Below are 60,948 nucleotides of genomic sequence, written 5' to 3'. Positions count from 1 at the left end.
TAGTGGATGTGTTGATTCTGTATATTTTGATCTATTAATAATCCTTATGGCTCTTTTTTGCAATTTAAAAACAGTGTCAGTATTTGTTTTATATGTGTTTCCCCAAATTTCCACACAATAGGTCAAATATGGTAATAATAATGTATTATATAATGTATATAGTGAATTCATGTTCAGGACCTCCTTGGTTTTATAGAGTATCCCTATGATTTTTGACATTTTCCTTTTAACATTTTCTATGTGTGGTTTCCAACATAATTTATCATCAATAACTACTCCAAGGAATTTATTTTCATACACCCTTTCTATTTCAATTAAATTCACCCTAATTTAACTTGATGAGTGATTGGTCTAGTACCGAAAACTATGAACTTGGTTTTATTTAAATTTAATGATAATTTATTCATATCAAACCAATTTTTTATTGTACTTAATTCATACTCCACAGTAGTCAGAAGCTGCTTCAAGTTGTCTCCAGAACAGTAGAAAGTTGTATCATCCGCAAACAAGACACTCTTGAGTATTTTCGAGACACAACAGATATCATTCATATACAATATAAATAATTTAGGGCCCAGCACAGACCCCTGAGGAACTCCATGAGTAATCTTCAATTGTTTTGAATTTGTATTTTTAAACTGCACATACTGATATCTATCATCCAAATAACTTTTTATCCATTTATATGCTAAGCCTCTTATACCATATTTCACTAATTTATTCATTAATATAGAATGGTCTATGGTGTCAAATGCTTTCTTTAGATCCATAAATATCCCAACAGTAAATTTTTTATTGTCTATGTTGGTAGCTATTGCCTCTACAAGTTCCATGACTGCCATTGAGGTGGTCCGTTTTTCTCTAAAACCGTACTGATATTCACTCAAAATCTTATGTTTCTCAATAAAATTATCCAGTCTATATAAAAATAATTTTTCTAGAATTTTTGAGAACTGTGGCAACAATGATATTGGTCTATAATTACTAAATATATGTCTATCACCACTTTTGTAAATAGGAATTACTTTTGCTATTTTCATTTTTGATGGAAATATACCAGTTTGGAAAGACAAATTACAAATATATGTAAAATGTTTTACAACATATTCTATAATACTTTTTACCAGTGTCATATCAATATTAAAATAGTCGGTAGACTTTTTATTTTTTAATGTTTTTACAACATTTAATACTTCAATATCATTAACACCATTTAGAAACATAGTGGATGAATTATTTACAACGTACTTATCTATTTCATGTTTATTTCTTGTCTCTGGAATTTCATTTGCCAAATTTCTACCCACATTAACTAAATATTCATTGAAGTTATTGACTATGTCTGAAATTTTATCAATTACACTGTTTTTATCTTTTATAAAATATTCTGGATAATTTATTTTTTTAGATCTATTTTTAATTACATCATTTAGTATTTTCCATATTTCTTGCATATTGTTTTTATTCTGCTCTAGTAATGCATGGTAATGATCTTTCTTCCTTATACGTATAATATTTAATAATTTATTTTTATAGGTCTTATACTTTGTTTCAGATTCCATAGTTCTTGTTTTAAGAAATCTTTTATATAAAATATTTTTCTTTTTACATGCATTTTCTATCCCCTTTGTCATCCATACCTTATTTGGACCTTTATACTTCCTTTTAATTTGAACTATTGGACAGTGTTTATTGTATAAAAAGTGAATTGTTGACTGGAATTCACTATATGCAGTGTTAGGATCGTTTTTTGAATAGACCTCAGACCAGTTATGCTTTTCTAGGTCCAGCTTAAAGGCAGCCATGGACCTAGGTGTTGTTAATCTTTTTTCAATTGTGTAAGTTGACGGCTTCATAATTTTTTTTTCAAAATAATCATGAAGAACTGCAAAGACCGGAAGATGATCACTTATATCATTAATAAGGAGTCCACTTTCTATTTTAAAATCTATTTTATTTATAAATATATTATCTATTAGTGTAGCTGTATCAATTGTTATTCTACTTGGTTTCGTAATGACAGGGAATAAACTGTTACTATACATCATATTTATAAAGTCGGTTGTTTTCTGGTGTCCATTAGGATTTAACAGGTCAATGTTAAAATCACCACACATTATTCGCGTTTTTTTATCATTTGTATAACTAAGAATTTCTGCTAGTTTATCGTTAAATGTGTCAAGACATGACCCAGGTGTCCTATATATACAACTTATAATTACATTTGGTACATTTTTCATATGTACCTCAATTGTCACACATTCCATTACGTTATCCATGGCAGTTGTCAGATGTTCAACTTTACTACATTTAAAAACCTTATCAACATAAATTGCAACACCTCCTCCTCTTCTGATTTCCCTATTCATGGTAAACAGTTCATATCCTTCCATCTCAATATCATTTGTTATCTCATTTTCAAGCCATGTCTCTGATATGGCTATTACATGGAATTTGTTAATTTTACGCAAGCATTCTTTAATTTCTGCAACATTTTTATGTAGACTTCTACTATTAAAATGTATAATTGAGAGTGCATAACAATCATTATCTATATTTACATTTAGTTGTTCATTTGTATAATACTCACAAACGATATCATAATTGTTGCTACCAAAAAATGTATCTGGGTCAAGGGTATTTTCTAAATCAGATATCTTATATTCCGTATAATCAAATATTTCAAGGTTATTTCCCTTTGTGTACAAATTTGCCATTTTGGCATTTTGTAGATCTTAGTCAAGTATACTATACCCAGCATACTATATATTCTTTCAGTTTATTAGTGAGTTGCGTTGGTCTTGATGTCTTGATGTGCTTGTTCGAGGGTGAATTATACATACATACATACATTTTCCTGACCGCTTATTCCTCACAAGGGTCGCGGGGGGTGCTGGCGCCTATCTCAGCTGGCTCTGGGCAGTAGGCAGGGGACACCCTGGACTGGTTGCCAACCAATCGCAGGGCACACAGAGACGAACAACCATCCACACTCACACGCACAATTAACCTGCCATGCATGTCTTTGGAATGTGGGAGGAGACCGGAGTACCCGGAGAAGACCCACGCGGGCACGGGGAGAACATGCAAACTCCACCCAGGAAGGTCCGAGCCTGGACTCGAACCGGAGACCTCAGAACTGGGAAGCAGACGTGCTAACCACTCGACTACCGTGCCGCCAGGGTGAATTATCAGTTTGTCATATCTTATGTAGGCAATCTCTCCTCTCTCTCGTGCTTCTTTCATTTTTGGTATGAGTTCTTTCCGTTTTTTCCTAACAGTGTCAGTAAAGTCCTCGTTAATGTATATTTTTGTACCCTTGAGATTTTTTGCTTTTTGTAGGATTTTTGTTTTGTCTTTGTGTTTTTCAACTGTAACAGCTATTGAACTGGAAAGGTTCAGAGAGCGCTACATTGGCATTGTTGCAGTTTTCCGTACTCGGCCAGCAGATGGCGCCTAATTGCCCTCAAGGTTTATCACAGCTTGCATCCACTTCCTGCCTTGACAGCTCACTTCAGGAAGAAGAAATAATGGCGACGCTCAAAGGGTCCGAGACCCACTGTACGGGGGCAAAACAAAGAAATTGCAAAAGTAACATCGTGTTCAAGTTAACGGAGAGTAAAATCACAGGACAGACGTTTAGTCGCGGGACGCAGGTAAGCGGCACGATATTGCGTCTGGACAGAAAAGACGTCGGAAAGTTGGTCGCCTCAAACCAGGTATTTGCGTTATGGAGCGCTGCCTGAAAAGCGAGACGCAATCGGGCAGGCAAGATTGGCGACGCACTGCTTTGTTTCGTTTAGCATTTTTGCAATGGGCAGGGACATTTGGTGCATTTCCCGAACATTAAGCAGAACACGCAACTCTCATTCTTGCTGATTAGTGCACAAAATGCTGGCGTGATCTTTTGTTGTTAGCACACATTAGCTTAGCATAAGCAACAGGGAGGGTTCGGGTGACGACTTGGTTTGTGTTGCTGTTGCCGTTGTCTCGCGAATCCTGTTTAGGAGCAATAACATCGCAACAAAGTCGTTGACTGTTTCTGTTTCACTAGGGCTGTAAACGAAAGTCGCCAGCTAGGCAGGCAGGTAGCTAACTAGCTTAGCCAGCTGAACGGCTCAGGCGATTACGTAATGTCCACCCACCACTATAAGAATAGTTTCCATAAAAGGAGACGCTGACAACAGCTGTTTTGACAAATTTAACTTTAACAAGTTCGGTACTATTCATATATTGAACATTCTTTTGTGCTGTTCAGTCAACTGGCAGTTTACAAACACCTGTCATGACATGTCTAACCATGTTAAGCACATAATTATCGAACATTTCATTAGGTACACCTGAACGATTGAAAATATTCGATTTAAGAGTTACATGCAAATGAGTACAAACATGCTCGCAAAACCAGTGATTTGATCATTACTTACATTGATTGACTGCAAGTGTTGTACTCAGGCTTGCTTGTCATTGTGTTATGTAGCTCCCAAGTGGTCTCCTTCAAGAGAGAGACAAACGGGCCAAGTGGCAAGGCATTCCTACTTTGCTCCAGAACCTCTACGAGAGCAGTCATCCCAACAGTGACCTTTCGCATGCCCATGGCCTCATTAAGGTAACCACACTGTAGTAAAGTACTGTATGGAGAGCATGTTAAGTGGTGAATTGATGGGGGACTGGCTGGCCCTTTCAGAATCTAACATGGCATGTAACTGCAATGCAAAGTGATCTTTTAAGGTCTTGAAAAGTTGCTTGCAGTTAATTGTTTTCTTTCCACACTATCAGTAGGAAATTGTGGGACACTGTGACTTACTTAAGAAGAATTAAAACAGAAGAGTAATATTTATATATGTATTTAAACCTAACATGGTACATGTTTCTTAATGTATTTTATTACTGTGATACCACAATATTTTTGCTCTTCTTACCATGCCGTCAGAATCTGTCGGCCCATGCCTACATGATGCATATCTGAATTCTGCCACTTGAGCAAAAATACATAATTGTCTCACATTCTAAGGCTGTATTTCCACAGCCTTAGAATTGTCAAATGTTAATACTCCTGCACAAAAACTGATTTCCCTCAAGGATATGACGGCATATGGTTTTGTGTTTCAAAAGGTGTTGTCGTCCCAGCTGTCCATGGAGGCCATGTCTTTTGTCACAGAGGACAGAAAGACTGCTCAGGAATCCACCTTCCCCAACACACACACCTTTGACCTCTTTGGGGGAGTCCATGTAAGGTTAATCTCATCCTAGTGCATTGTCATGTGTGACAATGACTCTTTGCAGTACAACTTAGAATCACAGCAAAGACTCAGAACACTGACTGTCACTTCCTTCTCCTTGTAGCTGCTTGTAGAACTCTTGATGAGACCCACACTAACTATGCAGAAGAAAAAGCCCAAAAGTAAGAATATACATCATCATAACTTCTGTTGTAGTGTATACACTAGGGTTGAATTACAAGGGGAGGTTGTTTGTAGTATAACTTAAAATTGTTCACTATTCTGTTGCACTAGTGAATGATGATTTGGTGAAAGACTGCCTTAGTGTTCTCTACAATTGTTGCATCTGTGTAAGTATTCCAATTTCCATTTACATGAATTGCTTTCATTATGTGTTCTGCTACAGTGGCAATATTAACACATTTCCAATCTTGACATTTGTTTGTTTTTTTAGACGGATGGGGTGACAAAGAGTCTGGCTGCTCGGGATGATTTTGTTCTATTCCTTTTCACCCTGATGACAAACAAGAAGACCTTTCTACAAACTGCAACTCTAATTGAAGACATACTTGGAGTTAAGAAGGTACATCTTTTTACTGCCTCTGGCAAAAACATGCAAACAATGAAGACTTACCCCGGGTTTACACCGGTTGCGGTTGCGGTGCGTTCTGGCGACGCAAGCAATTAGATTCCATTCATTCGAACGGTGCAGTTTACACCGCTTGCGGGTGCGTTGCGTGTCGACTGCGTCTCAGCTGCGGCGTGCCGCAGCCCTTCCGCAAGGATAGACCTATTTTCTATTTTTGCCGGACGCCGCAGCGGTAGGCCTCCGACAAATGGCAAGCTAGCACAAAACACATCGAGCGGGACAGGAAGACCGACGCAGTTTCAAAATAAATTTCCGGTTACCTTTCAAGATAAAACACTCGCCAGCTCCTATTTCGCAAGCATGCTAGCAAAACGTGATGTGCGTCGACGGGCCTGGAGTTAACGTGCGAGGTGCTCATTCACAGTTTAGACACCAGCGAACATGGACGAGGAGAGGTTATATTGGAGGTGGAAAGCCACAAAATAATAAAAGTCCACCTCTCTTTCTGCTTCTCTGTTGTGCACAGACTTTCTGTGTGTTTGTCGTTGTTTTTAATGCCACATAATCGCGCGCGGTCACGCAAGACACGGCGGGAAGTGGCCGGCGACGGAGCTGCCGGACCGCAGCTGTGCGGAGCCGGTGTGGATTGGCCAAAAAATTGACCCGTCCGGAGCACGCAGTCAAGACGCACCGCAGCCGCACCGCACACGCAACCGGTGTAAACCCGGGGTTATCAAGCCTTATTCATGATCTCAAATATCAGCTATTAAATTGTAGGGGTGTTAAAAAAAAATCGATTCGGCAATATATCGCGATACTACATCGCGCAATTCTCGAATCGATTCAATAGGCGGCTGAATCGATTTTTAAAATTCCATTTTTAATGGAAAAATATTCTACAAAACATCTTACTTTGGGTTAGGGTTCACACCTTAAGCATGGAAGAATGTTTTATGAACGTAACATTAAGCCTTTATATTTAATTTTAATGCTGTTCAAGCATGAAACAGATTACAACCTGTATAAGACTGAAGTTTCAGATAAATAAATAATACATTTTCATACAAATCTTACACTCTACAAGTTTACTGATTAGCATTTTCTAAATTTGAATGAAAAAAATCGCAACAATCGACTTATAAATTCGTATCGGGATTAATCGGTATCGAATTGAATCGTGACCTGTGAATCGTGATACGAATCGAATCGTCAGGTTCTAGGCAATTCACACCCCTATTAAATTGCATGTTTTTGCTAACAGTTTATGTGCTGTTGGTGGTCCGAGTATTTCAAAAGTTCAGTAAAATGTGTCTATGTGAATATGAGAAATGCTGTATGCTAGATTTGTTAGCAGGACGCTTACTCGCTTTGGTTTGCTTTAGTGTGAGCAAATTTGTTGATTTTATAGTAGACTGAGAAAGATTCATCAAATATAATTAATACAAAAATAAAAGTGGGGGGAATGCACAATATGAATTGGTTTGCTGTTCAGCTGCCTTGTGCCATATTTGAACGAGAGCCCGTGTGGCTATTTTGTTGTTTGCTTCAAACCCTTTATTGTTGGGTTAGGATAGTGGAGCTAAGTTATACATGCATTGAGAAACGTATTAAGAGTGCATATTTTGGACATATGTATGTGTTATATTCATATTTCAAATTGCTTTTTTGTCATATATTTGCTTTGGAAGTGCGTGTTCCTATGTGCCCCCCCCAGTCGCACTGATGAAAAATTGTGACCCACTCCAGCATTTAAGTTGCCCATCCATGGCATGTGTGATATTTTGACATGGATTTTTGTTTTGGCAGGAGATGATCCATTTAGAGACCATCCCTAACCTGTCAGGTCTGGTTCAGAGCTTTGACCAGCAACAACTGGCCAACTTCTGCCGCATCCTGTCCGTCACCATCTCAGAACCGGACTTGGGCAACGACGACAAGCACACCCTACTGGCGAAAAATGCCCAGCAGAAACGAAACTCAAGTCCCTCACGTGCAGAGGTCAATCAAGGTAAGTCGTCCGCAGAGAGCAATTTTGTTTTGTCCCGGTGACAAATAACAACACAGTCATCTTTTGCGACAGTCACCTTGCTGAACATCCCGGGATTCATCGAGCGTCTGTGTAAGCTGGCCACTCGGAAGGTGTCGGAGGCCACCGGGGCTAACTTCCTGCAGGAGCTGGAGGAGTGGTACACGTGGCTGGACAACGCCCTGGTGCTGGACGCGCTCATGCAGATGGCGACGGAGGAGGCAGAACAAAGCAGCACAGGCAAGAAAGGCGTTTTCACTTCTTTATGCTGCCATGGGTGCGCGCCTTGGCTCGAACACACCAACAACATTTCTCTTTTGGGTCTTCAGAGTCATCAGATGAAGGCTCCCTGGCTACCAGCCCGCTGAGACATCGTCTGCCCCCATCTATGAAAATTGTCCATGAGATCATGTACAAAGTGGAGGTGCTCTACGTGCTGTGTGTACTTCTCATGGGTCGACAAAGGAACCAGGTGCAGTCTTGTTGTGCAATGCAGCGCCAAGAGGAGTGTCCCGCCAACATTTTTGTCTGTCTCTTTACAGGTCCACAAGATGCTGGCTGAGTTTCGTCTCATCCCAGGTCTCAATAACCTGTTTGACAAGCTCATCTGGAGGAAATACACACTCTCAAACCACGTGGTGCACGGCCAGAATGAGAACTGTGACTGTAGCCCGGTACGGACTTTGGAAACGATGCTCCTTCTTGTTTAAGCAAGACTGTGATAATCTTGTCTCCTCTTCTTCTCCAGGAAATATCTTTCAAAATCCAGTTTTTGCGTCTTCTCCAAAGTTTCAGTGACCACCATGAGTAAGTAATCCTTCAACCCAGATTGGTCTCGTCTTGACATTTCAAATGCTAAGCGCGTCGGCTCTGTCACAGGAACAAGTACCTCCTGTTGAATAGCCAGGAGCTAAACGAACTGAGCAGCATCTCCATGAAGGCCAATATTCCCGAGGTGGAGGCCTTGGTCAACACTGACAGAAGTCTTGTGTGTGATGGCAAAAAGGGCCTCCTCACGCGCCTCCTCACCGTTATGAAGAGGGAGCCTCCGGACTCGTCCTTCAGGTCAGGCAGAGGGTCGACAAGATGCTTATTGTTCTTTTTATGTATTTGAATTGACATATTCGTCTTTTTTGGCTATAGGTTCTGGCAGGCGAGGGCAGTGGAAAGTTTTCTGAGAGGAGCCACTTCGTATGCAGATCAAATGTTTCTCCTGAAGAGAGGACTGTTGGAGGTAATGAAACTTGTCAAGATGACTACAAGCTAAAAATGTTTTTCATACAAATGTTTATTGTCGTGGTGCAACGGATCATGTAGCATGGTTTGGGCCGTACATGGGAGCATTTTGGCAACTGGGATGAAACCGAGTAATTAGGGTACCTCGGATCGAAATCCTCGGGTAACAGTTTACTTGACGTGCGATGGTATGTGCTGTTGTTTTGACGAAGTTGTCAAGGAAGGTGCAAACATACTCATAAAGTAACACACCACCTACACAAAGGCTAACGTCAAAATAAAGCTAACCAATAATACATTGATGCCGATGCAATAGCCTTAGGTGGGTTTTGGGTTGGCCCGCGTAGTAGCGTGACGGCTAGCTCGACTTCTTTTTGACACTTCGGCTTGCCTTACCACAGTTTTTATTGCCATTACATGTCAACATTAATACAACGCCAATCCCAAAATTAAATTTAATCAGACTTCAGTCTGAACAGCTAGCAGCAAGTTACCATTTGGCTGCAAATCCATGATCCAAGCCAAACCCTGAGTTTTTTTTTATTTTTATTTTTTATTTTTTTTATCCATTGCTAGTTTACTCTAATTATGGCTTTACTACATTAATGTCGCCACTTTAGGAATTGAACTCCATCAGACATCCCCCAGCATAAGATTCTGCAGAATTTAAAGAAGCTTTAATCACAAACACTGTAGCACGGTTGTTTGAAATGGAACAAACTGCGTTAGTATCGACATCGCCCATGGCATACATTTTAGGGATGTAACGATAAGGGCAATATTGTGATATCGTGATATTAAAACTGCCACAATATCGACGCCGTCATGTTCACAATATTTAAAAGGAACATGTCTGTTAAAAAAAAAGTCAGGCTGATTTTCATTTGCACAATTCTAGGTACCCTCTAGTGGCTAGTTTATTAGTGCAATTTAATATTCATTAGGGATGTTTTGGCCTTCTATGTTTAAAGTATATGCTAATTGTCAGATGAAGGGGAACCTAATTTGCTTGTGAAGTGATAAATGTGTGCTTGCATTAGCAAATAAGTGCCTCAATATTGTTATTAGAGATTGTAGGTTGTTTATATGCATTGCTGTTATTTACAAAAGCACAATATTGTGGGTTTCCCCCCCCCCGCCCCCCCACAATATCGTGATAATTATCGTATCGTGACCTTCATATCGTGATATCGTATCGTGATGTTTGGATATCGTTACATCCCTAGTACATTTATGAGTTTGACAGCAAAAGAGAAGACAATTGTTTACATGAAAAGCATAAACTGTGTTTGCATATGAAAGTTGCCTTTGAAGATTGTAATTTTCCAATTACTCCAAACTCTTCTTTCATCCTGTGACAGCACATCCTATTCTGCATCATCGACAGCGGCTGCACTTCCAGAGACGTCTTGCAGAGCTACTTCGATCTGCTCGGAGAGCTGATGAAGTTCAACATTGACGCATTTAAAAGGTTCAATAAATACGTCAACACGGCGGAGAAGGTAACATTTGTGTGCCTTGCAGGCTACCTGCCTGAATGTGACTCCATTTTGCATGAACCATATACCTTAGATGTTGATGGGATTGTATTTCTGTATGCAGTTCCAGGCCTTCCTGACACAGATCAACAGTTCTTTGGTGGACTCCAACATGTTGGTGCGCTGCATCGTGCTGTCCTTAGACCGATTTCAGAGCCAAACTGAGGATGTTAAAGGTACATCATAATGGAACAATATATATTTTATTGTTAGAGATTGTCGGATATTTGGCATTTTCAGTGGCATCAGCCAGAGATTAATTCAAAATTTTAGTTTATTATTTCGGGACTGCATCAAGAGGCATAATAATAATAATAATAGTAATAGTAATAGTAATAGTAATAGTAATAATAGTAATAGTAATAATAATAATAATAATAATACAGAGTAAAATTTCGGTTATATTGACATTTTGGAAAACCTCATTAACCCGAGAAAACGTCTGGTAACTATTTAAGTATTCTCCCTGCTTTTTTGTTTGAACTTTAAAACAAAGATGTATTGTCAAAGATAAATAATAATGATAAAATAAATTGAAAATCTGAAATCTGAAAAGCTGCCTCCTTGGCTACCAATAATCTGTATCGGCTTTGGGGAAAAAAAAAATATTGGTCTATTTTTTTTTCCCCCCTTTATATTTACAACAAACTATATCAGACTAAATGTTGTATTTTCATTTCAACTTGTATTTTCATTTATTTTATGTTTATGGACTAATAGGGGTTTTCGTACCAATTACTGTAATTAATATATTAATACAAAAGTCGGGCTACATCATCTACATATGAATGGAAATCAGTTGTAATTTGAGATGTAAGTAAAATGTCTGAATATGTTTTGCTGAATTGGTTGTTTTCCAAACCTTTTTATTTAAGTATTTGAAGAAATGTAGGTAATTTTGTAAAGGTGGAGTAAACTTGTCCTTATTTCATTAAGTAGCCAACAAACAAAAATGTATTGAATTCGTTGATGAATGAACTGATGAATTAATTTAGTCATTAGCATTGACACTTGTAATATTCAAAATTCATCAGTTGCCATGCCCATTACTGTAATTGACCTTAAAGTTAAATTTTTGTTGTCCTGTGAATTTAGTGCATGTTTTGTTGGACTGAAACTGCTTTTCCTAAGTGTGCTTTTCGTTGGTCACTAGTGGTGGAGGTGCTGTCCGAGTGCTGCCTGCTGTCCTACATGGCCAGGATGGAGAACAGACTGGCCTTCCTTTTCCGACTAGTAAACATCATCAACGTGCAGACGCTCACGCAGGTCCGACCATAACTTCATGCGCTGGAGCATGTTTTTTTTTTGGGGGGGGGGGTCAATCTATTCATTGTTTTGAGCCACTGACTCACTTGTTGATGTATGTGGCTTGTGTGCTCAGGAGAATGTTAGCTGTTTGAACACCAGTTTGGTCATCCTAATGTTGGCCCGCAGAAAGGCCAAATTGCCCTTCTACCTTAACGCCTTGCGTGAGAAGGAGTACGCCGAGAAGTACCCCGGCTGCCTGCTCAACAACTTCCGCAACCTATTGCGCTTCTGGCAGTGTCACTACCTCAACAAGGACAAAGACAGCACCTGTCTGGAGAATGTGAGTGTGATGACCTCAACCATCTTTAGACAGGTCTTGACTGTCATAGATCACTATGCTACTAGGGCCCGACCAATTAATCTGCCAGCAATTATAATCTGACGATTATTGGCCTTCAAACATCGGCTAATTGGGCCAAATGGCTGATTATTTTCTCCTTAAAACGTAATCGAAGAAAGAGGAAGTTTCCGACGCTGTGAAAGTACCCTGAATGCAACATTTTGCTTGCATAGCATAATTAGCAACTAGCAGGTGTGTAGCATATGTTATTCTGGTTGTTCTGTTGTCGCGAAACGTCCTTTAGTGTTTAATGACACCACAATTGGAAAACTGTAAAACTAAATACACAACATTAAGAATTATATCCACTGCATATTTAAATACACAACATGCTTCGTTTTTAAAACATCACTAGCCGAGCACTAACAGGAAGTTAGCAAATACTAACGGGAAGTTAGCATTGACTTTGGTAGCGTTTTCTTTCAAATAACGCATACACACACACAAATCTTATGGGAGCACATACCCACAGATGAGATAACTACACAAAGGCACAAATTCTTCCCAATGTGTGAAAAACGAGTTATTTTAATAGAATTCAATCGCAACTTTATTCTGTACTCAATTTAAAGCAGCTATATGGAAGATTTAAAATTTCAAATCGCTACTGCCACCTGTGGCCGAAAACAAACTGCACGCTCGTACACGCTGCGCGCACTCGTACATGCACAACCTCAATACTGAAGACTGGGCTCTTCATATCCAATTGAACTATGTTTTCAGAGGTAAGAAGTTTTATAGTGTTATACAAAGCTGGCCACTTCACGGGATGAGACTCTCGATCCCCACTAAACGATTGATGTCCACGGGACGTGCAGCTCATATTGCTTTAGTCGGTCGAAGTCCAGTCCTGTGCTGTACTCCAAAACGATGTGCAAATTACGTCAATTAATTGGACCTCATTACGATGTTAATATGCAGTTACATATTGTAGTCACCCCGCTCGACGGACGTCAACCTGATTCTAGTCAGTGTATGTCGCCCCCAGGCTAGCGTCATTGTGCATTAGCCGAAAGGTGGGCTGTCATTTATGGAAATTGACGATTGTGAAAAACATATAGACCCATTCACTACTTAGTGTGATACGGCCGTGAATGTTATCGCCATTCAGTAGTACCCTTCACATTCCGTTAGCATAATGTAGCTACAATAGGCTGTTTTCATGGAGGAAAATAAGGCAACATTTAGCCTGATTCTTCATAAAGTCATTCTGTTCTATTACATTCAACTTTGCCGCCCCTTTCACGCTAAATGTTGCTGTCCACCTCACTTTCACCTCAATAGTTACGACCGAGAAGTGATCGATCTTGAGGTTACTGCTATTTGAAAACAACATTTTCTTCTCAATGTCAAGATACTCGCTTCTTACCTTTTGGAGTAGAAAGAAAGCCAGCTGTGAATAACTTTTCTAATCCAAGTCCGATCTCAACGCTCTCCACCGCTGAAATGCCAAACCAATGTTCACTCTCGTTCTCGGCGTCGGTCACTATCAAGTTTAGATTTTTTTTTTTCGTGGCACTTGACATTGTTTTCATTTTTTTTTTTTTTTTTTTAGCAGCCTTCCGCGGAGTAACAGCGGGTGTCTGGGGCAGCGAAAATCTGTACTAGTTCCGTCTTTGCGCGACAGGAAACAACTGACGATGACGTGAATAACGTCACATCCCGCAGACAGAGGGCGGGAAATTCGAAGGATTCGGACCGGACGCTTCCGAAATAATATTGGCCAGAGGCTTGTAGGAGTACCCATTGTGAACAGCTAAGATGTTGATCTACTAATTAGAATATGTTTCAGTCATAAATGGTCAAATAAAAAGGCTATTGTTAAAATATTTTTTGGGGAATTCCTACATAGAGTAGCTTTAAGTGTGTACGCCAATGGTTGCATGGCACCACACTGCCCCCAAGAGGCCAAAACACACCAGAACAGTCAGTATTTGTTATTACTGTTTTTTTCAGTTGCTATTATTTTAGTTTATTCTTATTCCACTTTCCTATTGTTTTTATTTTGTCATTGTCCTTTCAATTTGTATTATAAAGTTGATATTTCAAGGATTCAAATACTTTATTTTGTCAAAATTCAAGGATGCAAACATCTAGTCCTGAGACTTGTGAAAATAACACAAGATAAAAATATATAAAAGAAAAGGTTAACGCTTTACAGCAGTTGTAAACAAGTAAGAATGGTTTTATTATTGACACATAAATCTATACCATATCCCTTACATACTTCGGGCTTTTTTATATATACATACACACACACACACACATATATATATATATGTATATATATATATATATATATGTATATGTATGTATATGTATATATATATGTATATATATATGTATATATATATGTATATATATATATGTATATGTATATATATATATGTATATGTATATATATATGTATATGTATATATATATAAGTATATGTATATATATATATATATATATGTATATATATATATATATGTATATATATATATGTATATATATATATATGTATATATATATATATGTGTATATATATATATATATATATATATATATATGTATGTGTGTGTGTGTGTGTGTGTGTGTGTGTATATATGAACTTGTCATTCAAAGCAGAGAATCTTAATAGCGAAAGTCTGCGCACCCACTGAAAAGTGGCACCCATTGAAAAGGGATTGGGAAAGGGAGTAGTTGTATGCATTATATATGTTTTTAAATAATCAGCAGATTAATCTGTATTTTTTTTCTGCCAATAATCGGTATCGGCCTGAAAAAATGCATATCGGTCGGTCCCTACATGCATAGAGGGCATCAAAGTTTAGAGCAGCTAACAGAGGTGTAAATGTTTGCTTCAGTGAAACAATAAGTCAAACTTCAAATGTGACTGTTATTGAGCTCAGTGACATTTGTGTTTCCAAATGCCCTATAACACTATTTCCACTCTCTTTCTGCTATTGAAGCTGCAGCAGGTTGCTATTTTTTTTTTAAAGCGAGTCCAGCGGTCAGTGCAGAGTCCGAAAGGCAGGCAGTGTCGTTGAGCGGAGCGCAGCATGTCTCGAGCCAGATGTTTGTCGCAGCAGTTAGCGAAGACCAAAGCCGAGCTAAAAGGAGAGTGAATGTTGAACACTGTTGCCAGATGGAACGTAACACCAGTTTGCATGAATGTCGCTGTCAGCTGCTTTGTAGAGGGCCAACTGTTTGCTCACAAGGTGAAGTCAAGGTTGTCTTTTTACTTATGCCGCCGCCTCTTTTCTCCTGCTCAAACATATCATTCTAGCAGGTTTCACAACTTTTTACACAACCCTGAACATAGCATTATAGCTCATAGATGTGTTAAGTTGTTTTTTTTGAGAGAGAGAGTTTGTTGACCCAGTCTAAACAATTTCGGGGATTTCTCTTTTACTCGATATTACATGATATTTACGAGATATCGCTAAAAAGAAATGGAAACAAAAATTAGAGATACACGAATTGAAGCATGGTGTTCTTCTGAAATACAACAAATATCAAATGAGCAACTCCATGTACATCTTCATTAGAAATTGTAAATGGCAACAACCGAAGTCAATTTTTATGCGGGCAGGACCTCATAAAATGTATTGAAATGATGGTCGAGCGTATCGGGCCGATATCAAGCCTTATTTTAATACTTGCAAGCCTCTTGAGTAATGGTTCTCAACCTTTTTTCAGTGATGTAACCCCTGTGAAATATTATTTCAGCTAAGTACCCCCATAACTAGTGAAAAACAGTTTTGGTTGGAAAATTAAAAAGGAAGAAAAAAAAACAGAGTGCAACTGACGTATTAACGCTGGAACTTCATTTGTGCAGTGGTCTCACTTGAACTATTTGGAAATCAAGACTATTTTTTTTTTAAAAGGAAATAATTAACTAAGTTACAAATAAAGATATGTGCACATAAAAAATGTCTTCCTTTGGGATCATCGTAAAGATCTGTTCTCAAAAAGAAATCATTAATTTTAAATCTAATTTTCAAATGATTGACAGTTGATCCTAGATGTCATATGACAGTTTGGGTCGAACCATTCTGGTTTTTCGGGCAATGAAATTGAATACCCTACTGAATATACATTAATATTAACTTAGATTTTCCTGAAATAATTACATCATGTAATAATTAAAGTATTCTGCATGGATGCTGCTTTTTAAATGTATTTTAAAATCATGTGTACCCTCTAGAGTTCCTTCGCATACCCCCATTTGAGAACCACTGGTTTAACGAACAGGAAATTAGAAAAATTGGAACTTGCCATTAATATCATGACATTTTTTATTTTTATTTTTTTTAATCCAAAGCACTAGTGGTATCAGTACTTGGTATCGTAAAGAGTTGAGTGGAACATCCCTACTTTTTTCTGACAAGTATTGCAAAAGGACAACAAGCCTTCAGCAAGATGTATTGAAAAGAACAGAAGAATGTTTATCAATTTTTTTTTTAAAGAAATTCTATTTAATTTGTTTTTGTGTCTTCTTTTGACACTTTTGTGAGGGCCAATTTAGAATTACAGTTGATATTATTGTTTCTTTGGACTTTTTTACTGGCAAGAGTCTGACCATGAAATAGATCATTTCTATTTCCAAAAAAAAAAAAAGTATCAAAGTCTTTATTGTGGAATGTTTTGTTTTGACTTTGGAAGTTTCCCTGTGTTAAAGATGAAGTATTCACTTGTGGCCCATTTATGTTCTAATGGAGTCGCTGCCAAGAAGAAAGAGGATGACTTTTTCCTCCAACGACATTTTGTCTCCTCAGAGCTCGTGTATCCCCTTCAGCTACTGGAAGGAGACGGTGTCGGTGTTGCTGGGCTCGGACCGGACTTCTCTGTGCGCCATAGCCAGCTACATCGACGAGCCCTTTATGGACCTGGACAGAGATCTGCTGGAAGATTGACCCCGAGCGCGTGCGCAGCGCGGTGAGCTCGGGGTCGCGGGTAACGCGGGCGCCTGACATCGCCGCGGACTCGGCTGAGCTGCTCGACGGCTCAGCTGTCTGCTCCGCCCCCAACGTTGAGGCCGAAACCCGGCTGGTCCCTCCAAAGGAAGCAGGCGCCCGCGTTATGGCTGTGTATGGACCTTTGGAAATGACGCCTGCGTTGATTGTTTGCTTTAGCAGGAACAAAATAGAGCCTTTTTATATAATCTTTACAAAATGTAATAATAATTGAAAAAAAGTGTTGCAAGAAAAAGCTGTTTCACCCAAACATGCATCAAATGGCTGCAATCACTCGGTCCACCTCCATGGCCTCATGGGGAAACGGAACGTCTTCTCAGCGGACATCTTCATTTCCTCCTCGCGTCTGTCTCCATTGATAGTTGACAGCTGTTGATTGATTGGTGCTTTCTGGCCTGACCAGCACGTTCACTTTGCCTGGGGCTCTTCATTTAAAATAAAAATAAAAATAATCATCCGCTACACTTCATTTGGGGACTCTTCTTGCTTATTTTGTGTTGTTGGAAACGATCGAGCGTTTAGCTCTGGATGATCTGTAGAAAACATTGCACATATTCACTTGTTTTTATTGTTTATTATAACACCTTTTTGTTGATTAAACAGTTGCTTTTTGTAACAAAGTGTGTACGGTTGGTTGTTGTGAGACGCTTTTTCGAAGAAAATAAACTATGCAGGCACTAGATTTAGATTTTTATTTGAGTTGTTTGTTGCGGCCAACATGGCTCCACCACAATTGTTGTCTTTGGCTTTCGGACTGACCACAAGCTGAAGTGACAAGCTGTCAGTGCGTCGTCTCGTTTGTGTGGCGCCACTTGATTATTTGGAAGTAAGAGACTAGCAATGTGCTGACATGGCGTGTTTGGGCCTCAATCAATTACACTTAAAGTACAAATGAATGAGCTACCTCATTATGTCCTTCTCGAAATAACATTTGTGGACAATTTGCCTCCCAGCATGTCATGAATCATCGTACATAATATTCACGTGAATGTAAAATGTCATTTCGACACGTGTCCCCTCGATGCCTTAGGATGCAAAAACACGTTAAAAAAAATCTGTTTTCTTGTTGCAGAGCATGTCTTCGCATAAAATGTGATGCTTGTGTCACTTAGTTCATCTTCTGTGCTTTGCAATCAGGTATTTTACTTGTTGACCACCACAGGAAGTGGTTTGCTGGGTACTTTTTAAATCATCGATTGTCGCCGATTCTGTTGTTTTCAAAGTCAGCTGCTTCAAAAACACGAGTGTTGGCTGTGGCGTAGTTCAGTTATAAAATTCACCAGTTAGGTTTGACCTCTCGCTAGGATGGTTGAATTTGTTTTGTTCTTGCTCCTGTGTGCTGGATGGTTGTTGTTTGTATGTGTTTGATTCCGTTAATCTGATTGAAAATCTAATAGGGTGGAGGAAGAACTAAAGAATGTCAATGTCGTACCCTTTTGTATTTTACACCTTGGATATGTTTAGATTGATGTAATATCCAGCACAATCATTCAAATCAGTCCTACTTAAGCAGACTTTCTATTACTGAGGTCTCAAAATTGTATCTCCACACCATTTTATTGTCGGAGGCACGCAGATAGTAGTAATAGTAAACAAATCAAGTCTTATCATGTTTGATTTGTGTAATAAAATAAATTCTCTTTCTTTTGACCTCCATTTTCCTTAATATTTCTTCCTCTGAATAAATTATTCTTTATATATATATATATATATATATATATATATATATATATGTATATATATATATATATATGTATATTGGGGCTGGGTATTGCCGCCAACCTCACGATACTACAGGGGTCATGATACGTATCGTGATACATATGTATCCCCATACTTGATGATCAAGGCGATACGTATCCCAATATATGACATTAATTTACTTGCATAACAGTCATTTGTGCATCCAAAGGATATGTTTGTTATGCTGACTGACAAAAATATTTTTGTTAGCAGCTCTTCTGGTTTACCACCTAGCGGCATGCCTGGTCTAAACGTGCACGCACTGCAGAGCAAGGAGAAGGAGCAGCTTTCACAGACACACCGGGAAAATTTATTAATAGGCATAAGCCGATATGAGCAAAAATATCAAAAGTATTAAAATTACAGCTCTAAAATGTGCTTATTTGAAATATTCGAGGAAATAAAAACAAATTTTTTTTCGTGTAACACATTCTATTTCGTTTTTAAACAAAATATATGAAAATTTTTACATTAAGACGCGTGCCATGTTAACTTTAGAAGTAAATAAATGTTGATATTCTTACTCTGTTTTCTTTTTTTTTTTTAAGCAAGACACAGTGTCCAATCATTGGTGAGCTATTTTTGCATTAATTGAAGTCAATTCACTTCAAAGACGTTTTTATTTTTTAGGTACAATGCAAGCTGCAAAGGCAAACGTTAAGTGCCTATTTAAAGATAACGAGCAACATCGGTTCTGACGCCTGCGTATCGATACGTGTATTGTAATGAGGGCCGCAACGATATATTGCCCTATCGATTTTTTGAGCACACCCCTAGTATATACATATGTGTGTATATATATATATATATATATATTCACACTGACACTTTTCGATTTTGTTTTAATCAAGTCTTTATTTGGTTGCTGGTAAACGGCTTATTGGAGCTGTTGCAGCTGCTTGTCCGTGTGACGTCTTCATGCGGCCTCCTCATCACTCAGGAAGCTGAAACAGAAAAGTTGAGACTTGATTGCACACACCACTACTGTAACATCTCATGTAGCTTTGCCTGAGATTACTTCTAGAAATAAGTTGACTGTCTGCGTCACGCTTTGAAGTGATCTACCAACCTTTCCACCTTGATCGCGCGTGCGGACGCGTAGCTTGTTGACTTGTGTTTCGGCTATGTCAGCTCTCTCTTCTGCATCGTCCAGCTCATGCTGCAACTTCCTGTACTTGGACAAGTTGGTGTTGGCCTGCTCCTCCTGAACACAGCAAAAGGATGTTTAGTAACACATCTGGAACATTATTTTGACACCCTAGCTAACAACTGGCTACTATTAACCAGTGAAAACAGACAAGTTTGTCATGTTGACAAGCATGACATCAGTGGCTGGAGAACCACTTTGTTATTATTATTATTATTATTATTATTATTATTATTATTATTATCATTATTATTATTAGGGGTGTGAATTGCCTAGTGCCTGACGATTCGATTCGTATCACGATTCGATTCGATACCGATTAATCCTGATCTGAATTTATACGATTGTTGCAAAAAAAATTGTACTCAAATTTAGAAAATACTAATCAGTAAACTTGTACATGTACACTGTAAGATTTGTATAAAATGTAATATTTATTTTTCTGAAACTTCAGTCTTATAACTGTGAGCCACTGTATTTAATCTGTTTCATGTTTGAACAGCATTGAAATAAAATATTAGGGCTTAATGTTCCATTCATATAACATTCTTCCATGTTTAAGGTGTGAACCCTAACCCTAAGTAAGACGTTTTGTTGAATATTTTTTAAAAATGGATGTTTAAAAATCGATTCGGCCGCCTATTGAATCGATTCGAGAATTGCGTGCTGTAATATCGCGATATATTGCCGAATCAATTTTTTTTAACACCCCTAATTATTATTATTATTATTACTATACAGAACTGCTAGCAGGGTTCTGAGGTTTGCAGACTCAAGCCAATTAGTGGAGCCCAGAGTTCAAAGCAAACATGGTAACGCAGCATTTAGCTGTTCTGCTGCACACAAATCCCGACCAACAGAAGTTACGTCAACCCCAACTAAATGCTTTTAAATACAGATTTTAATTTTTTTTTTACTAATTTTTAAATGTCTGTAACCCCAACTAACTAACTAAATCACACAGTTACATGTGTTACTATAAATAAAGTTGCCTTAGTGAGAGTTAAAAGAGCATGTCATCAACTCACCGCTTCCTCAGCCACTCTCTTGTAACTCTTCACTTTAATCTGCAATTTGTCAATGAGGTCCTGCAGGCGGACGAGGCTCTTCTTGTCCTCCTCAGCCTTCCCAAAGAAAACATTCAAAAGACATTGAATACATGATACTATACTCGGAGTGTAAACATTTCCACCTAACAAATTTGACGTTTACCTGATAACTTAGCTCTTTGACTCTCCTCTCGTATTTGCGCACAGTTTTCTGATGATCTTGGTTCTTCTTTTGTTCCATCTCCAATTCACTTTCAAGTTCTTTCACCTAATAAATAAGGAGTCAGCTGAAATTCCAAAAAGTCACCCGGTTGTTTGGAGTTCAACCAAAATGTTATGTAAACATATGCCTCATAAGTTAAAATCATGAAATGCACTGTGTTCCAACTTTTGGTGTGGCAATTAGCAGCAGAGGTGGGTAATCCAGGTCCAGAAAGTAAAAACCCTGCCACAGTTTGGCTTTAGTCACAGGAGGTTCTACTTGACCGATTGGTAAGTAACTTGTTTACCTGCTGGTTGATTAGATGCACCTGTGGCTAAAGCCAAACTGTGGCAGGGTTTTTACTTTCTGGACCTGGATTACCCACCTCTGATTAGCAGCACATTGGTGCACTCACTCTGGCCTCCAGCTTCTGGACCTGCTTCTTGCCGCCCTTGAGGGCGATCTGCTCAGCCTCGTCCAGACGCATCTGGAGGTCCTTGATAGTCTGATCCATGTTCTTCTTCATCCTCTCCAAATGGGCGCTGGTGTCTTGCTCCTTCTTCAGCTCCTCCGCCATCATGGCTGCCTACAAATACATATACAGCATGATTGTTAAAGGAGCTCGACGTCCAGCTTTTCTATCCATTTGTACGGGGTGCTTGGCTTACATCAGTGATGGCCTTCTTGGCCTTCTCCTCTGCATTGCGACACTCTTGAATGGCATCATCCACCTCACCTGACAACATGGAGAGATCGCTCTCCAGCTTCTTCTTTTGATTGATCAGCCCTGTGTTCTGGAGTAAAAGATGACATCGTTTCACAAAGGAAAAATATATGTAGTGCTTAACCAATTTATTTGACTATCACCACTTGCCCTAAAATTGCAGCATTGGCAATGACCTCAATACTTTATAATGCACCTGTATGCATCGCTATGTACAGTAGAAGCTATTTGACTGAAATATTTTAAATGCTAAGATACAAATTAAAATAAAATAAAATTATAAAAACGGCATTTTAATATTATCACCATTAAATTAATCACTTTTTTTTCTCTAATATTTCTATATTTTAAGTTACTATAGGACATGCCATCCATTCAAGTCAAAAGGGGCTGTGAAATTTGAGCCAAACAGTACATGTGCTGTTACCTGCGAGTGCAGCAGGTTGACTCTCTCACTGGCTTCAAGCAGCTCATTCTCAGCCAGCTTTCGGGCTCGGTCATTCTGCTCCAGAAGAGCCCTGAGCTCCTCCACCTCGGCGGCTAGCAAGTTGTTGCGCCGCTCCGTCATGGCTACCTGCTCCTTCAGCTCCTCGTTCTTGTGAACGGTATCGCCCAGCTCCATTTGGACGTCCTGGCAAAAGTGGGAGTAAGTGACATAGTGCAAGTCATACGTAAGTCTCAAGTCTTAAGCGTCAAGGTTCAAGCAAGTCTCACGACTCAGCGCTAAATTTCAAAGTCAAGCTAAGTCATTACTTGGGTAAAGATGTCGTACTCAAGTATTATAAATTTGCTCAGTCGCAACAGATTTACCACTTTGAGCTCAGTAAGTATTGTGACGCTAATGCTCGCTCCTGATTATTAGCAATATTTGAATCCAAATGTAATCTGCTAATCTTTAATCTCCCTCCATGATACTTGCAGCTAGCATCATAGCGTACTGCCAGGTTGCTAGGTTCGCTAGCACTATTCAAAAAATAACTTTTCTTTCCAAAACAAAACAAATGGCACAATGTCAACTGTAAAAAGACAACGCTCGAGTTGAGTGTTGAATACCAAGACAAAGTTAATTCAAATTTAAGTTTTAGCTAACCAAGTGCCAAATCCTAAAATTGGTGACTTAAGTCTGAATCTAATCCCCACCGCTATCCTGTGTTCACGGCCATTTACAAGAAAGACACTGTGACTCCTCTCTCGGAAGCATCAACAATAAATAACACTTGATCACATGTGTCAATCACCTTAAACTGAACCTGCACGGTTCTCAAGAGTTTCTGGGACTCGGCGGCCTGCCTGTTGGCGTGGTTCAGCTGCACCTCCATCTCATTCAGGTCTCCCTCCATCTTCTTCCTGAGGCGCACTGCCTCGCTGCGAGACCTGGCCTCAGCATCCAAGGTGGCCTGCATGGACTCCAGTGCTCTCTGGTGGTTACGGCTGAAAAGATAAAGGCAGAATATGAAGACCACGTTAGACCATTTGAGAATGTTTATAAAAAATAGGAGCTAGGATATGTCCAGGTGTCAGAAAAATTAGCGACTACTGCAATTTACCCCACATAAGATCTTTTTCTTAACTAACACGTCACACATTCAACATATGGCGGCAGAAAAGTAAATAATCACTCTACCTTGGTGACATGGAAGAATTTGTCAATGATAAGACGGAGTAGAACTTACCGGAGGTTGTCAAGTTCTTCATCCTTTTCTGCCAACTTCTTGTCAACGTCAGCCTTGATCTGGTTAAGCTCCAGTTGAATCCTCAAGGTTTTGCTTTCTTCGTGCTCAAGTGCGCCCTAAAACACAAGTTTAGAAATGTAATATAATCCTGTAGCCTTTTTGACACAGTTAACACATATTTACCTCCGCTTCTTCCAGTGCGGCTTGAATCTCACTTTTCTCCATGTCCAGACCCTTCTTGATCTTCTCCAGCTCCTGGATTGTCTTCACTCCCTGGCTGATTTGATCAGTCAGGTCGGAGATCTCCTCTAATTGACAGAGAAGAAGTAAACGTGACCTTCCAGACGTATCGGAAAAACCCAAGCGTCACTGTCGTATGCCCCGCTTACCCTGCAGGTTCTTGTTCTCTCGCTTGACAGTCTCGAGATGATCCAAGGTCTCCTCGTAGGAGTTCTTCAGTTTGAAGAGCTCTGTGCTCAGGCTACGGGACTCTTTCTGAGAAGCCTCCAGTTCAGTCTGGCACTCCTCATACTTTTGTTTCCACTCAGCCAGCACCTGGTTGAGAAATGAGGTGTAATTTTAGCCAAAGTAGAGCTGCGTTACATGTCTGTCTGTTCGGTCAGTACCTTGTCAAAATTTCGTTGCTTCTTGTCCAGGGCAGCAGCTGCAGCATTGGAACGCTCCAAGTCAATCATCAGGTCTTCGATCTCTGTCTGGAGTCGATGCTTGGTCTTCTCCAGAGAAGAGCACTTGGCATTGGAGGCCTCCATCGTCTCCTCCGCCTCCTGCAGACGTGTCACCAGCTTCTTCCTGGTAGCAAAGTATGACACGTGCTTTTTTTGCACTCACGCCTACTGTGTAATACTTACAGTTCTTGCATACACATTATGAGCATGGGGCACCATAACCGTAATTTGTATTTTAATTTTTAACATCGAGCAGTGACTCAGCTGTGAAATACAAGTGTACTCATTTCCCATTCTGTCACTCACTTGGCTTCCTCCAGTTCTTCAGTCCTCTGGATGGCATCAGTTTCATACTTGGTCCTCCACTGCGCCACCTCAGCATTTGCCTTGGACAATGCTCGCTGCATCTCAGCCTTGGCCTCCTGATCCTCGTCATACTGCTCTCTTAGGAGGTCGCAGTCGTGGCGAGATGACTGAAGGGCGTGCGCCAAGGCATTCTTAGCCTGGAGGGAGAGGTTGTGATGTTTAAGAAGAGTCATAGTGGACTCTGGCGCATTGCGGAGGAAGTGAACAAACGTGCTGATCAAGAACTGACCTTAGACTCTTCCTCTAGCTGCTTCTTGAGATCCTCAGCATTTTGACCGAAGGAGGCCTTGGCACGTTGGAGCTGGGAGACGGTGGAATCACGCTCTTCCAGCTTCCTGCCCAGCTCGGCTGTGGAGGTCCAAATACATGTGTTACTAAGGCTGGACTTACACATGACGGTTTTCACAGTCTTAGACTGAAAACTGAAAGTCAGAAGGAAGTTTTAGAGTTTTACTGCAGTCTCGACAGTCTTGGCTTTATGACAATATTAAATCCGTCAGTCTGAGACCTGTTCTTAAATGGAGGTGAGAGGTAATAGTTTTCCAAAGGGATTTTCCAAATCTCAGTGTTCTGATGTACATGTAGCTTAATAAGGGGTCTTTAAATTGGGGTGAGAACTTTTCATCCTAGTTTCTTTGTGAGCAGGACTGATTGTCTTGCGTGAGTTTTAACTGAATCCAGGCATAGTACCATTGGAATGTCCTTGAAGTTACCTTGAGATGCACCTGGAATGTTCCTTACCACTCTCAGCCTGAGCACGGGCTTTGTGGGAGGTGCTGTCATTGAGCTGCCTCTGAAGCTCCTCCACTTTGGCTTTCGCCTCGTTCAGTTGATCTTCATAGAGGCGACACGACTTCTCTGCAGTAGCCTGCAGGCCAGAGTCTGTCAAAGCCGTTCCTACCGAGATTGGATCCTCTGCGCGCTCTGTTTCGACCTACCTTGCCTTTGGAGAGTTGCTCCACAGTGGAGGCCAGGTCGTCGGCCTCCATTTTGGCCTCGCTCCTTTCTTTTTCCAGCTTCTGCTTGACCCGTTGCAGGCTGTCGATCTGCTCGCTTAGCTCAGCAACCGTGTCGGCTTGCTTCTTCCTTAAGGTGGCTGTGGTGGCCTCGTGGTGCAGCATGGCTTCCTCCAGGTCCCGCCGCAGCTTCAGGAAATCGGCTTCTCTCTTTTTGTTGATCTCGATCTGGACCGACGTCGCCCCGCCGGCCTCCTCCAAGCGCTCGCTCAGCTCCTCCAGCTCGCGAGCCACGTCTCCGCGCTGCTTCTCCACTTTGGCCCTGCAAGCCCTGTCGGCCTCCAGCTCCTCCTCCAGCTCTTCTGTGCGGGCCTGGACCAAATAGACTTGTTGTTTGGCTTTTTTACATCACAAAAAAAGATTTGCATTGCTCTGAATGAGGCCGATTCTCACCAGCAACTCCTTGATTTTCTTCTGGAGCTGGCTGACCAGCAACTGCTCATCTTCTAGTTTTGAGCTCATCTCATTCATTTCAAAATCTTTTCTGGGAGAAAACGAAATCATTGTATTTTGAGGCAAGAGGTCTTTTTGTGAATATTTCAGTCAGACTTACTTTTTGAGCCGCTCTTCTATCTGCTGTTTGTCGTTCTCAAGATCCATAATAGATTCCAAAGAAAGTTTAACATCTCCTTCCAGTTTACGTTTGGTCCGTTCCAGATCCAGACGCAGCTTCTTCTCTTGTTCCAGGGATCCCTCCAGCTAGTTCAAGGATTAGTACCGTTACCAAATATAGGACAACTATAAAAAATACTAATTAATTAAAAAAACATACTGTTGGACTGTATGTAATGTAATATGTTCATAATGATCAGTCAAAAGTGTTTTAGTCAGTGTCTTTATTGTTTTGATCATGAGTCTCATGAAAAGGGTGAGCTAGTGGTCTTCTAATTCAGTACTTTTACACAGTGATGTACTTAATGTGTGCGTTCTAAAAGTGTGCTTGTTGTACATGACTTACATCATCTACTTGTTGCTCCAGCTTGGATTTGGCTTTGGTCAGAGTGTTGACCTTGTCTTCTTCCACCTGAAGGTCATCCAGAGTCTGCTGATGGGCCTCTTGGAGAGCCTTCTTCTCTTTGGTCAGTTTCATTATGGTTTCATCCAAAACTGCCATTTCCTCAACGAGGTTCTTCACCTGTGACGGAAACCAGAAGGGTCTGTTTTTGAGTAAAACTACCACCACCACATTATTTTTTTCTCATTATGTTTGGGTCTCTGTGGAGTTTTTCATGTCCTACCCACAAATAAGCACAAGCAGTACGGGAAATGGATATTTTCTGTGTTGTGTTAGCGGCCATTGTTGACTGTTGACATGAGAGATGTCACCTTGTTCTCGAGGGCGTGTTTCTCCTTCTCCACTTTAGCCAGGGTCACCTCCAAGTCATCTATGTCTTTCTTCAACTCGGCACATTCGTCCTCCAGCTTTCGCTTCTTGGCCAACAGATTAGCGCTCGTCTCCTCCTCATCCTCCAGCCTCTCCAGCAGTTCTTTGACTTTGGCTTCCAGCTGGATCTTGGTTTTAATGAGCAGGTCGCAGCGGTCCTCGGCATCTGCAAGATTGTCTTGCTCCTGTTGGTGAGACGCAGGAGGGGAAGAAACGTGGGCTCCGTGACATTGCCGGTCTAAAAGCGGAATGTGTCAACAGGTTGGGAATAAACACGTACCGCCTGCAGCTGCAGGGAGAGGTCATTCTTCTCTTGGATCAGGCTGACCTGCCGCTCTTCCAGATCTTTGCGCTTGATGTCGGATTTGTCCAAGGCCTCCTTGAGCTGCACCATCTCCACCTTCAGATTGGCCAGCTCCTTCTCTGTGGCGGCGCTCTTCAGGAGGGGCTTAATCTTGAAGAAGAGCTTCATCCAAGGCCAGTTCTTCACCGTGTTGAAGGCTCGGATGTTCCACTGGATAATCATCAAGGCCTCCCTACCACCGGGAAAAGACACGAAATGCAATTAAATTGCCGACATCTTGTTGTTATTTTGTACAAACTCATTTACTATACAGGATAGTGTATTATGCTGAACCAGGGACCGGCATTAACCAAACTGTGCCCGACGCACAATTTCACGGGAGATGTTGACAGGTGACAAGGATTTGTCAATCGCAAATTTAGGACGACGACGTGCAAACTGTGCAAATGCCAAGTTTTTCACCAAAGCTATTTGGTCGACGGGGGTGGATGTGGCAAACTTGCAAATGTTTGCACAGGTACTGAATGTTGATTTCACATCAGGGTTTTTTCTATGGCCGCAACGTTTGTTAAACATTCACCAAATGTTCTAATGTTTTTTCTTGTCGCAAGGAAATTTTGGTCATGTTTGTTGTTCCCTTGTTTGCCCCCTCAGTGGGATATGGGCTTACACAACATATTGATATATATTAGGGACAGGCGAGTACCAATACCAGGTATCGCTATTGGCATGATACCCAGCCTTACTTCAACGTGTCAGTACTGATGATGGCGGCTGATACTGGTGTTGGTTACACTCTTGTGGCCGTTTTACGATGAGGAACTAGAAATTAGAAGCCTAGAAAATTGCCAGTCATTTTCATGCATTTTAAGGTAAAATGCTGTACTGGAATTTATAAGTCTTTCTTTAAAATTATTTTCTTTGGGGGATTTCATGTGTCAAAAGTACTAGTGGTATCAGTACTCGGTATTGGTGACTACTCAAGAGTTGAGTACTCATGCTGGTATTGGTCTGAAAAAAAAAAGTGGTATCGTTACATCCCTAATAAATATGATTAGTAGATATGGAATTGTACTAATAATAATTTGCACATTTTATATATTATGCTAACAGTATATGAAAATAATAAAGAAATTTTGACTTATTGGTGACGGAATTAGATTAAAAGGGTAGGAACAGATAGGTTTATACTTCTTCCTACTCTTTTTGAACACTCACTCTCTGTAATAAGTAGATAAATTATTACCAATGATTGAGTTGACTGCTGTTTTGACTTTCTTTTGTTGCTTTAATTCAATGTTTTGCTTTATGTTTGTATGAAATGTGAGTTGTTCCTATATTTTATACTTTATAAATAAACACAAATAAAAAAAATCAATTATTTAAAATAGTTCAGTTCATCGATAAATAGTTCAAACAGGCAAAATAAGAACTGATTTTTACCTTTGTTTTTTAAAATACAGTTTTAAAATTACTCTTCATCTATATAATTATATTTGACCGAGAAAAATGCAATATAATGATTACTTTTTATTTTCTAACTACTTTCTCTACTCTCCACTTTGATCAACTGCTGAAGTTGATCAATAACTAGAATATACAGTATGCTGTTTTATATACCAATACCCATTCTACACTCGTACTATAGTAATATTAAAGCAACATTTGGACCATGAGCAGAGCTAAAATTGATAGTCAAAAAAAGAAAACAGTTTATTTTACGTTAAAGAGACTTTGTTGCATTGAAATGTGACCAGTGATGTCACACTTATGGCTGCCATCGACTAGTGAAAGGAAGAAGCTTCAAACGTGTAATTCTAGAGTTGTGCATTTCTTTATTTAGTGACTTGCCCTTGATGCTTAGTCGCTCTAATCACACACGAGGGGGATGTGATGGTGTGAACCGATACGGCCAACGCCGCTTTTGATGTTTCATGACTGACCCAACTGGGTTAGCGGATTGATTTAGTCTCTGCAGGATGGCTTCCCACAAGCCTAAATATGGAGCCACAAGGCAGCAGCGCTCAAGGACTTGCCGTCGGTGTTTAGAGGGTGAATTTTAGTGGGTGCGCGCACACTGCGGGGGAGGGTGGGGGAGCTGATGGCATTTTTGCCATAACTCCACGCCGGGTGCCCCTCAAAGGTGAGCAAGCGTCTGTGTTTTTTTAGCAAGCGAAACCTTCCGCCCGGCGGCAGGCTTTAATCCTCCGTCACCCGCCACGCATCCCATCAATGCGCTCGCTTGGAAGCACAGGCGCCGTGGACAAAAGGGGCCAGGGGCCATCGGGCATCCAAGAAGGGGGCCGCCGGTTGTATTTTTAGGGAGGCGCCCCGAGCAGCTGCCACTTGACACATGTCGCCATGTGGCTCCGAGGGAACCGTCAGCATTGTTTGCTTTACGGGCAGCTAATGGAGAGAATGGCCGCAGAGCTGAGGGCGCGCGTGGAGGACGTTATTAACAGAAGGGCCACACGCGCCCCTGGCAACCCGTAAAAGGATACACGCACGCCTCGCGCACGCTCATACAACTGCGAGGGAGTGAAAGCAAGATGATCAAGTAGCTATTGAATGTCTTCGACAACGAAGTAAAGTAGTTTACCTCCTTTGATTCATAAGCCTCCGATGCAACCTCATCAGCGTGCCTCGAGCGACCGCCTGCAGCAGCGTCAGAATTTTGGCCAAACGCTCATCCCTCATTTCCTCCAGGTGACCCAACAGGCCTGCCTTGAAGAATACCTGTTGCCCAAATAATAAAAAAATGACATCATACCCTCCGAGAAGGAGGTGAGGAGGTGCGATGTACCTTAGTGTGTCCAAATCGATATTGGTTGTGGTCGATTTCCAAGGAGGCCAGCAGCTTCTCTGCGCCTTTCCTGCTATCCACAAACTTGTCATCTGGGATGGCTTGTGGGTTCAGGATCCGGTAGCTAGGTGAATGCCACAAAAAAATGATGACATCATATGATCCAGAAAACCATTTGCTGTTGTTCAAGGGCAACTCTCGCGCATATCGGATCCAGGGTTACAAGAGTTTAGGATTTTTTTATCATAGTTTGTTTAACTAGTTTTTAGAGCAGGATTGTTAGCGTTTATTTATTTATTTTCAAACACTTTGTTTTAGTTTTTCTTAGTTTTAGTTTTCTTTTAATAAATGAGTATTTGTTGAGCGCAGGATTAAGAAAAGGTCACTAATTCTAGCGTAATAAAGTAAACTACAATTCTCATACGATTGACCATCCTTCTGTACTGACGTAAAGCAATTGCAAAATAAATATTTCAATTGAACCCCGAACGCTCATGTATGCTATTAGTTTAGTTTCAGTTACTTTTTTTTTTTTATTGTATCTTGTTAACAAAAACTTTTTTTTTTCCAATTGTAGTTTTGGTTGTTTTGTTACTTTTACTTTCGTTAATTATGATCTGCACTTAAAGCTGCCCTACGTAGCAATTTTCCCAAAAATATCTTTACAATAGCCTTTTCATTTGACCATGTATGACTCAAATATCTTCTAATTGTCAGATTAGGACCTTAACTGTTCACAGTGGTTGTTCCTGCAAGCCTCTGGCCAATCGTTTTCAGGCTAGATTTAGGTTTGAATTTCCTGCCCTCTGTCTGCTGATGTGCAGTTGCATATTTCGGCCACATGTGGCAGTAGTGATTCGGAATTCAATTCTCCTCATTGGGCAGCTTTAAACGTAAACTGCTGTCTCTACATTGAAAACCGACGCATTGCCAGGTCAACTTCAAATCATGATGCCAAATCAATATGTAGATCATTTTCGCTACAATTTCAAGCAAACAGTAGCTTGCAATTAGCTGTTCATAAAACAGGAGTCTTAAAATAAAAATGAAACTTTATTCTGTCTTCTATTATTATTGAGTGTGATCCGTGCGACTTACCGCTGTTTAAACTCTCCATAGAGGATGCGATTAGGAAAACCCTTCCTGCAGATCCTGATGCCCTCCAGCACGCCGTTGCAGCGAAGCTGGTGCAGCACCAGAAATGGGTCCATGATCCCTGCACAAAAAAATGTGAGTCGGACCCAGATGTTTGGACTGCACATGATGTACTTGAACTGAACGTTACCGGGAGTCTTGGTCTCATTGGGGATGATGCAGCGCACAAAGTGAGGCTGCGTGCTGCGCAGGTTTGTCATCAGCTTGTTCAGATTTTCCTGCAGAGGAAAGGCAGCATTGCAAATTGGATTCAATGACGACATGAAATAATGATATCCTGCAATTGAAACTGTTTTGCAATCAGTCAACAAAGCTCATCTAAGGCAGAGCATCACCGGGTTCGTTGTTGCTTCCCTGTTGGCCTCTGACACGAGTTTGCAAACATGAATGCCGGACCGAAGAGGTTAGCATAGCGCTAGGTAAGATATTTAAAAATTAAAAAGAAAATATTGGCGCCCACGTCCAGATACATTCTGACTTAAAAAAGAAAAAAGAAAAAAAAAGTGAATGAGGCTTTGGACAACATATGGTGTAGATTAAAAAAAAAAAAAAAAGGATTTTTCATTTTTCACAATGTCACTTTTTTTTTTAGCAATTATACAATTAGGAACTCATTCCAATTGATTCGGGATTTGGTGGGTAAATGGCAAGCAGATATGCAAACATGGATTTGCATTTCGAATCCAGGCTATAATATGTACACAGTATTTCTAAAAGAAGAAAAATCCAAGCCAATGCTTTTATGTGAATCGGCTCTGTTAAACAATAATGTTGAGACTAAGCCAACAAAATTAAGCAGAAAGCTCAGTTAATTTTGTAAAATATGTTGGTCTGGGTAAAAATCTTCTTTTTTCTTTTCTTCATAAAAATCCAAATGTATCTTTTTTTTTCTCTCTCAATAATCAGGTACATTTTCAAAAAAATAAGGATATCGTTTAGTGGGCTTCAAATTCAAATCTTCCATTTCAAAAAGGGAAGTTCATACATTATATAATTCATATTTTTTTAATGCTTATAGCTGACAGTTAATGAAAACCCCGATGTTAAGAAATATTGAATATTACAAAAGAAACAATAAAAAAACAAATGATAATGTGATATGATATGATATTCAAATTTACTGACATGCACCTGTATTTTGTTTTCTCTCTCCATACACTTTTTTATTTTTATTTTTTATTTTTGTTTTAATCACTCACTCAGACACTCACACAAGCTTACTTCATGTAAGCCACATGGGTCTCCCAGGCGGAGGAGCGAACCCCCATGCACCCATTTGACGGCCACAAGACTTCATCAGTGATGAAATGAGGGAGGAGCCAGCACAGACTTAAAGTGATGTTCATGTGATCATTGCCCTAAACATCACTGCAAGTCTTAACTGCCTCCGTCCCAGAGCTCCTCTGATGCCCACGCCAGACCCCGAATAAGACATTTGAAAAATACTGCCCGGGCTCACCTTGTGCAACTGAGACACGGTCTGGAATGAGGCCGCCTTCTTCCGCTTCTCTTTGGTCCCGGTCTTGACATCTGCAGTTGGTCGAAAGTTAGCCCACTGATCACTTTGACCACCTGGTGGTATCAATTTGTGTGTAACTTTTTCGCTACCTGAGTCTGAGCCGACGTAGTTCTCGTACAGAGAAGCTAGCAGCTTGTTTGCCGACTTCTGGAAAACACCCACCACTGTCTCATTCAGCGGGTCTTTGTTTTTGTCCAACCAGCCGAATATATTATATGGCACCTGTCAAATGCATCACACATGTGATTATTGAAGTACAAACAGCAACTCAATGAAAACGATGAGAAGACAGCACTCACCACTCCAGCATAGTGCACGAGCTCAAAGTGGGCTTCATACTTGCGCTTCTTGTCCGGACGTGGCTTTTGGAAATTTGGAGACTTGCCGATGTGATTATCAAACATCTTGGCTTTAAAGCTGGTGTCTGTAGCTTTTGGGAACATGCACTCCTCTTCAAGGATGGACATGATGCCAAGAGGCTGCGAGAGAGCAGCAGTTAACTCTAATGAAGCAAAAAAAAAAAAAAAAGTGAACATCTTTCCTACCTTCTCAATGAGATCGATGCACGCCTGAAGGTCCAGGCCGAAGTCGATGAAGGTCCATTCGATGCCCTCCCGCTTGTACTCCTCCTGCTCCAGGATGAACATGTGGTGGTTGAAAAACTGTTGCAGTTTCTCATTGGTGAAGTTGATGCACAGCTGCTCGAAGCTGTTGAGCTGCAACGAAACGCGATGGGGTTCAAAAACAGGAACACGTCATTTGCTGCAAACAAGCGAAATCAACTTACGTCAAAGATCTCAAAGCCAGCGATGTCCAGCACGCCTATGAAGAACTGGCGGGGCAGTGAGGTGTAGAGGGTCCGGTTAATCCGGCCCACCAGCCATTTGAACATGCGGTCGTATGTTGCTTTGGCCAGAGCCCCGACTGCGTAGTTCACCTACAACACGTGTGCAAATATTGTATATGCAGCTGTCATGTACACATGCACAGGAGCTCCAGTTTCTTTGACACCTGAATGTAGTGTGTGCAGAGTTGCTCGGGTTTCAAGCAAGGTAATTATAGTTAACCAAATAATGACATAACTAAAAGTAAAAAAAAATAAAATAAAATAAAAAAAAATTAGTTGATAAAATAAATTGAAACAATGTCTTAAAAAAAACAATTAACTATAATTATAGTCAATATGTCTACCACTTTAAAATGTAATAAAATTTGCACTTCAAATGTAAAAATGTAACAAAACCCAATAATGTAATAACCAACAATGTAATAAATAAAAAAAACATATATATATATATATATATATATATATATATATATATATATATATATATATATATATATATATATCAATCTTAGATTCCCAAACATAAAATATAAAATATTATAATGCTCTATATATAAACATATATTAAATTATCTGTCAAGTTGTGCATGATTAGTTTTGAGGAGAAAAAAGACCCACTTGAAAATATAATAAATCACCAATAATGTCGTAATGTGTATACATTATTGGTTTAAAAAATTGTGACAATATCAGTCAGGACTTTTTAATGACATTGTTGTTAAAATGATGACATTATTGGATTTTATCACATTTTTGATTGCGTTAAGTATGAATCTTATTACATTTTCAGGAAATGATTACATCATTGGGTGCTACAGTCTTTCACATTAGTCTTCGTCAATTCTTTCCATAAATATATTTTTTAAATATATTTATTTTATTATTATTATTATTATTGTTGTTGTTGTTATTATTATTATTATTATTATTATTATTATTATTATTATTATCGTCATCATCATTGGACAGTTAACGGCTCATTTGGGATTTGTAGTTTATTACACAATACAGTGACCATTTTTTTCATCTTGTACTATGATTGAAAAAAAATAAAACTAATAATAAGACTAATAAAAAGTAAAAACTCTGAAAATGAAGTATTTTAAAATAAATAAATACATAAATAATAATAATCATCATCATCATCATCGTCGTAGTAATAATAATAATAATAATAATAATAATAATAATAACTGACATATGCACTCTAAAAACTAATTAAAACTAATTGAATTGAAATGAAAAAATAAAGTCTAAACTCTCTAACTCTAAAAATCCGATTAATATGCTGGTTTTGTGTCCATAGGTTTGTCTGGTCCTTACCTGTTCAACATTCTGTCCTTTGACCACATATTCATTACCCACTTTCACCCTTGGGTGGAGGAGGCCTTTGATGAGGTCAGCTGAACTGACCCCCATCAGGTACGAGGCCTTGTCTGCACCTTAGTGGAACAAATAACAAGTGACAAACTTGTTTTTGTGCCTTTGTTGTTGCTATTGTGGCTTCCTACTTTCAGTGCCGTCCGTCTCTGCCTGCTCCTCTCGCTGCTTTTGCTTGAACTTCATGTTGCCGAAGTGCATGATGGCGCCCACTATTTTATAGCAGCCGTACTTCTCGTCCGGCTGGAAGCCAAGGATGTCCATAGCGCGCTGCAGAGGTGATCTGGTTATTTGGTGGAGCCCAACAACATGAGATTCTGTCATCTCTTACATCGGTGGCCATCAGCTCCTGCCCATCATCCAAGTTCTCCACAGTGGTCACCCCCTGAGAGCAGAAGTGATAGTCGTATGGGTTGGAGGACACCAGCAGCATGTCTGCAACAAAACAGGTTCGCATCATGTATCATGTCATGTCAAAAATAATGAAACGTCTTAAGACAACAATGAAGTCCCTACCTAATAGTTCTGGTTTCTTCTGCGACATGATTTGGTAGTAAATGTGGTAGCTCCTTTCGCCCGGCTGCTGGAAAATCACTCGGGATTTCTCCAGAAGATCTGAGGAGCAAAAGAGAGACACCATAAGATCATGTATAAATGCTTCTAAATGCTTGGGGACCAGATGGTTGAAGGTTCAAGACGTACTATCAACTAAAATGGGGATAATGAATCAGAGATTTTGTACTCTTGGACCCAGAAGGAACTCTGGATCTGGCTGAAACTGTTTCGATCCCAAACATCCGTTCAGCCGTCTTTTTTTTTTCAGGCTCACAGGAAGGTGGAGCCAAACTCAGACATACACATTATGCATCAAACATGATATTGACAACAGCAAGTGTTATGTAGGCATGAACCGATATTAGATTCTGACGGTATAAAAACTGTGTGCAAAAATATTGTTGTATCACGGTAAAATGACCTTTTTTAAATATATTTGGGTTGAACACAAACTATTTTATTTTTAAACAAAATATAGTATATTTCGTACAGAAGAAGCATGTTAAGTTTCAATAAATTAAATACTGTTAACATTCTGTTTCTGTTTTCATTTTTCTTAGGAACAGTGTCCCATCACTTTTGAGCTATTTTTAGAACAGACCCATGGGATACTCATGTTGTCCTTGGGGCGAACTAGTACCCGCTGGTACCATTTTATTTATTTATTTATTTATTTATTTATTTATTTATTTTTTTATTTTTTTATTTATTTATTTTAAGATAATGCAAACAACAGCTCAAAAAGGCATCCGTGTTTGCACAGTGTCTTTTAAGTTGGTCTCTGCTTGCCTCCTCCTTTGTGCATAACTGCTCAACCATCCCCTCTGCTCACGAGAAGGAAGAAAAAAAGTTAATTGGAGGCAATTAACTTGAAGGAGGTGGATTGTTTACTCGACTCTGCAAGCAGCCAATCACATACAGTGTAGAGATCATTACTGGTGACAGCCAGTATTAGCCGTTATTATTAGCCTTGAATTTTTCAAAGCAAACATAATCAGCCCATGCCTCGTGGTATGCAAACAAACAAATACAAATGATAAACTTAGCACAACCTGCTTAAGGTGATTAGGCCAACTCACATATATCAATGTCAGACGAAGCCAGTTTTCCAGTGGGGCCAAAATGGATCCTGATGAACTTTCCCTGTGGAGAAAAGAAGCTGTATTTTTTACATGGAAAGCATAGTACACACAAACTGAATATGAATGCAAAATCCCTAGGGCCAGAGCCAGGGTATTTAAAAATAATAAAAAAAACTCACAAAACGTGACGAGTTGTCATTCCTCAACGTTTTGGCATTCCCAAAGGCCTCCATGGCAGGGTTGGCCTCGATGATCTGATCCTCCAGAGTCCCCTGAGAGAAAGATGCCCATTCGTGGTCAATCAGACGTTGTGATGCATCGTGCACTGTTTGGTTTTTAAAGAGACGCCATGCTCCTGTCACTCACCCCCGTTTTAGTGGCAGGACCTTGCTACAAGTAGAAAAAGATAACAAATTGTGTGAGAGTGACATCTTGTCATATTTGACCGCATGAGACTTTCACAACGAGGAATGATGTCATGACAATAAAAGCTGGTTGTTAAAAGCAATGGTAAAAAAAAAAAAAAAAAAAAAGACCTCCATGTTTTATTTGATGAAGTGTGGGAGGGGAATGAGGATCAAACAACATAGAAAAGTCAAAAATTCAAGAAAATTTGGATCAAAACAAAAATGAGAGGGAAAAAAAAAAGTCATTCAAAATTCAATAAAAGAGCATTGCAAAGGGGCTGCAAAGCACACGAGGGTGAAGACATGATTAAGCAGTTCTGACATTCTTGGGAATGGAAATGAGAATACAATAAAGGATTCCTGCTTTGAAAAAAAAAAATACAAAAACAAAAAGGAAAATCAAATTCAGCCCAAAAACAAAAAGGGTTGAAAAAGGGAGGAAAAGAAAAAAGTACAGTTGCCATGTTTGCCTTACTGCTTTCTTAGCAGAGGTTTCCCCAAGAGCTGCCACAATGGCAAAATACTGAATGACACGTTTCGTGTTGACAGTTTTGCCAGCACCGGATTCTCCGCTAGGAGTGCGAAAAATAACAGGTGAAAAGACGGCAGAGAACCAATAAAAGTTGAGCAAAATACCACACAAAGAAGGAAAGAGTGAAAAATCCTTGATAGAAAAATATCTTTGTGTATTATTTATCCCTTGTAAAAATGCTTGCCAATTCTTGACTTGTTTGTACATAGAAATAACAAAACGAAGTAAGAAGGCACTTACGTGATAAGCATGGACTGATTTTCTCGATCTGAAAGCGACAAAATGCTTGCAATTTAACATTCATGATAAAGGAGGGGTTTTGTGTGCGTGCGTGTGTGACTCTTACTGCGCAACATGGCATTGTAGGAATTATCCGCGATGGAGTAAATGTGCGGGGGGGCCTCGGACCGTCGTTTGCCTTTGTAGGCGGCGACCACGGGGGCCGTGTAGACCGGCAGCCATTTGTACGGGTTCACCGTCACACAGAAGAGGCCCGAGTAGGTCTAAAGGTGACACCAGGACACGGCATATGATGAACTCAACCAAAGTTGTTAGACTAGCTGGCAAAAGGTCAGCTAGGGGTCAGCCTAACTCACATAGATCATCCAGGCCGAGTAGCGTCTGCGCATGTTGAAGAGGACGGAGGCTTCGTTGAGATGCGTCAACATGGCCATGTCTTCGATCATGTCGTACTTGGGGGGGTTCATCTGCTGGATGTCGCCCTCCTTCACAGTCAGCGTCTGCAGACATCGAGAGGACATTTTGAGCTGGCGTGATGCAGTCAAACAAAAATGACAGTTTGGATGTTTGCACTTTACCTTTCCATTTTTGGTCTGGACAGTGACTTTGTCTCCACTGTGCTCCTTGATCTCGATCTCAATGTACGCCTCTTTCTCATCGGGAATCCATGCTCGCTTCTTACCTGAAGAGAGACGAGACCGTATTGAGTCATTTAATTTAAAATTAACTCATTCACTGCCAGTCCAGGACAAAAAAAAATCTTTGACGTCTAAAACCGTCTATGGCAGTGAATGTGTTAAAGTTGGATGTTCGCATGTTTTGAATATTCTTGGAGACTACACTAAAGTTGTTGTTTTTTTTAACTGTGTAGTAAACGCTGCAATTTACTGTTGTTGCTTTAATACCAAGTTGATGCATAACGAAAAAGATTTTTTGCACATTGTTTTATTGAGTGTGCAGGAAAAAAAATGAATCTTTGACGTCTAAAGCCGTCCATGGCAGTGAATGTGTTAAAGTACAAGAAATAAACTATATACAAAATGTATTTGTGATTACAGTATAAAACAGCAAATATTTTGTATTTAATTAAAACAAGAATTTAAAACTTAAATAACTTGTTTGTGGGTCATCTTTAATCACTGTAATGCCTTGTACTCATCTTCCTATTCAGAGCTATCAATTTGTATGTAAATTTTGGTAATCTTTCTAAAAGTAATGTGGCTTCTAAAATATAGTTGGAGCTCACTGTGACAGTGTAATACTATATATTCAATAATAATTCAATATTAGCATGCATGTTTGTCTTGAATTGAGATTTTTTTGTTACTATAAGTGACAATAACATTTTATATTCTCTTGCATAAAAACGGAGATACAGTTACATTTATTGTATTTGTCTTTGGTCCACTGGTGTATTTAAAAAGCAAACAAACACTTGATTGGAAATGGTTTACGTTTAACTTTTCTGACATTAGGTTATTAATAGTCTCGCTATATCGATGAAACAGCTGTATTTTATTTCAGAAGGTAAGTGTATCCCATGTAGCATCTCTGCATTTTGCGTGAGGAGGCCTACCGTCAAAAGCGACAGTTTGCACGGCAAGTTGCTCCAAATCCGATTTGCGTAAAAAGGGCGCCGCTTCCCCGAACTCCTTCTTGTCAAAACGGGACATGGTTGCACCTCCCCGACAGCCAGGCCTAGTCAGGCAAACGACGTGTGTGGTCCCTTGGAGCAAAAACGACAACAATGTTAGGATGCTATCACTTAATCTTCTTTTTTAGAGGGTAAAACCAAAATGACGTAGACACAGCTGCCTCCCAAAACGAACTTGAAATGACGAGAACTATGCGTTGAAGATGAGGAGAGGAAATTAAGTTGAAAAGTTGATGAGGCGCGAGATGCGTCAAGCCGTGCGTAAAAAAGAAAAAGAAAAAAAAAGAAAAAAAAAAGCAACCCACCTAGGATGCAAAGAGCTGTCGGGTGACTTGGCGAGACGCGCACGAGGAAATAACAGCAGGGTGAGAAGTGGCCTGCTTTATAGTGTGTTGTCAAGGTCACGGTCGGTGGACATTTGTCCCTCATTAGTTTATGCCGCCTCCTCCAGCGCCCATTGGTGGTGAGCGCCTGTCTCAATTGACACAAAAGGAAAGCAACGTTTTTGTCATTGCGCTAAACCCAAGCGGGCTATTTTTGTAGCTTACTTATTTTGTGCACTCCACGCGCTGTGGCCACTGGGGAGAATGCTTCATTTCTTACGTTTCACACAAGTGACTGTTTGGAGCTGCGTCCAGGCTGGGCTAGACTTGCTTCCATGCGTTAATTATGAAATCAAGGCCTCTAGCAAAAATAACAGTAGCCTAAAAGTCCAATGTAAGAATAGAGTGATTGTATTTTCATCCATTGAATGCACTCAACAGTCAAAACGTCGATTGTGTTGTGTGAAGCTGACTGGGATGTATGCTATTGTATTTGGCCCCTCTGAGGACGCAACCTTAGAGGATTATTTCGGGAGCTGTGGGGCATTAAACAAGTTACTATAAATACACAACATTTTATTAATAGAGTTAATGATGGTGTGGCGCCTACGCAACAAAGTTGCAAAGTTTAAAGTGACAAAATTGAACCATTTAAATGACAATGTAACTTTTTTTTTTTTTTTTTTTTTTTTAAGCTTCACGCTGGGTCTAACTTCCTGTCTTCTGTTTTATGGGTCATTTTGTCACAAGGCACTCTAGCTCGGCCAAATCTGACCTTGAAATCAAGGGGAAAGGTTGCAGCGTGGTATGGGGGGAGGGACAGTTGGAGCACCGGTTCTCAGAATAGACAAAGCCAGAGTCCAGAATTCCTCACTGGGACATCAACTGGTCACTGTGGCCTACGCTGGATATTTGCAAAAGCACCGAGATGAAGTCATATGCAGCGAAACCACACGTTAACGAGCCGTCTTCAACCGTTCTCATATATTGTCTTCAAGTGGACCTTAGCGGCGGCCATCTTTGTGGATGGTGCTATCTGTTGTGGTGGCAGACTATGAGGTGTCGCCGTGATGGCTCAAACGTTGTCGGGCATCAGTGAGATAGAGCCGGCCAGGGCTATTCTGGGAGAAGGGGCTCTTCAGAGTGGCCGAGGCTGCTTTATGTACTATGTCACTCGCTACGCCGTTTGAAAAGCTGGCATGCTGATAACACAGAAGGAGGAGATGAATCCCAAAGTCCCCGGAGCTGCTGGCTTTAAATAAGTCTGTAAACACTCGCACGCACATATATATATACAAACACATAGTGAAGTGTTTGCAACGCTAGAGTCACCCCCCACCCAGCACATCTCTCTGCACCACTAAACTGCCGCCTTCCACAACAGCTGACTTGTCCGGGTCACAGCTCTCCTTACATCCCCAGTGTTCTTCAAAATCATTTAGACTAATGCGCCAATGCTCCTGTTTTCAAGATTGGACATTTGCACAGGTTTAAATTACCTTCTCGTGTAAAATAACTCAAGTCAAGACAATCTGAAGGCCGCGCCACGAGTCCATTGCGGGATGGGCCCGGCTGTCATGCTGGTGATGTGCGAGTCGGGGGCCAACATTTTGGGCATCAAGTCTTGCTCTGCGGGTCGCTGACAGTTGTTTTAGATCATCATGCGCCGAATGCCTGCGGGATTAGGCAGCGAGATGGAGGGAGATTGGGAATTACGGCCGCAGTCGTTTTCATCAGTGCTTAATCGTACTTGACGCAGCCCAACCCCATCTCCATGTTGGACCTCTGCACAGGTGCCGTCGTTAATCACCGAGTCAAATGCCAAAATCCAAAATCAAAAGCAACTGCTGTTGCCTTTCAAAATATCTTGTATACATTTGACGGCGGGCGGCACGGTGTATGACTGGTTAGCACGTCCGCCTCCCAGTACTGAGGACTCGGGTTCGAGTCCAGACTCCGGCCTTCCTGGGTGGAGTTTGCATGTTCTCCCCGTGCCCGCGTGGGTCTTTTCCGGGTACTCCGGTCTCCTCCCACATTCCAAAGACATGCATGGCAGGTTAATTGGGCGCTCCGAATTGTCCCTAGGTGTGCGTGTGAGTGTGTCTCTGTGTGCCCTGCGATTGGCTGGCAACCAGTCCAGGGTGTCCCCCGCCTACTGCCCAGAGCCAGCTGAGATAGGCGCCAGCACCCCCCGCGACCCATGTGAGGAATAAGCGGTCAAGAAAATGGATGGATGGATACATTTGACGGCGAGCAAAATATGGTGTTGCCTAAAGACAGGCTGGCAATGACTCCACTTGTTTTCAACCGATTTTCAATGCATTGATTAGAAGATTTATGCAATAAGTACTAGATATAGTATATGATAGATAGATAGATAGATAGATAGATAGATAGATAGATAGATAGATAGATAGATAGATAGATAGATAAAAAGAAAATAAACAACTACTACTTACATAATAATTCCATTTTATCAACGTTAACAAAGAAGCATTAATTATTTTTTTTTACATTTGAATTTTTTCTTGAACCCCAACAGAGAAGTGCACATCTTCAACGCAACATCAAGTCCATTCTATAAATTTACATCCAAAACTGAAACACATCTGTTTTTTTTTTTTTTTTTTGTTGGTTCTTTTCAATGTTTCAAACATAAATAAACTCCTTTAATATACAGTTTCATTCTCGTAATTGAAACAAATTCTGAATACAAACAGGCAGGCTATTGTTTACTGTACAAAAAAAAAAAAGTACTTCCAGTGTTTTCAAATATAGTACACAATATCCATAAATTTTAAAATACCAGACCCGATAAATAACTGATTACCGTAGCTATTTCTCTCTAACCATCCTTATTCATTATTCTAATCACTTTTTTTCTGTAATTTAATAATTGATTTAATAATTTGTTTTATACACATTTCTACAAACTTCAGCCCAATATAACGACATTTTTTTTTCTAGTTTGTAATAAAAAAAAAAATGTATTTTAATTTTGTTATTTTCATAGGGATATCACAAATTGAGGGTTATCACAAGGGGTTTTACTGCTATATTGAATTGTGAGGTGGCCATTTTGTCAAGTTTTGTGCAACCAAACATGACTATGTGAATGAGTACTATCATGATTGCACAATATACTACACAGTGGCCCCTCATTTTAAACGCCCACAAGTTGACACTTTAAAAAGATTTTTCTTTCATTTTTATTCCGTTTTGGGGGAGGTTAACAAGCCATTAGGAAACCCACCACCACCACACGTGGTACCCACCCTTCTAAACACTTGTTAAACTTTTTAAAAAATTAACTTTTAGCAAGAAAATTGGAGAATAAATACCAAGCTGTTGATGAAGTTGTTGTTTTTTGTTTTGTTTGTTTTTTTAATCTTAAAATGACTTACCTTAACCAGCAACTGTGTTACAAATGTCACAAATTGGTCACAAATGAAAATCCGCAATACAGTGACACTGTAATAACTGAATCACAAAGTAGCAAGGGAACACTGTATATTTCTATATTTCATTTCTTCTACATATCTGTGCTGTTCAATGACAAGCATGTACGGTAATTCCAAGTTCTATGTTTCTCCTTTAAACAAAATAGCAAAAACTATTTGTGTTGTTTTTCTAATAAAAATTTCCCGCTAAATATGAAGAGCCATGTGTTTCATCAGCGAGCGATGATGTCATAATTGATCATATTTCACCCTGTTCCAGTTGTGTATAAATAAAGCTTTGCTCGCGATGACAAATATCACAACAGCCTATACAATAAAAAGGTCGGCTCGGCAGCGTTTTGGATCAAAGCATTGGTGGGCGGTGGGTATTTCTGTAAACGCCTTGTGCCCGACCATGATGCATTGCAGCACTGCTGCGGGCTCAGCCCTCAGCCATCGGGTCATCACATTGGAGACGGGATGGCGCGTGGCACAAACACAATCTAAAGCCCCAATTATTCTTCCACACTGACTGTGGCCCCCTGACATCCACTCGCAGCCCCCCACCCCCCCGCCAAACACACACACACACACACACAGAGGAGCGAATCAGTCTTGCAGCTATTAGCTGGTGGCTCCAGACAATAGCCACATCTCTCATTGTCGTCTGAGTCCATAGGCCCGGCTAGCGCGGCCAGCCCTGCCCTCACTATGCATGGCAGCTCTCAGCTGTCTTTCTATTTCAGGACGATGCAGGCATACCTCCACCCAGCTGGGTCATCAGAGACAATGGACATGCCGCCTTATCCAAACATAGGCCCGCAGACAATCTGACGCACTCTAGGATCCCGGTGAGAGCCCTGAAGCCTCATCGGCCCAATAAAACTAACTGAAAGGGTTAACAAGACTAAACACATGCTATGCATTATGATTGATTGATGGGGATATGGCAGTGAGTTCCTCTCTATGCGATTCCCTCATGTTGAAAAGGAGATACTGTCAATATGTCAATGCAATACATCACTGACGCTTTTACAGTCAACTGCAACTTCAATTAATCTTATCCATCCTCCAGCAAAAAGTCTATGGAGACCCTAAAAAAGACGCAGGCCATCGAGTCGGACAATTGAACCCATGACTTCTAGCACTCACAGCGCAACACCTCTTATTATTAGTGTCCTGCTGCATATTTTTAATGTGTCTATTTTAACTGAATATATTCCTTACCAAGAGAAAACAAATGAATTGATAACTATTTGCCCATTTAAAAATTACCCCATTAGCAAAACAATGATGCGCAGTCAGCTTTGTTTCTTCCAAAACATGTTCCAGTTTTGTCTTATTTTGGGGCAAACTGCAGTGTCAGCAACCACAACTGTTGTGAATGATTGTGCACATGCTTCGGGTAACAAACTTGATTGAATTGCCCTTTTTATGGATCTTTCTATGGTATTTGCCACACTTGACTGTACTTTACTTCTAAATGGTTTGCTTTGAGAATAAATCCTGTAAATGGACTGAGAACTATTTTTCTGTCAGAACTCTTGCTGCTGAAGTTTGCCTGTTTGGGGTGCCACAGCGGGTCTGTTTTGAATCACTTTTGTTGTCCTAATACATGAATAAATTTAATGTAACTGTTTAATTAATCTGTACGCAGATGAAACAGTCATCTGCTCCGTTTCCCCCTCAGTTGATTTATAGCTCTGTATATCCTACAGACTGATTTCTATGTAATCCAAAGTACTCTTGCTCAACTTAAATTTGTGTTAAATATACACAAATTGAAATAAAGAAAAAGCTTATTAAAATAATGAATAAAAACATTGTTGATTCAAATAAGAGAAAACACAACTGTTGATTCAACTCCTTTGGGAAAAGTATCCTGTTATAGTATCTGGGCATCTGCACTGATGACAAATTGTCCCTTAAAACATTTTAAAACAAAAGTAACTACAATTTTAAATGAACTGAAACCTTGAAAACCTTTAGTTTTATTAATTTATTTTGTTTTACACAAATATATATATATATATATATATATATATATATATATATATATATACATATATATATATATACATATATATATATATATATATATGGGACTATGGCGATGACATGTATTTAATTTCATATGCATTCTCCCTTCTCTACATCAAAACTACTTGATGCAGTTCATCATACTGCAATATGATTTATTACTGGTGGTGATTCAGCTGGAAAAATCTTTTGTCACATGTCCAGGTGACTACCTTTCATTAAATTTCATTACATTAAATTCATTACATTTTATTGAGAAACATAAGCTCTTAAGTGAAAATCAGTATAGGTTTAGAGAAAGACGGACCACCTCAATGGCAGTCATGGAACTCGTGGAAACAATATCTACCAACATAGATAATAAAAAAAAATTACTGTTGGGATTTTTTATGGATCTAAAGAAAGCATTTGATACTATAGACAATTCTATATTAATGAATCAATTAGAGCGATATGGTATAAGAGGTTTAACATATAAATGGATGAAAAGTTATTTGGAAAATAGATATCAGTATTTGCAGTTTAATGATATACAATCAAAACACTTGAAGATTACTCATGGAGTTCCTCAAGGGTCTGTGCTCGGCCCTAAACTATTTATACTGTTCATTCAATCATGAATGGACCCAATCCATTCTGAATGTGCATGTTATATTTTAAGTAGTTTTATATTTGTTTGTACTGCATCGTTTGTCTTTACACCTGAAATTTACATTTATTTTAATGGCTTTGAAGAATTGTTTTTAATCAAGGTATCATTGGAAAAGAAGTTGCTCTCAACTGGCCCTTCCTTGATCAAATAAAGTAGAAATGAAATGAAAACATAAAGCTGTTGGATCTGACCTCTCACCTCTGGGCCTTAAAAAAGACTTCTAGTATCTTGTGAGCATGTGAAACACAAACAAGCTCTCAAGATGCTCAAGATTGTGTATCAGGGGGGAAAAAAAAAAAAAAGTGCATTAATTTTGCACCACATGTTCAGTGGTCAGCATCAGCCTGTACATCATTTCCATGTGTGCATATTTTCTTTCTGTTCGCTTGTTGAAAGAGAATAAATGTAACTAGAAATTTTATCTGGTGATCAATCATGCATTGACATCTGGTACATACACACACATTAGTATCTCATGTGAAAGCAAATCTAACACATGCTCATGAGACACTTCACTTTTATTTTTCCACTGGTCCAAGGGGTTTCACTCTCCAAGTCGACACAGCCTCATCTCGTGTGCTGTGCAGCGCGGGTGGTTATCCATAGATGGCAGTGCTTAGCATCTAAGATAATTGCATTGATACATGTTACTTGGAATAAACAGGCGTCATGGTCTTGTATGTGTCCATTATACACACACGTGCACGTGCATAATGCCATCTGTTATGCCCGGCAACTGCTCAAACACAAAGAGAAGTAAATGACATGCAGCAAATGTGTTGGGAGTTCTACTATGTTGGTGGTTCAGTTTAATAGTGTGAACAAATGTGGCATCAAAGTTAAATTTGTTACCTCAATAACAGTTAACCATAAGAACAACACTGACTTACTGAAGTACAAAAGATGCATCCAAAATATACCTTTACCAAAATAATTATGCTTCATTGTTAGGCTACTGGGTTTAAGAGATTTTATGTCATTTAGAATTTGAGTCATTTATGTGAATTATTTCCCTCCACTGAATAAAGTGGTTATGTAACATACAATTGCCCAGATTCTAAAAGCAAGCATCATGTACACATGGATAAATAATAAATTATTCACTCGGTCTTAAATTAATAAATCAAACGTATAGAAATTCCACTTGAGCTAACTAACGACTATAATTACATCAAACACTAGAAATTATAAATGTGTTTAAATGATTAGTTTACACTAACAATGCTCAGGCATCAATTGAATTGGGTGTAGTAGTAGTATTGAGATAAAACTGACAAAATATTGTCAATTTCACACTAAACTACAGCAACAACATAATAAACATATTGTTGAACAATTGGATACTTTTGAAGTAGACTATTGCCATTTAATTGTGCAGTGCAATGATGAAAAAAAAAAAGGTTCGCAGCTCTTTAATGCACAGAATAATCCAACTATCCATTTTCTTTAATTCTTCTTTTCTGGGTCATGAATATATTGGTACACTGGTCACTCGTCACCCACAGGGTACATATTGACAAACATTCATTCACACTCACATTCACACCTACGGGCCATTTATAGTCTTCAATGAACCTAACAAGCGTGTTTTTGGAATGTGGGAAGGAGCCGCAAGCATGCAGAAAAAACTCCACCCAGCAAGTCCTGATTAAGAGACACCAACAACCTCTGACTGTGAGGCGGACATGCTGTACACATGCCGAACCGTGTCATCTTTTCTCCATACAATGGCAAATAAAAACAAGAGTTATCACAGTCAAACTGTGCCGGAGTTAGATTCTTTATTTCCACCCGGCTCTCTCCCGGGGCCCCGGAGAGAGCCTGACAACATTCAACAGCAAGCTGAAGCTATGTTTGACCCCGGGATGCTGAGCAGTTTGTGGGGCCAGAAGCCCGGCAGGTGAGGACGGTCCTGGGGGATGCTTTCCTCTCTGAGACGTCCCAAAAGGATCAGCTTGGAATTCAGCAGTGCTGCTTCATGGCAACGGGCCAGGCACTTGGACAGCTGCTTTACCAATGGCTCAACTCCTTCTCTCGCCTCCCACCACACCACAATGTCAGCGGCCTGTTGTAGTGTGCTGGTTGGCTGGTGAGACAGTGTGAACACTGAACAGCAGTAGCTGGCTCCCAGTTAAGTTTTATCACATGTGGAAAGAACCAAAATAGAGATTAAACAAATCTGAATATGACGCAGTTACTGCTTTACATCTAAACAAGAATGTATTGTGATTTTCACATCATCAAACTCGAAACTCTACTTCTGAGTAATCTTGACCAATGGCGGCCCCTATTGTCTAAACGTATAGCGTGCAAGTTATTCATTTTTCCTGTCATGTGGCGACACCTAACGAGGCAAGACAAAAGTTGGAGTCATGTTTTACACGTAAATGTGCATAATAATAATAATAATAATCATAATCATAATAATAATAATAATTATTATTATTATCATCATAACAACAACAACAACAACAACAACAACAACTATAATAATAATAATCATCATCATCATCATCATCATAAAAATCATAAAAATCAAATAAAAATATGCTACTGACAATTCCGACCTGGTGACACGTAGGCCCTTACAAGATGAATTGTATTGCCTTTGTCTGTGACTAGCATACAAACCAGGCAGATTGTTATGGTAATCAAATGACATTTTATCACATTTTGAAGTCAAAATAATGTGCACAAATCAAATTACAACAATCCAATGTCCAATGCTTTTCAAAGGACAGAGATCATTTGACTGAGTCGGCTGCCATTTTGACTTGTGACGTAACTCGGAATTGTCAATTGGCCATTCATCCAGAAGACTATTTCTAAGGTCACTGATATCATATCATATGAGAGGCTTGAATCGCAATTTTGAATCAATCCTATAACCGACCACTAGTCTACCATACTATCTCTTATACAGCGAATCTAAAATGTTGGTTTTGAAGTTGGGACTACCCGGCTCGTATGGGCCTTGCTTCGTATAATTAGGCATACTCGTGCAGCTGGAACAGAGAAGAACCTGGTCCTTGCCCAAGTTCATCATTTGAAGCTTCAAATGATGACAAACAGCCAGAGTATACAATCGTCCTGACTTTGTTTGTTGGTCATTGTCACACTTTAACCAGCAGAGGGCGACATACTCAGTTTCTTCGCAGTCACAAAACTGTAAAAGGAGGACTCTCAGGACACTGTGGCAGTACACCACAGAATTAGCAGGGGGCGCATTGGTCTTTCCTTCCATTAACACATAAATCAGGAAAAAAATGTCCCACACTCATATTTTGTGGTCAGTGTTCATTCTAAAGGTGGAGTCATGGGTGGAGTTGAGCAGCAAAGAAATTCTTAAAGGGCCTGCAGCAAAATCTGAAAGCAATGAACTAAGACGTTGGAACTCAAATACAGTATAGTGTATATTGAAGATTTACACTCTGAAAAAAAAGTACACTGATAAAAATCACTGCCACTATTGAAAACTGTATGTTAGCATTGAAACATGGTTGATCATTGGGATGCTAGTTGTCACTATGGTTTGGTCACACGTGTTCGGCTGGTCAATAGTCCTGGACTCTGATATGATTGTGAGAAACATCAATAACACAGCAAATCAGCCTGAATGGGTGGAAGTTTAGTCATAGTTACTCATACATTAGTTTGACCAGCTGGAAGTGCAAAAAAAGAAAAAAAAAGAAAAAGAAAAAAAACAACCAGGTAAAGGTAAACAACTTCAGTTGTATAAGTTTGCACTTTTGGCTTGATTTGGCTTTGCAACACAACACAAACAATTTAACAATGACACTGTCATTTCTTGCTTTGCCGTACATTAAGGGATACCTGATAAGTCAAGTCTAGTAAACACAATACAATCTCAGAACTAGAATTGTTGGATATATTGTACAATTTTGAATGTGGATTCATGTTGTTTCCGCTTCACATTTGGAATGCAAGCTTCTGCTCATTGGGTGAAGAAGCTTTGTGTTTTTCTGGCCTCTTGAAATCATTATACTTTTAGGACATTGTTTGTCAACTTCCCCAAATGACTCCGCCTTTTGCATGCCATGTTGTAGACGAATGGCAAACAGCACCTTCTACTGTTAGCTCAAAAAATAGTGAAGCCTCGCTGGGCCCTGCTCACGTGGTCCATAAGTATTTTATAAGCGAGTGAACCGCAGCAAAGAGCTGCTTTAATGATTTGAATACAAGATTAGCATGTGACAATATGTGCCAGCCTCTGATCAAACCCCACCTGCTTATATTTAATATAGAATATGGCTGATTTGAACAAAGAGCGTTTGAAATAGTTGTGTTTCTCAATGACAGGAAGGGGCTATCGCATAGGAAGTGGAAGTAGGAGCGTCCCTCTCACAGTCACAAAAGCCCCCACGGTCGGCCACTTGCCTGCCTGCCTGCCCATCCTGTCGCTGAGAGCCGTGTGAGCCAGGAACACCCCCTCTCCGCAGGCCGATGGCTGCCTGCTAGTATTTTGGTAATCGTCATCCTCCCTGACCTGCTGGCCCGATCCTGGCGCCAGGAGTCTCCACACCTCCCGCCCACCTCCCCCCCACCAACCCCACGGATAATTCAAACCAGCTGTTGCAAGGTGCCTGCTTCCAGTGATGGAAGGAAGGACCCTTTGCCAACGTAAAAGTGCCACAGCAGCAATGTAAACACACATCACAAATAGATCTCGAGAACAGTAAAAGATAGTTGAAGTAGCAGTCGTGAGTTTTAATTTTTTTTATTAATTTTTTATTATTATTTTTTTGAAGATTCAAGTCATTGTAGCTGCTGCAGGTGCAACCACTTTCAACTGCACCTCACGTGAACTTGCTTTTGGATTTTGATAAGAGAAGAAAGACAAGAAAATTTTGTACTTTTTCATCTTTCACTCAGCTGACTTCTGTGCAGCAAGCACGTTCAGAACATACAAACACCGCACAGAAAGTTCAAAGGTCAGATTCAAATCCAGAATCTCAGATATTTGAAGCAGTTGTGCCGATCATGAGTCCGCCGTTCTGCCTCCATTACAAACTCCAGCCACAATAATTAACACTAGGTCCGGGTTTAAAACTGTATAATCAATTTTGAATCGCTTTTCCTTTTTGAGCCTAATATTGATTCATAAAACCATGAATCGATTATTTTGATCGCTCTTTTTCCCATAAATTCATAAGAAAATAGAATTTTAAATTAATTAAAATAATTCTTGAAATTAACTGTTCACATGAATTTAAAAGTATTTTCTTACATTTATGAAAGAACTGACTTGTACTTTAAGACAATTCAAAATCTTTTGACTTTATATTTAAAATTATTGAATTAGAATTCTAAAAATATTTTCATCTCATCCTTGCTGATGTTGTGTTTGTGTGACACTTAATTAATTTTATCACGTGCTATTTTCATTAATACACCAAATCATTTAAGAAAAAAATGGATGGATAGATGGATGGATGGATGGATGGATGGATGGATGGATGGATGGATGGATGGATGGATGGATGGATGGATGGATGGATGGATGGATGGATGGATGGATTATTTAAAGTTCTATCAATGACACCTGATTTTGACTTTTATATGGCTGGGGAAAATTTGGGATTAAATGGGTTTTAATGCCCAGTTGTAATTGACCCTGTCATTGTGTGTTAATTAGGGCTGGGTATTGATTCTAATTTCCTCAACCGATTCAATTTCAATTTATTCTGATTTGATTCGATTCACCTCAATTCAATCCAATATTGATTCATTATTATTCTTAAATATCAACGACATGATAAAAACGCCACAAACATTAAATTCCAAATTAAACTTTGCGGAGGAAGTAACTAGTTAACCACTTATTCCTCACAGGGGTCACGGGGTGCTGGAGCCTATCCCAGCCGGCTTCGGGCAGTTGGCAGGGTACACCCTGAACTGGTTGCCAGCCAATCGCAGCCTTTAAATAATAATAATAATAATAATAATAATAATAATAATAATAATAATAATAATAATAATAATAATAATAATAATAATAATAAATAATTTGGACACATAGGTGAAAAGTTTTTTTATGTATATTGGGAAGCAATCTTCTTCTCAAGGTGTAACCAGGAAGTAAAGAGTTCTGGTCAAGTGATAATTTATTCCAAACATGTGCAAATGCATACATTTCATCCAAGCAACATATTCTGACAATATATACTGAAAATATATTGAAAGATTACCCAGTAACATTTTTGGAGCCCTGTAAATTAAATTATTCTTGTCCATCAGACTTGTGAGCAGCCGGATGAAATGGTTAACATTTGAGATTTTTTTATTTATTTTTTTTAATTACAGAAATATCTTCAATTTAATGCAGCAGAATGGAGGCGACCTTTAATGTTACTTCCTAAATTCCAGAGTAACTTTCTTGCTTCTTTGAGACATAAGATGACTTTGCGCTATTTGTGAGGCCTCTCTATCTTTTCTTGGGCTCCCACTGATGCAACAGTCAGATCCAGGCCAATCACACGCTTGCTTCCTGATTCTTGCCTTACAACAAATCTGCATAGCTTTAATGCACAAATATGAAAGCACACATTTCCTGGGATTGTATCTGTTGATACTTGCTCTTCTTGGTTCCTCACGAGTTTCACTGACCTGAATGTTTTGGCCATTCCTCGAACCGTCTCGTCTTAATGAATAGGAATGTGTGTCACACAGAAAGGAGGTAGGCGTACAGAATTCAGCCCTTCATTGGAATCACATGAAGAGCATGTGCATCCTCACTGATCAAGTGATACAGAGGAGATTTTGGATAATTGCAGAGGAATGTTTGTCAAGTGGGACAGAGAAACAAAGACTGATTATAACACAGGAGGGAAAAAAACATGAATACTTTCAGAGTGTAGCCATATTCATGTTTCCATTTCAGTGTTTTTGCCATTTGGGGGGTCTATGTGAAATAAGGTGCCTCTCTGTCTATGGTCTGACCGCATCGGGACATTGTGTTGAGATTTAGGGGAACCCCAAGCTTTTGATCCCCAGTCCACAACCCCCAGCACTGCTGAGTAATGGCCCACAAGTGAACTGACTACATATGTGTGCGACAGAGGTTTGGATTGTTTTTCACAAGGCGGTAGTGGTGCGGTTGCCTTCTAGAACAGCAGTGGATGGTTATCAGAGACAGAGGCCCGACAGAGGGGGGAGGGTGAATGGTACAAAGAGCTGTTCTGGTGGAACGTTGGAGAAAAATAGTTCATGCTGCACTGGGATTTCCTGCCTTTGCCCTGGCTAGCCTCCCCCTTCTGCTGTCTGTCGCCTTCTTTCCCGATGCTCAATGAGCTTGAGGACCTTTTTCAAGCTCAAGGTGGGTGAATCTACTAATTTAATGAAGGTGAGAGACTGTTAATGCAGTCAGGTTTCCATCAATTCCATTTCCTCTTTTACAGTGTCCACCCACAAGTTCAGGGAAAAGGAACTGACTCAGTATAGTTTTCATGCTCTTGGCTCTCACAGTGACATGCAACATATTTGGATGGTGTTATCTGATCTCACATCGTCCACAGCTGGAATACGCATTCCCTGCCATGATATGGATCATGTGAATGGAGAGGCACATTCACACTGGTGCAGTAAGGACAGGTGCCTGGCCATTTGGCTGCTCTCAGACATGTCGCGTGGGTGTCAAAGAGGAGGCGGACGGGAGGGGGCGACGAGCGGTTCCAGATCAGTCCCCATCTCTTCCAGGCCTTTGATCTTAGGTGCGAGCAGTGCAGTAGGTGCATATGTCACCCATTAGCAGAGTGGCGAGAGTGTGGCTGCTCACAGGTTCTCCTTGTGTGGAGTAGATTGGGAAGGATGTTGTGAAAGTGGCTGCTAATAAACTCTGGAATTAGTCTCAAGGCTGGGGGATGGGCGACCAAAAAACCCCCCAAAAAAACAATGAAAGTGGAACGTGTTCTCAATAATACCTGTGTCGGGCTCTCATTATGCTTTGTGGTGTACGCACTTATGCTAAACTGATCACACAGGAAGTGAGATAGACGATTTCATTGAAAAGGATTGCTGCCAGCAATCACTGTCTTGGGAAAGGGGGGAAATGGAAAGCAGATGTCCGAGATCCACCATGAATACGTCAAAGCTCCTGGACTATGTCAAATCCCCTCTGTCCCTTCAGAGTACAGAAAACTTTCTGCAGCGTCATCAGGAACGAACGTGGAGAATCAACCCTCCCAGTGCACGTCTTGGCACGATCCACAACACACAGAAGGAAAGATGCTTTCGTTGTGCCACCAGAGGAACCCCCCACCCCCCATTCTGGCCTCAACGCATTCTTTACATTTCAGGGTAACTTCCCATATACTAAGGCTGCGTCGGGTGGCAAATCTCTCAGCACTCCTTTGTGGACAGAGTGCTTTCTCCTGCTTGAGAAAATAACAAGCTATGGAGTAATGACTTAACAAGCAACAGGATAATGGCTTCAACATGTGCTGCGCTGGGAGAATTCAGGCTGGTGCCAGCGCTTGCTTACTCGCATGTGTATGTATGCGACTATTGTTTAGAGGGAGATGTTTGAAAGTTGGGAAACCAATGAACACATGGCTCGGACTTCAGTTGAGCCTTGAAGACTTTTTGTTTAGGAGGGCTGTCAGGGGTGGGGGTGAGGGTTTTGGGAGGGGCACTGATGGCAGCCGTGTGTCACAATGGCCGCCCTAGGGTGAAGCGGGTGTTTTCCATCATAACCAGCTGTAACTCGGGCCTCCCACACAGAGCAGCGTTCCTCAGTGTACACTGACGTGTTTGATAACCTACATCTGTGCCCCAGGATGCCAGACAACAGTGGGAACATCTCCAGTCATAATGATACCCTCATTTATTATTTTCCTTTTACTCTGAAAATGGAAAGTCACTTTTCACTTAGTTGCATAGTGTGTTGCATGCATTACACCATACGAAACAAGGGAGAGATGGTGCAATTGATGTTACACCCCTAAGAGATGTGAAGATTTGATGTGTTGCTCAAGGCTCAACGATGCTGTGGATGGATGCACCATTTCTTCATCCACGACTTTGACTCTTTGAACCGCCAAAGCCAAGTCGTAATAAATTAATGACTGCTACACCCTCAAACAAAAATCCCGTGACTAACACACGTCAGTGTATAATGTGTCCTCCAAAATCACCTTTTGTGATTTGAATGTTTGTTGCATGTTACACTACCATTAGCTTAACATCATGATGCTATGTGCAAAGTTAGCTGCATCACATGTATCTTAGCTATTAGCCTATGCTAATGCTAACACCCTAAATTTGGACGATTTTTCAGATGTTCAACCGTTTCACTAGCTTAGCAAATTGCTTGTCATGCTAATGCTCGCATTAAAGGAACACTTTACTTATTGATCCATTTTTAGCAGCAAAAAGTTGCTACTTTTTCAATAATTAATTTGGTGACGTGATTATTTTTTTATGTACATTTAATAACTTTTAAACCGATGTTAAAATGAATCGAACGCCGGCATGTTTGTTACACGTGACTAAATAACCCGGATGTTTACGTCACTAGTGTGTAAACGCTACACTATGGAAGCACTATGCAACGCAGCCGTGCATCTCGCGTCAAACCCGGAAGGATTAAACCTTATCGCTTCGAGCCAACACGACAAAATAACTCTACCGAAGGAAAGTCTGCCTTGGATGTGAAAGTTGTGGCGCCAGATGGTCTTTTCGGGCACAAAATAAACTTTGACGAACGAGTGAATCAGGCGGGGGGTGAGTGGTGCTCGTGCGGGAGCTGCAGGAATGGACAATCCGCTAATGAATGTGTGCTGTCTGGAAATGAAAAAACTCGAGGATCGGTTCCTTGCGGACAATCTCAACTGCATCCTGGAACATCAGACATTCAACATGGCAATACTAAATAGACATTCTCAGGATAGCTTTGGTTGCGATGAAAGATGTGAAGAAGAAAAGTCTTGGAGGAGCAAATATCCAACAGGTAATGTGACACACAGTACGAGCAATGCAAAACGTGTGGAACTGACGAAATATTTCAGGAAAAAGAAAAAATAGTAAAATTAAATGTATCGTCGTTACAGCACCCAACCTCCCCTAGCTGTTTTTTTTTTTCTTTTTTTGCGGAGCGTCCCACTGCGGTCAGGCCAGCCGCCACTCGAAAAGACGAAGTCAAGCCAGCCGCCCCAACGATTGTTAATACTGTGCATTACGGTAACGTGCCGACGTGCCCCTGCGTTGGCCACCTTCAAATGAATTATGAAATAAAACAGTCCGTGCAGTATAATAACGAATGCCCCCCCACCCCCGAAACATGCCTACCTTTCGCTTTACATTTGCTTCGCTTCTCCGAGATCTTTCAGTGGCCGTAGGGAGACCTCGATTTGTGCCGGCTGTTGTGAGAGTGAGCTCCGTGTTGCTAGCAGAAGTAGCCGCCAGAGATCCTCCATCGGCTTGATTATTTCCCACGTCTGGTTCTTTAAAGATACTCGGTACTGCGTTGGGCTTTAGTATTAGGCGTGTGGCGTACCCCATCTCAAATTGTAACATATTTTGTATGTAAGTCCTCATGCCTGAAATGTTCGCTGCGCGCACGCCTGCTTGTCCTTCTACTCATGTCGGTTTTTTTTTTTTTTTTTTTTTTTTTTTTTTTTTTTAGGGGGTCTCGCGGGTTTTTCCTTGCCGACGCCTTGCAAAATTTTGCAATACACAAAGGCATAAGTGACAGTTTGTGTCCTCCCCGTTGTTATGTCTGCGTGAACTACTGTTCGCCAAGCGAGTATACACACTAGTGACGTCACCACTCGGGGGCGTTGCAACACGGAAGTACTTCTATGTTGAAGAAAAGTTAAATAAATCAATATAAGGGTGTATTCTTCAGCTCTTATGCATTTTTCGTAGCTAAACTAACTATTTACTGCCGATCAAGCCATACATGTAAAATTAAAGGAGCCTTCCTTTAATTCTAACTATTAGTGCTAAGTAAAACATGGCAATGCTGTACTTAGAATTAAAGCAAAAAATGAGGTAAAACTTCAGATAACGCTACACCCTAAAAAAGCAGCAATTTTCGACATTATATAGTGGCAAATTTGTGAGAAAAAAAAACTCGGAAATTTACGAGAAATAAACTCGCAGGTTTATGAGAACTAAACTCGCAGAATTGAGAGAAAAAACTTGTGCGAAATACATGTAGCATACTGTAATGTTTGTGCCAATACTTTTCACTCGGGTTTTCAAATAAATAGATAATTAACCATATCATGTTAAGCATCACACTTTGAAGCGTTGGGTATTGCCAGTATTAAGAATAGCAATGTGGTTCATGTTTTTAGCTAGTTTTGCCTTAGCAATTACATGGTTCATGCCTCTTATTAAAGCATATACCAGGGGTGTCCAAACTTTTTCCTCTGAGGGCCACACACAGAAAAATAGAAAGCTGCAAAGGCCACTTTGATTTTTTAAAAATTTTTTTTTTAAGTTATTCATTAACACATTCATTGCCAGACCAGCAAAAAATTCATCATTTGACATCTTTTTCCGTCCATGACAGTGAATGAGTTAAACATGGTAAAAATCAATGAAGCAATTGTAAATTGTTGACATAATGTACAGTTACTTATTGAAAACTGCTAACAGTCACAAGGCAAATAGTGCCTCTCCACTGAGCAGCAGTTGATACCAACTTGACATTCTGAACCACAAGAACAATCGGTCGTCAACTGACCACACTTAAAAACCATTAACGTGATGTTTTCACATTTTTTCATTAATAATTAACCATTAATTAATGTGATGTTTTCACAAATTGGAGGTTGACACTAAGAAACAAGTGGATGAAACTATTTTTATTTCTGGAACTGAATTATTAGCTTCAAATTTGTGTCTTTGCATAGCTAGAAATGTTTAATCCCCCTCACTTTTTTTTTTTTTTTTTAAACAGCATTGAAAAATTATTTTTAGTATTTGCCGCGGGCCGCCAACAAATGTATGGTGGGCCGCAAATGGCCCCCGGGCCGTAGTTTGGACACCACTGGCATATACACATGGAACCCAAACATAAATGCCTACAAGTGATGCATTTGAGCTTGGAAGAACCAAATGGGAGGTACTCCACACTTGAGCGTCCACAGTGTCGAACCAGCACCACCATTACTACGCCTTTAAGCAATTTGTGCCACTTGGTGTGAACGAAATGCGAAATGACTGACACGTGATAAACAACCCTCTTCCTGCCAGTACTAAGTGTGCAACATTTGTGTATGCTCCGGCAGGACCAGGCTTGCCGTACTTCACCCCAGTTGCATCAAATCCAAACTTTTAAGAGACAAGAGGTGAGACAAAGTGCTCCTTCGCATACCCTCTGATGATGTTTACATGCTGTTATGCGGCTGTTATGTGGCTGACATGTCGTGGCAGGTGCACAGAAATGAGCAGCACCTCTTTCGTAATCCTCATGTTAAGGCCTGCGGCGATAGCACAACGTCCTCTCGCACCTCGTCTGGGAAAACATTCTCAGGTGCATTCCAGCATGACACAGATGATATTTCCTAAAATGCCAGAAGGAGTGTTAACATATCCTAACTTATTGTCTCTGAGCCATGAGCATTGATTGAGCTGTGTTTCGGTTCATGACTTGTTGAACTAATATTCCCATATCCTGTGTAGTGATGAAGAAATTACCTTGTCAGACTTTTGTGTTTGCTTGGCCAGCTCCTTTGCTGACATACTGCACAAGAATTGGGGAGTTTTGACATTAAAGAAAGCTCGGTCAAGACATTCTGACACTTGTCTTGTTTCCTGTCCCAGTGAAGTAAAAGCAGAGTTTATTTTCTTCCTCTCCTCAGTTCTCGTCTTCCCCATCGACAGCAATGTGAGGCAATGTCCCGAAGGACACAGGAAAAGCAAAGAGGCCAGACGCCATGCATCCCTCCAACTCTCCCCCCACCCCGGTCCTTTTCCAACGCTCTGCTTCTCGCTGGCAACGACTCTGCAGCAACACATGTCTCTGATCAAGTACGGCCTGCGTCATCAGTTAGTAAACTCCAGGCTCCAGGAAAACCAACAGAGAGCACATTCATAGCCGACGACCCTGTGACTGTGTGTGATTCATTACTCTTTAATATGTTCCCCTGCCCCCCTTATCCTTAAACCCACCGACCACTTCGCCAATGCAGCCTTGCGGCAACCTCACAGCCTGATCAAGTCCATCATTCAACATACTTGTGGTGTTATCGCTTTTGGCTCTCTTATTTTTACTAGAAGCAGTCATTCTGTCTTGGTCCTGTTTGCAGCTCACAGGAGTGGAATTAGTTTTCTGTGATATGTAAATTAGTACGGGGAACTTTGCAAACATGAATAAGATCACGACCTCTGGGAGATTTTCCTGGAAAAGGAAAGAATAGTTTTTTTTCCTTCTTTTTTGCAATCACTGAATCATGAGCAATGAAGTCTTTTTTTTTTTTTTTAAGAAAGGTTCTAATCTAAAATGGAGATGACCACTCGCATAATATATGAGGTGTGAGGTGGGACTGGAGCTGGGAATGGATGAGTGACAGTGGAATTAAAAACAGCATCCTGACTTTGCATAACAGTGGCTGTTTTCAACCCCCCTGGTCGTTGTTTTTTATTTTATTTTATTTTTTTACACTGAGTACGCTTACATGCAGTCAGTCGGGTTAAGGTCAAAATTCCGGTTTCTGGAACATTCAGGATTACCCGTTTACATGAGTGAGTGGACATATTCAGATCAAAACCACCACACATGAACGTCCCTAGATAGACAGACATCATTTTCGCTTTTAACTTTGTACGGTCACTAAAGACAGGTATATTACAGGGTGTTCCAAAATGGTTGACCCCATTTCATAGGCCAATAATTTTGACAATTTTTGTTGGAATAACCTCAAATTTTCACATCTTGTGTAGAAACGTTTCAAGTTTTTGTGTGTAACGTTTGGCATGAAAAGGCATTTTGCGTGCGTGTTAGAGTATGCTCAGACTCAGTCACCGAAGACAGTGCAAGCATGCCTTCTTCACAAATTTTGCAAAGAAGGCACCAACTACAAAACAAATTAGGACTTGGCACCAAAAATTTCAAGAAAAGGGCCCTTTTTGGCACAAGCTCGAATACCGACTCGACGTGTGCAGTCACAGGCGGTGCTCATATTGAACATTCATGAAAATCTATCGTAGGACCAACAAATAGTTGTACTTTTCTTTGTAAATTTAAACAATAAAACTTATGACCTTCAACATAAAGTGTATTTAGTTTCATTAAGATCCATCAAGTAGTTTCCGAGATATGGGCATTTAGAATGGGGTCAAACATTTTGGAACACCCTGTATACTCACTCACCACACTGATAAAGTGGTCGGTTTCCTCCTCGTCCCAAAAGTGTGATTCTGTCCTGCATCACCATATTTCACCATTTTTGTCGTAGACTCAGAAAATAACCGGAAAATGAAGTGGAGAAATCAATGTAGGCCTACTCAAGTTAGATTAATTTAGCAACGTAAGATGGCTGCCGCGCCGACCAGTAGTTCAGACCAAGATTCCTTGCAAATAGAGCGTGCGAACAGAAACCAAAGTTCTGTTCAGAGGAGACGCCTGATACGCATTTATAGGCTATGTCCAAATATTTGAGTAGAGATAAGGGTAACCCAAGAGTCTTATTCGGGTTTTTAAAAATTAATAATATTCAGGTTTTTGCATATGTTTATATGGCCTTTCAACCCCGAATATTGCTAATATTCAGGTTTTGAAAGGGTTATTGACTGCATGTCAACATAAGTCACTGTTGAGGTTTTAGTCCCATCTCC

General features: G+C 40.1%; 2 protein-coding genes across 2 annotated transcripts; one reads left to right on the top strand and one right to left on the bottom strand.

The window, feature by feature from the left end:
* The first annotated feature begins 3,487 nt into the window (after positions 1-3,487).
* On the top strand, positions 3,488-17,902 carry trpc4apa (transient receptor potential cation channel, subfamily C, member 4 associated protein a). Its single transcript, XM_077530056.1, has 18 exons — positions 3,488-3,656; positions 4,481-4,609; positions 5,116-5,232; positions 5,347-5,404; positions 5,517-5,572; positions 5,677-5,805; positions 7,618-7,819; positions 7,892-8,077; positions 8,167-8,309; positions 8,380-8,511; positions 8,586-8,644; positions 8,717-8,902; positions 8,981-9,071; positions 10,435-10,575; positions 10,676-10,787; positions 11,765-11,877; positions 11,993-12,199; positions 17,023-17,902. Exons 1-18 carry the CDS (start codon positions 3,531-3,533, stop codon positions 17,158-17,160), a joined length of 2,325 nt encoding a protein of 774 aa, XP_077386182.1. The 5' UTR covers positions 3,488-3,530; the 3' UTR covers positions 17,161-17,902.
* A 1,901-nt stretch (positions 17,903-19,803) lies between these two features.
* On the bottom strand, positions 19,804-39,707 carry myh7ba (myosin, heavy chain 7B, cardiac muscle, beta a). The gene is made up of 43 exons (XM_077529249.1): positions 39,611-39,707; positions 38,613-38,716; positions 38,391-38,534; positions 38,141-38,297; positions 38,035-38,062; positions 37,738-37,834; positions 37,222-37,245; positions 37,035-37,127; positions 36,853-36,916; positions 35,735-35,833; positions 35,550-35,653; positions 35,350-35,488; positions 35,162-35,280; positions 33,779-33,928; positions 33,537-33,707; positions 33,291-33,470; positions 33,081-33,213; positions 32,932-33,002; positions 31,603-31,690; positions 31,416-31,533; positions 30,318-30,441; positions 30,114-30,250; positions 27,491-27,746; positions 27,153-27,395; positions 26,785-26,961; positions 26,380-26,525; positions 26,220-26,310; positions 25,749-26,138; positions 25,552-25,678; positions 25,040-25,158; positions 24,751-24,947; positions 24,385-24,568; positions 24,148-24,313; positions 23,942-24,066; positions 23,759-23,874; positions 23,324-23,516; positions 22,513-22,716; positions 22,030-22,155; positions 21,777-21,947; positions 21,323-21,427; positions 21,139-21,234; positions 20,033-20,167; positions 19,804-19,907 (listed from the first exon to the last, which is right to left on the bottom strand). Exons 1-43 carry the CDS (start codon positions 39,705-39,707, stop codon positions 19,896-19,898), a joined length of 5,820 nt encoding a protein of 1,939 aa, XP_077385375.1. The 3' UTR covers positions 19,804-19,895.
* Positions 39,708-60,948: the final 21,241 nt, after the last annotated feature.

This window comes from Festucalex cinctus, chromosome 8, assembly GCF_051991245.1.
Source record: "Festucalex cinctus isolate MCC-2025b chromosome 8, RoL_Fcin_1.0, whole genome shotgun sequence".
NCBI classification, from domain to species: domain Eukaryota; kingdom Metazoa; phylum Chordata; class Actinopteri; order Syngnathiformes; family Syngnathidae; genus Festucalex; species Festucalex cinctus.
This window is presented reverse-complemented; position numbering and strand designations above follow the sequence as displayed.

What these genes read in the sequence shown, in the direction of transcription:
- myh7ba (XM_077529249.1), bottom strand. Translation starts at nt 39,707, where the DNA reads ATGTCCCGTTTTGACAAGAAGGAGTTCGGGGAAGCGGCGCCCTTTTTA. An exon ending in AGGAGCTGATGGCCACCGAT is followed by an intron (nt 35,489 to 35,549) that starts GTAAGAGATGAC and finishes TCACCTCTGCAG; the next exon opens with CGCGCTATGGACATCCTTGG. An exon ending in TATGGAGAGTTTAAACAGCG is followed by an intron (nt 30,442 to 31,415) that starts GTAAGTCGCACG and finishes GCATTCACCTAG; the next exon opens with CTACCGGATCCTGAACCCAC.
- trpc4apa (XM_077530056.1), top strand. Translation starts at nt 3,531, where the DNA reads ATGGCGACGCTCAAAGGGTCCGAGACCCACTGTACGGGGGCAAAACAA. An exon ending in ACCTCTTTGGGGGAGTCCAT is followed by an intron (nt 5,233 to 5,346) that starts GTAAGGTTAATC and finishes TTCTCCTTGTAG; the next exon opens with CTGCTTGTAGAACTCTTGAT. An exon ending in GCAGAAGAAAAAGCCCAAAA is followed by an intron (nt 5,405 to 5,516) that starts GTAAGAATATAC and finishes CTGTTGCACTAG; the next exon opens with TGAATGATGATTTGGTGAAA.